The sequence below is a fragment of the Diadema setosum genome, chromosome 15 (assembly GCF_964275005.1).
Source record: "Diadema setosum chromosome 15, eeDiaSeto1, whole genome shotgun sequence".
NCBI lineage: Eukaryota > Metazoa > Echinodermata > Echinoidea > Diadematoida > Diadematidae > Diadema > Diadema setosum.
Genome location: NC_092699.1, coordinates 9,782,680 through 9,833,458, shown reverse-complemented (window position 1 = coordinate 9,833,458; position 50,779 = coordinate 9,782,680). Strand labels below are relative to the sequence as shown.

Below are 50,779 nucleotides of genomic sequence, written 5' to 3'. Positions count from 1 at the left end.
CTGTGCCAGAGCTTTAGTCAATGTTAGTACATGTACATTTTGTAACTCGCTATTGAAAATATACTTTCACTGGTCTTGATGACCGATGAGGGGATTCAAGTCTATAAAATGTTAGGGATTGACTCATCGCATATCCCTGATTCTCACTTTTAAGTAAACAAATGAGAACATTTTATGTAGGGCATATACTTTGGTTTGATAAATACACGCAGTGTTTGTGACATAGACTTAAGAAATATTCCAGGGAACAGTGTGTGTTGACTCTTTCATGCTTTCCTTAAAGTGTAAATAAGCTTAATCCGGTCTGACTGACAAAGTTGATTTCAACTCGTTTATTCCAAAACTGAGTATATAAACTACATGTACCAAAATAATTTGGAGCAATGTGTATTTGTTATCTCTTAATTTGGCTGCAATTTAATCTTAGCCATTTTTAAAGTTAAGAAAACGTAGTACAATGTACAGTAAAGAAGAACAATTCATGATTCATAAAAATGATTTATCATTCAAAAATCATATCGTAATTTAAAAATCTATTCCGGCGTTGTTAGAAATGAATATCTAATTTGGTCATATCGCGTTAAAACTCCCACTGATGTTTAACACGCAGTTTAAGACATTACCTTCTATAGTGAAACTCTTTTCATGCTGCATATGATAGTCCAACGTATAGTCCAACTATATGACTTTTTGCAACACTGTCTGGGCAAGTATATACAGCAGCACAAATTCTTTATTTCTGTTGTGAAAGAAATCTATGCCGGAACTGATACCAAAGATCTCGCGAACCCATTCTCTCAAAAACACAAGATTTTGAAAGTAAGAGAGAGAGAAAAAAAAAAATCTGAAAGAGTACTAACGTTATTCAACTTTTCATGTAAAGGACAATTAAAATCGGTTGCTTCACCCAGCGGTTAAGATACCTGGAAACTGGATGAACGCACCAATAGTATTGTTTGTTTGATAGATACTTTATTTTCTGCAAATCAATATATACATAAATTACATAATCATGAACATGGGAAACATACAAAGTATATATGAAACAGAGTCGTTTGACTTGCATAAACAACGATATAAAAGGAAATTAATGATATAATATTACAGTATGCATGTCTATGCAGCAGGGATTACAATAACAATATTACATTTAAGAAGCGATAATGCAGAGGGCCGCCATTGTATAGCATTGCTTGAAAAGATGGCCGGCCCGAGGAAAAGGTAGGGACGTATTAAATTCGTAACAATACAAATTCTGCTGCGAAGAGAGCAGGGGAAAATAAACTCTGATGTGTGATGGTGGTTATATTGAGTGTCACTATATCAGTGAACGGGCCACCGGGCCACTGCTAATGTCGAGTTCTCATTCACAAAGTCTTGTAATCATCACAGATGTTGTTCAAACATTCCCCTTTCCAATCTTAGCTAGTATCGATGACGAATATCCAATTATTGTTATCCATAAGCTACTATCAATCTTGCCCCTTTGTTTCATGTGAAAGTCATCATACGCATAATAATAATACTCACATTCTTATAGTCTACATACTAGGTCTACTAATGTTCAACAATGTATACTATTGGTTTTAGTTCGATCTGCCCTTTTGCCATCTGGTTGGGAAACTGTCCAACTTTATTCCAGTCCTAATTGCGAAGTGAGTGCCAATATAGGGAGTGCCAACAGTGTTCTATTAGATATTCTTTACGTTCGATTGTGACTTCATTATGCCAATTCAAGTGACTGTATGATTTAAACACTGCCTGAACTGGACTCATTAAACTTGTTTTAATTTGTATTCGGTCTAATAGCTGACACAGTATACTGCTGCAAGTCTGATTAAATTTATTTTTCCTGCAAAACTCACTCTACCACGACGCTATTCCATTCAGTGCAGCTCGTCATCGTTCCCTCACATGAAAGAGACAGATCGACAGACAGATAGATTGGATATATAGATTGATTGGTGGATAGATAGATAGATAAATTAATGGATAGATAGATAGACAGATGTATTGATAGATAGATAAATTTATGGATAGATGGATAGATAGATTGATAGATAGATAGATAGATAGATAGATAGATAGATAGATTGATTGATTGATTGATTGATTGATTGATTGATTGATTGATTGATTGATGAATAGATAGATAGAGCTAGATTGATGGATAAATAGATTGATTGCTTGATAGATAAAGACACAGAGATAGATAAAGAGAGAGAGAGAGAGAGAGGGAGAGAGAGAGGGAGAGTGGGAGCTAAGGGAGGGACAGAATGAGAGAAAGAGGGTGGAGCAAAATGAACACACACACACACACACACACACACACACGCATTGGTATATACTGTTTACATGATAATCATGACGTAAACAGTGATATTACCGAATACAAAGTCTGTTGCAAAACTTTGTCACTCTTTATGCACTCTTTTTAATTCCTCTTACCCCTTTTTTTAGGGAATATGGGGTTATTAATACACTATATCAAAACCAAAGTAATGGTTTTGGAGTAATATCACATACATTCTGATACACGACATTTTACGACAAATAGTTCCGCTTTTCTTATATAACAGTGTATCAGTCATGTTGCCTGTTGTAGTACGTGTGGGAGATCCACCTTACGATCATTGCTTTTTAGCTTTCCTCCCTATTTCCAGAATATTTGTATACTTTTGGTTATTATTTTTGCAAAGTTATTAATATTTCGTTTATTGTACATTGCATACAACGTTATAATGTACTTCTGCATGCATTTCGGAATGCATTCACTTTCTATACAAAATGTATGTGTTTCTGTTGGAAATGCCAGAATGAATGAATGAAGGAAGGAAGGAATGAAATCCAGCTATCCATGAACACAGCACTGTTAATCTACTCAGCCGTAATTATCACAGTTGCACTTCTCTTCTGTTCCACTGCATGTGCACATCGTTCGTGAATACTCCTCTGAATGTGTGTGTTTTCTTAAAAGTGACGATAAAAGGACCCCCACCCACAAAAATAATAATAAATAAAATAATATCTATGGTCGACATGTCATTCTCCTAATACTATACTGCTCGCGTGCCATGCACAGACTACACTGGTTGAATTCGGTATCGTCCGGAATCTGAAAGTTCGCTGTTGTGTGGGTACAACACAAGAATAGCGCCCTCTCTTTTCTAACAACTACCACAGCGGCGAAGAGACCAGGATTTTTTTTTCCCCACATGATCTTCCCTGTAAGATGTTATATCCCATGATTTGCTGTTCAATGTATACTTTATAGATTGAATCATCGCATTACGGTACTGATGTACATATTGTGTGTTTGAGTTTGTGCGTGTTTGTGAGCACCTTTCGTTACTAATTTAAAGCAGTCAGGTAATGAAAGCTATACCCCTATCAGTCCCCAAATGAAGATTACAAGAACAAATTTAAGGTTACAAGTGCATAATCAACCAGTAACAAACATGTAAATGCACAGCAAATAAACAAAGCAAAAACAAAACAAAACAAAAGCAAATAGAATTATTCGACACAATAAAAAAAATGTGATAAAACAAGACTAATGTGTCTTGAGAAATTTAAACGTTTCAATCCTAACTAAGAGCGACTAAAAGAGGAATACTAGGGGGTGGACAAGGGTTAGAGTAATTGATTTTATACTTTCAATTGATTAAACTTCTGAGTTTGTAACAAAAATGTCTAGGCCTATTAAGGTGGAGTAGAAGCTCAGCAGATGGGTTTGTTTTCCTCTAGATTACGGAAAGATCACAAAAATAATATGGAAAGGGACAATGCTGTGACTGGATGTGTGGCTGGTGTTTGGGGTGTGTGTGTTAAATGCACTTTCTTTCATATATTTTGATAATAACTAGGCTGTATTTTTTTTTTCTTTACTTGGGTGCTTGTCACAAAATGCCAGGCCTGAGGTTTAACGGCTTACGGAGCAGGTCAACCGCCCCCGACCCCCACCCCTGTCCCGCGATCCCCATCCACCTCCTGATTGGAATTGGAAGGGGTCTTAATGAACCCTCTCCGAAAAAAAAAGCCTAACAACAACAACAACAACACAACAATAAACGTACATCTGATTTACATTGTCTATCTTGTAAAATAGCGAGCTCAGAGTTTAGATCTGACATGAACGCTATAAGAGACGACAAAAATTAAGCTTAAAATGGTGTCATGCACATGCGCGAGGCAGCTCTTTTCATCGTTCAACCCGGGAAGGCAAGCAAGCTGCGTCGTCTTGCGATCGCGCCGTTGATTTAAAGCTCACTGGTGTTGCAATAGACATTGCGTATGTACATGCTGAAAGCATCAATGAGAGAGAGAGAAAAAAAAAACAATGTAGAGAGAGATCTCTTTATCTTACTGAATATCAACAAGATAATTTATTATTTCGAGTTTAACGCTCGAATTCACTTCTTCCACTGCAGAAGTACATATCTTCAAGAAGTGACAATGAACTTCTCTCAGTGAGCTTTACTTCCTTGTTAGTGCAAACCAGATGAAGCCGTATTGTGAAAGAGGATGATAAATGTACGTACAATGAACGGTATCTTTGATTTCTGTCCGCTCAATCACTGACGAAGGACACTATTTACATCCCCTCTCTACACACGGTAGAGTCCCTGCATCTAATTACAGGCACTACACACGTGCACTGCGTATAAAATCAGTTCATTCTATACCACTGACGTAATCAGCATCCAATCAATTATCCTCGCTCGTACCATGTGACTGTGTGAGCAACCCTAGTTACAGAAAGATGTTTATAAGCAACGGGCATGGGTTGGGATCTCTTCGTGCTTCGCGCCGGATAGACAGCGAAAGAGCTCAGTAAAATCACTGGAAACTCACTTTTGTGAGCTGGATTATAAACGTGCAGGGCGACAAACGGTGAGAATATTACTTTATTATTGTAGTACGACGTAATCATCATGTTTGGAGTGATTAATAAATTTTAAGCAGCTGAAAATGTAGTTGACGTCCGTGTCTGTATGTGTGCGCGGGAGACTTGTTGCCTCGGTTTGAGAGTCTGTCACCGTGTTTACATCGGTTGCTCAGCCCGCTGGAGCGGGGTTCGTTGTCGCTGTGTGTTTGTACAGTGAGGGAGGCATGAGTATACACTATAGGTACATCTGCGAGTAGTAGGCAGTGGGGTTACTCGAGACAGTTGCGACACAGGCGTACGTGGCCCAACAATCTCCCCAGGATTGTGGTGTCAGATTTCACATTGTCGACAACATTCGCTCCAATCATGCCAATAGACATCTAGTTCAAGTATTCTCAATTTCCTGCCACATACTCAAATCTTGCATGTTATTATAATTTCAGGGGATGACAAATCCAGGCTGCTACAATGTAACAATACCTCTTTTGGAATCCAATCGGAAAATGGATTATACAGTATAACTGGATGAATTCATGAACCACAACTGACAGTTACTCGAGATCAGCTCTTCTTGACTCTTGACTGTCTTGTATTTATTACTAGTATTAGGTTCTAACGTTATTTCTGACTTGTTCAGTTTTTGTAAGTGTATATAAAGGCCTACTAGACTGTAGTTCTACCCAAAACAAATCTATGTTATTACATTTTAACAGTTAGTGTACCCACTACGACTAGAATGCATTCTCGGGTAATATACATAAAAAGTGCAACTGCAAGTTGCAGGTTAGCAAGGTCATCAACTACGGTATATGTATTGAAGTACGTAAGTGTGGGGGGGGGGGGAGGAGGGAGTACAACATTACAAATCGAATACATTTTCAGGGTAGATTATTGATAGTATTGTTCTTTTGAAAAGTTGCATTGAATAAACAGGCTTGTACAGAACTGTATAGTGAAGGCACTGTATGAAATTATACTGCACAGTAGTAAGTTAAGCAATTTGAATTGTAAATGAAGAGAACCTTAGATTTGCTGATTTTTTTACATAAAAGAACTGAACTCTTTGCAACAGTCCATATTCATAAATCTTGATGATCGTGATTCAGTTATATACTGGTAATTAAATCTGAATTTAATTCCCCAGCTACTGTACACGCCATATATTTTGCGGGTCTAAATTTTCGCAAATCAGGAATCCCCAATGATTTCGCGAGTGGTTAAATTCGCGATTATGGAGCCTGTACTGAATGCAAAAGTGTACACGGGTACAGTGTACATCACATTTTCATTGGCATGGCATCAGAGTCAATATTTTCGCATAACCCTCTTTAATTTTGCGAATAACACCAAACTTGCGAAATTCGCAAAAATAAAAACCTCGCGAAATATTCAGTGTATATAGTATGTGCCCTGATCATAAGGTATTGTTTTGACCTGTTTTTAATAAACAACAAATATGGAGATTTGATTTGGCATATTGAACCATGTTTCTGTTACAATGTATTTACTCTATTATACCTGCTGGTACAGACGTGATCTTCTCATCAGATTCCTCAGTTAAGCACAGATTTTGCGTGAGATGTTTTTAACCTTGTTTTCATCATAGGATAGAATAATTCCCTCAAGTTAAAAATAAAACTGTCATCATGGATGTGCTTCATGCTTTTATATTGCTTTTCATGGCACATCCTGTTTGTTGGGGGGGGGGGGGAGGGGATGGCAAACAATGGGTCACTTTCATGAATGTGAAGGGAATGGAAGTGAATGAGCAGCCATACAATCTCTTACAGTGTATGTGAGAGGGCAAACCTACTTTACGATGTGCGTAGTCTACAGTAGGTTCAAAGACCCTTTTCGTACATTCATTGCTTCAATTTGACTTGCAAAGATTAGTCCTGTAGTGCCGAACTCCACACTTCAGAAGTTGTTTTCCTGAAATCTTTATTGTTTTGATTAAGTCATGTATGACATGTTTGAACAATTGTGAACAATTCTGGAGAAACATAATGAAAAGATATTTTACTCTCCAGTTCAATCCAGCTTCAAAAACTATATGCCAGTGGTTATGATCCTTAATTTGTATACATTAAAGTGCACCACTGGGCAGATTCTCAAATTTGATTTATTTATCATTATTTTTTTTTTTTTAAACCAGCTGAAAATTGATTTGCCATTCGTTCATTATTACACGATAGCTAAATTGGGGAAATGTGGTGAGATGGGGTCAAGGGTGGGGATTTACAGAAGGTGCAACTAATCAATGCCAGCTAAAATTCTCTAGGGATTTTTAATTCTTGCATTAGCAGGGTGTAGTATGCATGCATGTGTGGAGGCAAAGTATGTACATCATGAGCATTCACAGTAGAGTACAATGTACATGTATGTGTGCTCACCTATACATGTGTATTACAATGTATTTACCGGTACTCATGTATGCACTGTAGGTGCATACCAGTTGATGAATAAACAAACAAACAAACAAACACACACGCACGCACACACAGACAGATACTACATACAGTACACATTATATACTAAAAAGAAAAATTAAGCAATTGTGCCTGAGCAACTCTCACAGACCGAGCTCTCAGTAGCAATGTGGGCATGCTCAGCTGGACTAAACAAACAGGTCATATTTCATGGGCATTATAATCAGAAGCAGACATTGTGTGTGTGTGTGTGGGGGGGGGGGGGGGAAAGAGATGACAAGTGGCAGCAGCTTATGGAATACAGTTCGACCTCGATTATCCGGCCATGTTGGGGACCGGCGCTCATCCGGATAAGTGAATTGGCCGGATATGGGAGACACAATAGCTGCCGTCCAAGCTGCCGTCCCAGTGCACTGGCAGCTAGGCAGGTACATGTAGCGTACCCTGCAACGGTGGTGTACTGTATGCTACACTGTAGCTTGCGCAAAATTGTCGTCCCTTCTGCACAAAAATAAAGTAAATCTTTATGTGAAAATCATACATGTTTTAACTCATTAGATATTGAGAAACCTATCATGCACATCTTATGAAATTAGTGAAATAGATCCATGAAAGTCACTGTTTTTTCTCAATTTTTGGATTTTAAAAAAAAAGTCCTTCACTGCGTGAACGTGTCCGGATAATAGAGATTTCTGGATAAAAGGAGGCCGGATAATCGAGGACAAACTGTAGTAAACATACAGTAATAGATGTCTTCTGAACAGTTCTCTGTACGAGCAGGACTCACCTCCCTGGTATGAGTACATTCTGTGTGCAACATCCTACAGGTCTGGTCACCCAAACAACATTGTTCCATCAAGTACATTGTATATGCACCACAAGCAAATGCACTACAAGCAAATGCATACAGTGTACAATGTATGTAGACCCACTACAAACTGTAAAGTGTGTTGCTGTGCCGTATTAATACCTAGATAACATTCCATTTTTTTGAAAGAAAAGATGAAAATTCATAGAATGCTGCTTTTTGCAAATTACACTTACAGATGTAGATGTGTGTACTTACTCCTGGATTGAGGGAAATAATTTTACCACCAGTAATATAAAATGAAATATAATATAAAATATAATATATATATATATATATATATATATATATATATATATATATATATATATTTTTTTTTTTTTAAGTAAAATGAAAAGTAAAATGAAATAAAAATGCAAATGCATACAGTGTACAATGTATGTAGACCCACTACAAACTGTAAAGTGTGTTGCTGTGCCGTATTAATACCTAGATAACATTCCATTTTTTTGAAAGAAAAGATGAAAATTCATAGAATGCTGCTTTTTGCAAATTACACTTACAGATGTAGATGTGTGTACTTACTCCTGGATTGAGGGAAATAATTTTACCACCAGTAATATAAAATAAAATATAATATAAAATATAAAATATATATATATATATATATATATATTTTTTTTTTTTTTTTTTTTTTTTTAAGTAAAATGAAAAGTACATGTAATGTCCATGGGTTCATATAGATTTGGGCAGCCATGATACTGCCTTTGCACAATGCAAGGAATTTGTGTAGGTCTACAAAATATGTGTGCTTCAGAGAGATATTGTTCACCCTGTAAACAATTTTAGATGATTTAAAAACATCCCCAGGAACCCATTAATATTTATAGCATGATCGAACTTCTGGCAAGTTTGGTGATTGGAGATTACCAACATTTGTACTCTGTATGCAAAATCTGGGCCATTTATGTGATACACTGTATGATCAGCTGAACCCAAATAATACTTTTAAAGGCATAATTTGCCATTTGCAGATATGAAACAAACCTCAGCCTTAGTGCTTTGAAATAGTTCTAAAATGTGAGTTTAATAGGGATAGAAACAACCACTGTAAAAATTTGAATCAGTAAAATCAATGGTAGAAGTATTGTTAGCTATATGTGAACAATAGTTATTTAATAAAATGTTTCCAGACTGAACCTTCTACAGTTACAATTTATTGAGAAAAATACTGATGTCTTCTGATATTTAAGACTTTATTGCAAACATTTTATATGGCAGGTACGGATGTTTTGTGATACAACTGATCTACACATAATTATGCATCAGAAGTGATATCTTGAACATTTTTTAAATCATGGCTGCTCCCAAAGGTAAACAGAACCTTTAAATAGTGCCAGGTTTCGTTATCAGACATATCATACGGATGTACCCTTGAGCTGTTAAAGTGCCTGACTGTATGTATGTGGGGCAAACATATTGATTGTTTGATTGTTATTGTTACTACTTAATAGTGGTGTTGAGCTTTGAACACAACGATTTGATTTCATTTTCTGGAGATGGCTATCTTTTAATGACAACATGCCTGATATAACCACAGTAAAGCCAATTGATTGTGTTAGATTTGTAATCATGACCTTACCTAGTAATTCATCAGCATGCATGTTGATATTTTATCTTTTTCCAGCATGATCCTGAAATATTTGTTGCCCACAATATAAGTTTTTGAACTCCATACTGACAGCTGTGAATAGATTCCACCAATCTTGTATGCAATGTACAGGTGTACATGCACAAAGTTTATAGATTGAATCATTTTACAGTTTGGAGAATACACAAGTTTAAGCTGCTGTAGAAAGCAAGGTTCATGAAATAAAGTTTATAAAATCTGACAACTGCCATCGGATCTTACTCATCCAAAAACTCCAAATGAAATTATCTTGTGTGACTTTGGACGAACTACAATACTGTAAAACATGATATATTCGTGGCATGAAATTTTCGCGAATTGGAGCCGATGACCTTTTTCGCGGCATTAAATTTTTGCGAATTGCCACTGACATTCATTGCATATAGTGTAGACAAGAACTTTCGCGTACCGTACATTTTAATTTCGCAAATCTTGGCTCTTGTGAAATTCACAAAATTAAAATGCACGTGAGCATTCCTTGTTTTACAGTAAAATGTTAAGCACCACCACAATGTAGGCCTACAGCATGTACTCTGAGGAAAAAAAAGAAGATAACAGCAACATGAACAGCAGTTGTTTAAACTGCTTGTGATTGTGCATAAAAAACAAACAAACAAACATAAACTGTAATGTGCATCCTGTTCAACCAACTGGTGTAATGTACTGTAACATGAAGTTTTACATACTGTACAAGCATGTTTATTAATATTATGTCATTTTATGTGTGAAAAATCTGCAAGTAGGCAGTGGTCACTAAAAATACTTCAATGTGTGTTTTGTTTTTTCTCCCTGTTTTCTATTTTCCCTATTTTCAGTGCAACAACCGTTGACTTGACAATAGAGCTCCTTGCATCAGTGCAGGCTTCGTGAAGGACAACTGAGGATCATTCATTCCCTTGCCTGCAAGATACACTCAAACATCTCCCCATCTTCCCGTAACTGCCAAATCGCCATGGTTACAGAGGGGGCGCTGCCTGGATGCTTGTGAAATCCTGTTCTGATATTCCTCTGCGAAGGCTCCACTGCTGTGAAGTCTACAAGTTCTGAGGATATTTTGTTTGTGGGTGGTCCTGGTCAGCGTTGTCCTTGTAGCCGAATTCCAGCAAGAATTGGGATACAATCCGTTCATTGCCGACTGTACAACTGGACACCAGTCTACAACAGGACACCACGTCTGGACACCAGACAGCATGTTTTGGTGCTTCTGATTTTTACATCCCAGCACGATCTCTTTTGCTGTGCAGTGGTGGTATCAGTGATGTAGCTGCTGAAACCACACTTGTGCACTCACACACATACACACACACACATACACTGTCTTTAATACAGTGTATGTGTGCTGGGAAGAAAGTTTAGATAGATCTGAAGTAAACAGCAATCGCTCAATAATGACTTTGTGGTGTATTAGGACAGCATTCAGACATGTCTGTTTCACTGCTCAGCGCTGATTGGCCAAAGCACTTTTCCAGACCGAAAGGCTTACTACTTGTTAAGGCACGTTTATTGCTCGTGTGAAGTGATTGCTTCATCGCAGACTGTTGTTGTCGGCGGGCAAACCGTCTGTTTGTCTGTCTTTTCTCCCGAGGAGGACAAGATGGAAAAGCCATCGACTCTCTTGCCCAACAGCGGCAAGCGGGGACCAACCTGCTCCCTGAGCGGAAGCAGCTCCAGCGAGGGGGAGGGGTCGGACCAAGAGGACATCCCCCCTTCCCCATGCAGCAGCACGTCCAGTGGCCCCACCTACGTGCGACCCCCTGGGTTCACACACCATGGCCAGGAGATCAAAGTTGACCACAAGCCAAAGGTCAATGTGAGGATCAAGCGAAAGATCAAGCGCCAATCCATGATGAAGGACGTCCTGCCCAAAAGTCATGTGACCTCGCACCCCGTCGTCTCCAAGGGGGCGCCCAAGGAGGAGAAAGGGGCAGTCCCGGTGCTGCCCCCAAGCTCCATAGGTGGGATGAAGACCAAAGTCAGGAAAGGTATGAAGTTGACCATCCCAAACAAAGTTCAAGTATTGAATTGAAGTGTTCTCTTTTCTGCCCTCTCATTTGTTAAAAGGAGAACTGACCAGCTGTCAAAATGCAAAATGATGGGGGGGGGGGGGGGTGAGGGATGGGGATAGGGAATAGAAGAGGAATGGGATATAAAAGATTACAATGTACAGTGTACTGTTACATTGTAGCTGAATATTTATCTGAAGTTTTACTTGAAGGTGTTGCTACATTGTACATGTAAGCCTAACTTAAAGGACAAGTTCACCTTCTTTAACATAAGGATTGAGAGAATGTAGCAATAGAACACATCATTGAAAGTTTGAGGAAAATCGGACAATTCGTTCGAAAGTTATGAATTTTTGAAGTTTTTGTGCAGTCACCGCAGGATGAGAAGACTACTGCAGTGTATGATGTCACATGCGTACAACAATATAAGGAAAATATAAAGAGAATTTCCCAAAATTTCATCTTTTGAAAAAAGTACACATTCCCTTGACTCGTTACTGACATATGTTATGGGTAATATTATTCCCATTGCCTTCTAAGAAAGAGGCAAGTCAAGTACTCTTTTATTATACGAAAAAAAAGTGAAAATATGTTGAATTTTCTTTGTATATTCTTTATACTGTTGTACTCATATGACATCACAAGCCTTTAGTAGTCTCCTCATCCAGCAGTTCCAACACAAAAATTTTAAAAATTCATAACTTTTGCGTCGATTGTCCAATTTTCCTCAAAATTTCACTGATGTGTTCTACTAATATTGCTGCATTCTCTCAATCCTTATGTTTATGAAGGTGATCATGAACTTGTCCTTTAACTAAAATTGAATTGAAACAGTAACTCCCAAGTTCAAGAATGTAAAGCATTCAGAGCAAATATTGAAACAAAGGTTTGGAGTATACAATATGATTTTGTTTTTGCTTTGTTTTGCTATCAATGCATTACTCCATGCAGAATAATGAGAATGTTACGCTACATGTACAATGTATCTGTACAGTACATATTGCCTTCAGGACTCCTTTATTAAGAGTGATTTTAAGATGTCTGCTCTTCCCTTTAATATTTGTTGCCCCCCCTTTTTTTTTGCTCTAAAAAAAAAAGAAGAAGAAAAAATCATATCAGCCCAACTCATTCTCTCATCCTATTCCTTCCTCTATGACCTTCTGTCAGTCTCTGTGTCCGTCTGTGTGTTTGTCTGTCTGCTCTTACGCTGTATTTCCCTTTCTCTTTTATTTGTTCATTTTTTCCCCCCTACAGCTACAGTACTTCTGTTCATTGCATTATCCCCTGTCAGGGATTGATTAAAGTCAGTATTAGCCAGTCAGGAATTTACATTACCAGACTGCCTGTTGAAAACATTCTAGCTCAAGCAATAAATACATACAATGTATGTGCACTGTCGTTATAATTTGTTTGTTTTTTTAGATTTGAGTTTCATTAGTTTTGATAGACTGAGGAATCTAAATTGTCAAGCTGTCATAGGCTATTAAATTGTTGCAGCTGTGCCCATTTCGGTGATATGCTGTTTTTAGTAGTAGTAATATACGGATAGCATTTAAATTCAACTTCAAAGACAAAGAGGGAATGTACTGTACATGTATGAAGATAAGATGTGGTGCAATATACTACACATGACATTTTGACAAGATAAAAAGAAAGTTTAAAAAAGTGAAAAACATTTTGACTCAGGCTGTCTTTGGCTATATAAATTCAGAGCTACTATTGTACATTTGTATTGAACAGAGGCTCACAGAAACTCCATCATGAACAAATATTGGAGATTTTCTTTCTCTTTCTTCATCTTATTTCATGATTTATTTGCTTCAGATAAAAATGTTTTCGCTAAAGGAAATTCATGGAAAGCTGGTCAATAATCTGCACCTTATATTCCATTTTCTAGGACCGTCCAGATATGTGCTCAGTTTGTACAGATGTATTATTGTGCATCATACTACCACAGGGAAATCTGGGGGGCATTTCATTAAGCAGTTTGGTCGGATATTTTTCTGACAAACTGTTACAAGCTACTGAAATCCTTGCATCTGATTGGCTGAGAGCAAATTTGTCCGGGACAACTGTGTTGGACAAAATGCTTCATGAAATGCCCGGCCAGTTCTATTGAGACTTTCTCTCTTTTTCATCACAAGGGGCATATCAAGTCATTGTCTGTTCACTACACTTGATACAGTGTGTAGACTCTCTGTCTCCTTTCTCACCTCAAGGGGCATGTAAAGTCACTGTGTGTGTACTACACGTGTACCGGTACACCTGCGGTGTATCACACTCACACTCCCTCCTTTCTCATCTCAAGGGGCATGAAGTTACTGTGTATATTCACGTGTAGTGTACACACCTGAGTTTTAAATGCACATCGTGTAGGCTCTCTGTCTTCATGCCTGAAGATTTAATCTTAATGATATTGTACACATGCAGCAATGCTTGTCAGTCTCATTCTCCTCGTGTAGTTGAAGTGTGCAACTTTGTATACACTGTACATGTGAAGAAGAGAAGGCTCATTTATCTGTGGGTGCATTTATCAACTCATTTCTGACGTAATTTTCTAAACAACTTTCAGGGAGATTTTGGCAATTGATACATAAATTCATGCAAAGGTGTTTTGATTATGGGGTAAGAAACACCTTTTTAAACGGCAAAAAAAAAGAACTAGACTCGGAATTTGTCAACACTGACAAATTAGGTGATCCGATCTCTTGGGAAATCAATGATTTGAGTCCTGATCCCAATAGGCATGACTATACAGGTTTCATCTGTGTTGAGAGGACATTGGCCATGTGATGTTTGGAGTCTCATTTAGAAAAGGGAGTCAGACCTGCCATCTTTGGTACCGAATTCCGTATGCACTAACGAAGATACAGAATGAAGTATATTTGACCTTTGACCCCATTTTGCACACCAAAGATGGCATCTGAGCAAAAAGTAGTTATTTTGTGAAATGATTCTTGTAAAATGGTCCTTGCGTGTGCAAAATATGGGAAAGATAGGACAAGTATTCACCAAGATACAGGATGAAACATTTATGACCTTTGACCCCAATTTACATACCCAAGATGGTGTCCGATCAAGTAGTTGTTATTTTATGAAATAATGTACGTGACATGAACTAAACATGTGCAAAATATGGGGGGTAATAGAGGCTGTTTTTCTTGAGTTATTGCAAAGAAAGTTGCAGAAAGAAAGAAATATCTCAATACATCGAAGATAAGCTTTAATTTCAACCAAGTTTTTTAGCATGATCCAGACATCGTATGAAAAACAAAAGGCATATTTCTGATAGCGCAAAGTCTCAGCTACAACATATTAAAATCTGGGAGAAATTCACCGAAGGGTAAGTGAGCTAGTGCTCGATAAAGACAATCATGTCAACTTTCACATCTAGAAAAATTCCCTCCCATAGAGATAACACGTCATAACGAAGATACAGAAAAAAGTATATATGACCTTTGACCCCACTTTGCACAGACAAGATGGCATCTGAGCAAAAAGTGGTTATTTTGTGAAATGATCCTTGTAACATGGTCTTTACGTGTGCAAAATATGGGAAAGAAAGGACATGTATTTATTAAGATACAGGATGAAGTATTTATGACCTTTGACCCTAATTTACATACCCAAGATGGTGTCCGATCAAGTAGTTGTTATTTTATCAAATAATGTACGTAACATGAACTAAACATGTGCAAAATATGGGGGTGATAGGGGCTCTCTTTCTTGAGTTATTGCAAAGAAAGTTGCAGAAAGGAAGAAATATCTCAATACATCGAAGATAAGCTTTAATTTCAACCAAATTTTTTGACGTGATGCCGACATCGTATGAAAAAAAAGGGTACACTTACGATAGCCCAAAGTCTCAGCTACAACATACTAAAATTTGGGAGAAATTCACTGAAGCATAAGTGAGATAGTGCTCGATAAAGATAGTCATGTCAATTTTCATTTCCAGAAAAACTGCACTCCCATAGAGATAACACGTAAACTGGTCAAATTTGACAAGAATACTTTGAATCCATTTTTACGATGTGATGCCGTCATCCAATCAAAATGCTGTTATCATATTAATGAAAAAGCATTTAATAAGCTACAACATACTGAAATTTGTGTGAAAATTGGCAAAGGATAAGTGAGATACGCTCGAGTGAACTTGAAATTTGATGACGTCATTTTGAAAATTTACCTTTTTTTACTTTATTAAGAAATTTGATATCTTATAATCATTTTTTCAGCATCGCCAACCCATGAAATGATATGTACAACTCATCAGCTTTTAAAATATGTAAAGAAAATGGGGGGTCACCGTCCATCCTGACGAGTAAAATCGGATTTAAAATTGGCGGTTTTTTGGCATTGTTGCACTGTATATCGCCATTGACGCGCGCGCGTAATTTCAACTTTGACGGGCCCGTATGACGTCATGTTGAGTCGGATTGACTTGAAACTTGGTAGAAACATTCCTTGACATTTCAGACATCCGATCCGTGTGAAAAAATGGGAAATTTCTATTGCATATGAGCTGTGCGTGCGTATATGTGCGCGCGCGTACGCGTCCGTCCAATTTTTTCAATTTTTCAAAAAATGCTCCAAATGGTCTGAAACGTGTGCAAAAAAAATTTGAGCTCTATTTGAGCATACAAATATTTCAACGCGCGCGTATGCGCACTTTTTAATAATAAATGTGAATTTTGATAATATGAGTAGAATGCGCTTGACTTGAAATATATGTGACGTAAATTTCATTGAAAAATTCCATTCCAATAATGAGATATGAATGAAAATGTGTTTTCATATAATGACGTCATAGTGACGTCACGGTCGACTGATCACTATTATTTTACTTGCGCTGTCGTCTTTGCGACATGATACATATATGGTATAAGTTTGACATTGAGAGGCAGTGCACTTTCTGAGCTAACCTCTGCACAAATTTTGTCCAGAAATAAAGAAGATTAAAAAGAAGAACAAAGAACTAGACTCGGAATTTGTCAACACTGACAAATTAGGTGATCCGATCTATTGGGAAATCAATGATTTCAGTCCTGATCCCAATAGGCATGACCATACAGGTTTCATCTGTGTTGAGAGGACATTGGCCATGTGATGTTTGGAGTCTCATTTAGAAAAGGGAGTCAGACCTGCCATCTTTGGTACCGAATTCCGTATGCACTATAAACGAAGATACAGAATGAAGTATATTTGACCTTTGACCCCATTTTGGACACCAAAGATGGCATCTGAGCAAAAAGCAGTTATTTTGTGAAATGATTCTTGTAACATTGTCCTTGCGTGTGCAAACTATGGGAAAGATAGGACAAGTATTCACCAAGATACAGGATGAAATATTTATGACATTTGACCCTAATTTACATACCCAAGATGGTGTCCGATCAAGTAGTTGTTATTTTATGAAATAATGTACGTGACATGAACTAAACATGTGCAAAATATGGGGGTGATAGAGGCTGTTTTTCTTGAGTTATTGCAAAGAAAGTTGCAGAAAGAAAGAAATATCTGAATACATCGAAGATAAGCTTTAATTTCAACCAAGTTTTTTAGCATGATCCAGACATCGTTTGAAAAAACAGAACGCATATTTCTGATAGCGGAAAGTTTCAGCTACAACATATTAAAATCTGGGAGAAATTCACCGAAGGGTAAGTGAGCTAGTGCTCGATAAAGACAATCATGTCAAATTTCACATCTAGAAAAATTCCCTCCCATAGAGATAACACGTCATAACGAAAACACAGAAAAAAGTACATATGACCTTTGACCCCACTTTGCACAGACAAGATGGCATCTGAGCAAAAAGTGGTTATTTTGTGAAATGATTCTTGTAACATGGTCTTTACGTGTGCAAAATATGGGAAAGATAGGACATGTATTTACTAAGATACAGGATGAAATATTTATGACCTTTGACCCTAATTTACATACCCAAGATGGTGTCCGATCAAGTAGTTGTTATTTTATGAAATAATGTACGTGACATGAACTAAACATGTGCAAAAAATGGGGGTGATAGGGGCTGTCTTTCTTGAGTTATTGCAAAGAAAGTTGCAGAAAGGAAGAAATATCTCAATACATCGAAGATAAGCTTTAATTTCAACCAAATTTTTTGACGTGATGCCGACGTCGTATGAAAAAATCAAGGGCACACTTACGATAGTCCAAAGTCTCAGCTACAACATACTAAAATTTGGGAGGAATTCACCGAAGCATAAGTGAGATAGGGCTCGAGAAAGATAGTCATGTCAATTTTCATTTCCAGAAAAACTGCACTCCCATAGAGATAACACGTAAAATGGTCAAATTTGACAAGATTACTTTGAATCCATTTTTACGAGGTGATGCCGTCATCCAATCAAAATGCTGTTATTATATTAATGAGAAAGCATTTAATAAGCTACAACATACTGAAATTTGTGTGAAAATTGGCAAAGGATAAGTGAGATACGCTCGAGTGAACTTGAAATTTGATGACGTCATTTTGAAAATTTACTTTTTTAACTTCATTAAGAAATTTGATATCTTTTTATCATTTTTTCAGTATCGCCAACCCATTAAATGATATGTACAACTCATCAGCTTTCAAAATATGTAAAGAAAATGGAGGGTCACCGTCCATCCTGACGAGTTAAATTGGATTTAAAATTGGCGGTTTTTTGGCATTGTTGCACTGTATATCGCCATTGACGCGCGCGCGGAATTTCAACTTTGACGGGCCCGTATGACGTCATATTGAGTCGGATTGACTTGAAACTTGGTAGAAACATTCCTTAATATTTCAGACATCCGACCCGTGTGAAAAAACGGAAAATTTCTATTGCATATGAGCTGTGCGTGCGTATATGTGCGCGCGCGTACGCGTCCGTCCATTTTTTTCAATTTTTCAAAAAATGCTCCAAATGGTCTGAAACGTGTGCAAAAAAAATTTGAGCTCGATTTGAGCATACAAATATTTCAACGCGCGCGTACGCGCACTTTTTAATAATAAATGTGAATTTTGATAATATGAGTAGAATGCGCTTGACTTGAAATATATGTGACGTAAATTTCATTGAAAAATTCCTGTCCATTAATGAGATATGCATGAAAATGTGTTTTCATATAATGACGTCATAGTGACGTCACGGTTGACTGATCACTATGATTTTATAAAATTTGTCGACTTTGGGACATGATACATATATGGTATAATTTTGAAATTGATAGGAGGAACACTTTCTGAGCTAATCGAAACACAACTTTTGAGGAGAAATAAAGAAGAAGAAAAAGAAGAACAAAGAATCCGTACAGATACAGAAGGTGATCCGAGAGGATACTCGGATCACCTAAAAAAAAGGTGCGATCGCAAACATGTTTGAGCCAGAAACATGTTTTTGTGGAGGGTGATAAATGCAGAGTCAGTTTGAAACCTGTTAATAGCGCAGACCTACCCATGCCAACCACTGCCAACTACACATCTCTGTTCTTTGGGTCAAACTGAGCTGCACAGTGACAAGGCCTCTCTCTCCCTCTCTCTCTCTCTCTCTACTTGCGATGGAGATGATAAACGCAACAGCTCAAGAAACGTGATCCAAAAGGCCTTTGCAAATGCATTTTGATAGTGGGTATTGAAACACATACATGTTTCAAACATGGGAAAGATGAAGAATGCAGCCATAGACCTGTTCAATGCCATGAACATTGTTACAAACAGTATTCTGTGTTCCCTTTCTCTTAAACATCTTGTTCAATCCTGCCCTACTTCGAGTCAAGAGTTTTTCATCGGTGTGGATGGTGGCAGATGACAGGAAATTAAAAATATTCTCCTCTCTGTTCGTGCATCTCTTGAGGGGATCCAGAACCTTTTTGCCCACTGTCGACAGTGAATTTAAGGATGATTAAAAAACAGCTGCGTACGACATCCAAGTTACTTTTACTGGGCTTTTGCCATGTATTTTGTTTGTTTTTTGTTCACAATCCCACATACATGTACATTGGTTATATTGTAGGTTGCATGATATTTGAATCATTCGTCATACACTGGTGATACATTAATATATGCTTTGTTCTGCAGCAATATGCTTCATATCAGAAATTTAGCAGTGATACACATGCCAGTACATTGTTTTCGTGTTCCTTAGAATACAGGGAGGCCATACAACGGGTGTAGGGTTATTGTATGATACTCCTCCATTGGTGTTTGGGGAAACTTGATTTACACCACAGGTCCACAGACCAATGTAACATTGAATTATAGTCCAAGGCATGCAATTCATCAACCTACAATGAGCAATGTGAACACTATACAGACTGTACAGTATGTTACATTCCTCTGAAAGCACGAGATCCACTTGATGGTAACTGTAGGCAACATGACAATTATATTGACTGTGTGCAGTCAAGAAGTCAGATGAACAGGTTGTGTAGAACTCCTTGCACAAGTTGAGGTCAAAGATTCCTGGTTAGTGTGGCTGGGGTAGGGAAAGGGGAGGGGGAGGGGAGGAGGAGGGGACGGGATGAACTTGTTTGGAGTTGTTGTGTCTGTGCTGGATACTACAATGTAGCTTCTTTTTCTATGGCATAATGGTAGTCATGACAACCATATACTATATGTTTGTCTGTTTGTCATCTGAAGTCCTGGATACGAATTTATATTTACTTTTCACTCAACTGAATCGTAAACAGACACCTGTATGCAGCAATCAAGAATTCAGTGAGAATTCTATAGAGATACATGAAGGCAGGACAATACCAGCTTTGAACTGTTTGTTTTGACTGTCATCTGAAACAGATATGAATTTAGAGGAGAATTTTACATTTAAATATGTAGTGTCAATAGTGAGCAAGGATTAAACAGATTATTTTTACAAAATGAATAGGGATATATTTGTGGATTTCTTTTTTTTATCACTCATATTAGAAAGTCATCTTCTTTTGTAGTCGGTTCGCGTACTCTGCAAAGTGTATACCATACGCTTGTAGAATTTGTTATGAAAGTTAATTCTCAGAAAAAAAAAACACAAAACAACGACAATGAAGATGAGATACCTTCTGTTACGGGGGGGGGGGGGGGGGGCAATGTTTTTTTCCTTCTGTTTTTTTTTTTCCTCATCCATTCTCTGTTGCAAAAGCAATAATCTCATCTTACAAAGAGTGAAAAGGTGGTGAGTTTGTGTATTTTGAGCGGCTTGTTTTACACAATAGGCCTATACAGACTGCTCTCCAAAGGTTTTGATGCCCTATGCAAATTACCATGGCAATCAACCCAAAATCCTGACTGAACTGGAAGCTGATACAAGAAGTTGCAGTCAGTGTTGGTTGATGAGTCTGAAAATGCAGGGAGGCTATTAAATGTAGATAATTAAAAGACAGTTTTTGTACACTTATTGCCAAAAAACAAATATCCCATACGAATGGGAATATACTGTGCAAATGTACATTGCACATCACTTGTATGCAGTGTACTTGTGGGAGGGCAAAAACACCACAGATTAGATGCTGCCTTTTATCTCCTGTATACCATTGTATCATGATAGGAAAACAGTTGAAAGTCTGCCCTTTCATTTTATTTTATTTTTTATTTTTGTCCTGTCGAGGTGCCTCTGCAGATGTACACTATACGCAGCTCCTAGATGAATGAGCTGCATCACTCGTTTCAAAGACAATTGGACTTTTCCTTTTGTGATACATCATCAGAATCATAAATCATAGCTCCTTCACTAGGAGGCTGTCATACATGTAGATTCTATGCAGGAAAGCCACAAATCCGCATAGAATGTGTAAGCCTGATTTCCTCTCCCCTCGGGGAATGGGCAGAATGATGAGTTCTGACGTGAGCTGCATTTACCCCCAGTCTGGGGATAAATCACATCGTGCTGGATGTACAGCAAACAGCAAAGAGGATTTCGTTGAGGGATGATTTCATGAGAATACATAAATCCTTTCTAGCTGTGGAAGTATCTACATGTACGAGTGAAGAACTAAAGACAATAAGCATGCACCTTTCTACAAGTTGCTGTTGAATATAAATTTGTAATTTATAGCGAGGCACAGTGCATCACTCTTTTAATGAAAAGCTGTAATATGGATATTTTTGACAGTGATATTCCTGGACATATTCTGTCATTAAAGTTCTGATGAAAAAAAAAGAAAGAAAGAAGAGAAGTAATTCTGCTTTTACTAGATGGAGCAGGTATTAAACCTGAAGATGCATACTTTAAGTTTCAAAAGATCATGTTATTTTCATTGTTTCTGGTACATGTATGCCTATAAAAGGGGTTGTACAATGTATGTACCGAGGTATTGAACTTTGAATAGAGTAATTACCTTCCAGGAAAAATTAATTGCTGTGGACTATTGCAGTCCTATATGTACAATTTTCATACACTGTACTGTGATGTACATTGTACATTGATTGAGGACTGATGATTGTAGTGAGACTGCAGTCCATATTCAATTCTTCAATATCATTATAAATATCCAACTTGTCTGTTCCTTCATATGGAAGAAATTCAAAGTGTGATACATAAAGGCACAGACTTTTGTATACCATGAAAACCAACAATTTTTTTTAAAGGAATCAATGGAAGATTAGTCAGCTGTCTGTAAAACTTTCATTCAATGACTAGTGCACAGTCTGATATGTCCATGATTGGTCATCAGCATGATGCTCTGGTACACAGTGTACCATTTTATACGGTTCAGGTAAAATATGGAACTGTTTGTTTATTCTACAGATCTGCCCAGTAGGTTTTGCTGCTGTGGAAGTTAACGCTTTGCAGCTGTGCCCGCAAATGGATTTTAAAGAAAGCACACTTTGCCGTCCGGCTTTTTGTAGTTGGCATTTGATACACTTGCTGCGGTATCTCAGCTTATGGCTGTTTTTGGGATTACAACCTGCGCTGAGGTCAAGAGGCCATATCTAGTAACCTCTAAATGGATTGCCTGTTTGGTGATAGCTTGTAATTCAATATCAAGTTTGGAGCAATTTAATCTGCTTTCCCCATAATTGAGCCCAACTGACTGCATCAAAAGTTTTAATATTCTGAGCCTCGCTGACGTGTTTTGGCCCCAGGTAGTGCCTTTGCTGCAACATTTCTGTATTCTTAACGAAAAAAAAGTTTCCTCCTTTGAAGAAAAAAAAAAAAGAATTGTTAAATTGAGATATCAGGTATAAGTTAAAATGGAGATTATAGTTTTTTAAGTTCTTGGTGATGAAATTAATCAAAATCAAGACCTATGTTTGAAGGAGAAGACGTTCACTTCTATCAGTGAGTTATAGAATGTATACTTCAACTCTATCATTGTGTACATATTTTGATCTAAAGTCAAATTATCAAAGGACATGTTCACCTTCATATACATAGGGATTGAGAGAATGCAGCAATATAGAATACATCCGTGAAAGTTTGAGGGAAATCAGACAATCAATTCAAAAGTTACGAATTTTTTAAGTTTCATTGCCGCCATCACTGGATGAGAAGACTACAATGTAAGTACTACAACTTGTGATGTCACACGCGTAGAGCGATATTAAAGAAATTAAAAAGAAAATTCAGCATGTTTCACTTCTCTTGCATTATAAAAAAGCACTTGACTTGCCCCTTTCAGAATGCAGGGGGGAATACCGGTAGCTCATGATGAATTGTGTAGATCAAGGATGTTGTGTGCCACTGTACATTAAATGCATAATTCGAGACAATTCATCTATGAAGAAACAACACAGTGTAACGCAGCAACTTCAGTTCTTTATCCCCACCCCCCTCCCCCTCGCACACACACACACACATCATCATCAGCAGTCTGAAATCAGGGCTGCTCAATAATTTTCCTTTCTTAAAAACAAAAATGAGCGTACTTGCATTGATTCCCCAAACTACAGTATTGATTCCTCTTTACCATGAAAAGCCTTTGCTCGCCATGGTGACAAGATAGGGCAGATAAGAGAGAGAGAGAGAGGGAGGGAGAGAGATGGGGAGAGAGGGATGATATAGAGAAAAGAAAATAGGTTGATGTATCTGCCCATTTATTTGGTCCTTAGCGCTGCGCTAAATGAGCTGCTGGGATAGCATTGATCACAGCTGCAGGGCAGGGTGAGGGTGGGGTACGGTCAGGCAGGTAAACTCTCCGTCATGATGAGGGAAGCCAGAAGGAGGTTGACGCCATGGCAACGGAAAATCAGGGAAGAGTTCAAAGATCTGCAAATGCTCTTGGCCATTGTGATAGGGGAGGAATCATAAAAGGCTTTTAACGTGTAGCGCAAGACATCAATTAGTGGTAATCACTTTGCTCTCAATAGTCTTTGCAGTGAGATTTTATTGACAGTGTGGATACATTGTAGTTTTTGTTTCCTTTAATTTTCTTTTTTGTTTTAACAAGAAAAATCTGGAATACATTCCATTTTTTTTTTTTTTGCTTACTATTAAATATGGATGTAAGTTTGGCAGAACAGTTTGCTTTTAATAGTGGAAGCATGTTACTGTTAGATTTTATTACTGCTGATACAGCTGAATTTTCTGCTTTATTCTGGGCTAAATGATTTATATTCAGGGAATAATTTTCCTTCTCAAAATTGAATAGCAATTTTTGTTGATGGACATACATTTTCAACAAAATGGTATACAAGTCTACATGTAATGAAACTGCTATGCAAATTACATTTTGTATAGCAGTCATACCAAGATGCATAGCAAATCGCTATGCGATACCAGGAAACTTATTCCCTGATATTACAATGTAATGTGTAAATCATAGATCATACATGTACAGTAGCCATTGCCAGACCATGGTGATAAATGCAGCACATAGCCTTTTCAGCTGGCAAAAAAATCCCCAAACAAACAAAAACAAATAATTAAAATCAAACAAACAAACAAACAGGAGATGGTTTCCACAATCATACGTAACAAAAACAGACTTATGCATTATAGATTCTATTAGATCAGTTGATAAAACAGTTTGATAAATCTCATGTATCATTATTTAGAACATCATAAATGTTGACAGATATGAATGTATCATCAGCTTTCAATTTCATAAGACTGTATTTGTGTCTCGACAGTAAAGTCTAGATACGGTCTGCTGTACTTTTGAATCCCATCTTGCTTTTGTTTGCACAGTACATGCCAGTGCATGCGATGTCCATGTCAGAGACTCCTAGTGCTAATGCGATGCGTCATGTCGTGTGCACAGTCCCGTGTGTACATAATGGCGTTGGCATGGTACACACGGTCTAAAGAATGAGATGGTTGGGGTGATTCTTGAGAAGAAGGACACAGCCTGTGAGGTATGCGCGGAGTTGAAACGCAGATATCCTCTTTCATCCAAGGGCAGGATCTTGTTTACATTTCGTAGTGTGGGATAAAGACATTCGTGATGGACTGCGGCATCCAAGATAGCAAAGAAAGAAGATGAGCAAGAGGAGAAGGAGGAAGAGGAGGAGGAGGAGGAGGATGAAGATGTGGAGAAGGGAAAGGATTCTGGTATCTCCCCTAACAGCAGGAAGGATGATGGAATGGGCCTTCACGCAGACATCCAGCCACGTTGACAAATTCCTACACTTAGCTTTTGTGTCCTCTACATTTCATCCCAACATGCTTCAAGCCAGCAATGAGAGTGCGAAACCACAATACAGTGTACTATCTTCACATTCACAATGCCTCTGCACACATACAGTGTACATTTGTACATGCATTCAGTATATCAGATTTCACCGACTTTCGATTATTAAAATATATTGTGTCCATTGCATTAAGATTTTTTGTTGTTTTGTTTCCATAAAACTACAGGTATGTTTAATAGAAAAACATGATTCATTTTTATCTTCACTCAACAATTCAAATTCATTTTGAAATACTATCTCTCCCGCATTGAGGGCAGGATTCCAAAATTTCTGCTTCATTAGGTGTCATCATTTTATCTCAAACATGACTACTACACTGTAATAAACAAAACCCTAAAGTAAGGACATTTTTGTTAAAGGGATAGTTTTCCCTGTCAAGCATAAGTCACCAAAAATAGTATCTAGATACATTTGTATTGGTAATCTTGTAAATGTCAGAAAATGCCCCCCAAAAAGAAAGAATGAATGATAAAAAAAAAAAAAAAAAAATAACCTGAAATAAACCTGTAAGATACTGTGATATTATGAACATTTATCATTTCTAGTTCCTGGGAAAAAATATTGATCTAAAACCTAGACTAATTTCCACTCTAAATGCTAAGGGCTGCAGAATGCATTTGTTGTTCTTCTTTAATGTCTTGTGCCGAACTGGCTGTTTCAGATGAAAAAGAATATTATTTTTGTTTTCATGACCATGAACTGTTTTTATGCCCTGCTGAGCCAATATCTGATCAAGAATCTTTTCCACCTTCTCCCAATACTGAAAAGCAAGTGCTTCTAACTGTGACAGTATAGAAACCAATGCTGTGTCTTGCACATCTACTGTTTTTAAAGGCATTGTTACCATACCTTCGCCAAGGAAGGAGGTAAATGGTCATCAGCATTGGTTTGTCTGTGTAATACAAAATAACTCAAAAAGTTGTGTACAGATTGAAAATGAAACTTGCATAAAAAGTCTATATTGACACTCGAGGAACACCTCATTAAATTTTGGTTGTGATCCAGAAATTTTTATGTATTTTTGAAAGATTTTTCATCATTTGGCATACGGGCTGTAAGGTCAACAAACTTAGGGCTCAAGCTGCGCGTACTGGCAAGGTTTACATACGCGCACTAAAGCGCGCACTCTGCTCAGGCAAGGCGCCGTGCAATGACATACATGTATAAAACAAAGGGCTTCTATTTTAAAGGATGGAAATGAGTTGCTGGCTTGGCAGAGGTCTGTGCTCTCCAAGTGCTTTTCTAGTTTACCATTTGCAGATGAAACAAATACCCACCTTTTGTGCTTCAAATAGTTTTAAAATGTGATTTAGGGATAGAAACAACCAATGTAAACATTTGAATCGGTATAATCAATGTTAAATACATGTAAGTATTTTACAAAATGTGAACAATAGCTATGATGAAATTGTTTATAGAATGAACTGTCTGCAGTTACGGTTTTGAGAAAAATAGTGATAGCTCCTTATATTCTAGGCTTTATTGCAAACTTTTCATATGGTAGGATGTTTTGTGACACAGCTGACCTGGCACATACAGTTGTATGTATCAAATGAAATAACTCAAACATTTGTTTTTTCTAATCACTGTACTCATAAAGGTAAAAATACCTAAAGATTGACAAGAAGTGGATATTGTGATCTTTACAAAAATCTTCACAATCTACTGTATCATCTCTATGCAGTGCAGGAGAAGCCTTTAATACATTGTATGACAGATATGATAACAGACAAAACATCATCCACAGAGATACAATGCATTCAATGCTGTTTTTTTGTTTGGTTTTTTGTGTGTGTTTTTTTTTTTTAATGGGAGCATTCATTTGGAATGAGGATGTCAATTTGCCAGCCACGTTGTCACAGCAATGAGGTGACCCACAAATTATGCCTCCGTGGAAAATTTGCAGAACGGCAGTGTCAGTGGTAAACACGCCGACTGTCGGTTTCTACACATAGCCTTGAGCTATTATTGGTGGTAATCAACAGTTACTGCAAAACATATTTCATTGAATGTACTTTAAAATGTAATACTGTACTGAAATACACATTAGAAACTGATGTAAAATGACAGAGTGTGTTTTTGAAGAAATTGATTTTGAAAATTATCAGACTACAGTGTTATCTTTACCATTCATTCATTCATCACATTTAAAAGGTAATGTTCCTGGATAAAAGACATGTTTGTTTTTAATTTGATACAGAAAAAAACAACAACAACACACACACACACACACACACACACACAATTTTGACAGGATTGTTAGAAATATGCATACTTAATCATAGCTTAACCTGGTCGTTATTTTGTCAATTCTACATGGTGTTGTTTATTCAGGTAATATGGAATTTAATCTCAGTCATGTAGCCTCTGAAAAAAAAAATACAAATGCTATAAAAGCTCCCTTGTTATTCATTAATTATTCATTTTTTCACAAGATTGCTACTTCAGTCTCAAACTATAACAAAATCCACTTGTTCAGTATTCATGCAAGGTCATTCAACATTGAGAGTAGAGAACTTGAGAAATGTTACCAAGAAACAAGATCATTGTGACTTTTACAAGGAAAGAACAAACTGTGTAATATTAAATTTGGAAATAAGAAGAAAAATACCAGAGATTCCTCACAATACACATGAAGAACATTACTTGGTTTATATTCGTGAAGTTTGTTTACCATAATCCAAACTTTGAAGTTTAGTCCACTGCTGATGTTCAAGAATGAGCAACAACTTTATTATTTTCAGACAATTTTGTTCTATAATGCATGTTAGCTCCCAGAGTTTTCACTGCAAATGCTTGTAATTAACAAAACATTTTAAAACCAGTCAAATATCTTTAAAAGCAGCAAGCATCAGCATAAAATGTAGAAAAAAAAAGAAAACTGGTGTATCTTGTGACACCAATGACATCATGGTGTTTTATAATAAAGTGTGATAAATTTTTGTCATGCTACATGCCGTGCAACCATGAAAGAGAAAGGGGGGGGGGGAATTGAAGAAACGAACGTCTCCCTTTCTACAGTTGGCGTGTAATTGATGCATCAGCGGTCGTTGGGCTCCACGACAGCAATGCGGCCGGAGTTTACATGTGATGTGCTTGTTGCCTAGCAACAGGAGGTTCTTTCCTCTTAAACTCTCCCTCTCTCTCTCTCGGTAGCAGTAGTAGCAGCGAGCGATGACGGCAGCCGTCGCAGAGTAGAGCGTAGGTGGTGGCTGTTTGTGTATGGGGCAATGGCACCACTCCGACACACGGCTGGGGAGAGTAGCAGCTGAAACCAATCTCTGCCACCCCTCAAGTGCCTAATTTTCATCCAGCCATCTCTCTCATTTTCTTTCCACGTTCTATCTCTCCCCCCTCCTTCTCTCCCACTTGAGTTTCTCTTTCTCTCCATCTCTCTCTCTGTCTCTTCCTGTTTCAAGGAGCAGTGACTGCAGTTGTTGTGATTCTTTTTTTATCTCTATGTTAAACACACACTGCGTATAAACCTAAAACTCGCTGCATAATGTCTGCGTACATGTACGTGATTGTGTATGCAAGAGCACGCAGTCAATAACTGTTGCTACTGTAAAAACAATTCTGTTCTCAAACTATCTTCCTTCAGAATGTATAGCATTGCATTGATATTTAAATCTATTTCCGTTGTTTTTTTCTCTTTCTCGCTGCGTATTGCTTTGTCACTGATCATTGTATGAAATTTGTTCTATTTACAGTGTGATATAATCTCTGAGTAGGTGAATACTCTTTTTCTCCTCATCTCTGTCCGCTCTGTATACTCTTGCTCTTGTCTGTAGATTCTCCTGTAATTGCTACCATCCAAAGTAGCTCTACATGTACGTTCAGATCTCATTGGTATGATAAATCTCTCATCACAATGTCTGCATTGGCAGCTTGCGTCTTACAATGTATGCCATATACACATACATGTATATACATGTATATGCCCATATGAGACCTGCATATGATGTACATCTATACAAAGACACATTTTATTGAAATTTGGTATGCATATATGCAGACCATGACACTACAATACCCCTCTGTCTTTGCATCAGTTTGAATATATACCCCAAGCAGCGTGAAATATATTCTTTCTGTCCGTCTAAATGCCAGTATCTTCTCAGTTAGCGCTCTTGTGCCAAATAGAAAGAAGTGCCATTGAATCCTTCTCCACAGTACTGTGTACGGCAAGCCAAGATCTGAATGCTGATGGTTTGTGTGATCCTGGCGACATCTCCCGCTCTGGGTGAAGACAGCTTTTCTGTCTGTCTGTATGTCTGTCTGTCTGTCTATTTTATCTCCTCTCCTTTTTTTTTTCTCTCGATTACTATCTGTACATGTACATCTCTCTTCCGATTCTTCCATCAGCATCATGTGAATTATCCTATAGATCTCCTGTGGGATGTTTTTTGATAATTTATTATAATTTATTGATAATTCATTAATATAATCGGCACTCTTGATACGCTTCAATATTTTTTTTTTTTCTGAAATCTCTCTAGAGCTCTTCTTCCCCTCCCCTCCCCTCCTTGCTGTCTTTCTGTCTTCTAGACTTGTCATTGCTTTACTTCCGTAAATTACAATCCACTTTTTTTTCCCCCTATGTATAATTTTCTCTTCATCCATCCATGCACTTGGAAAGAGTACTCCAGGTTTTGCATTACCTCCATTTATATACTGACAGTTATAAGTGAAGTGTCCTTTAATAAAATTATCTCCACACGCACACACGCACACACACACACACTGCACCCACACCACACACCGTACACACACACACACAGACATTACGCTTTCTGTCCATAACCCAATTTAGCCAAGCACCTTTCACAATACTGCTTCTACAAGCTGCCATCGCAGTTACCATGCAAAATGTAGAGATCACCCAATCAGCTGCCATCATTGTGGTTGTCTCCGGGGGTAACTGCAACGATGTAACATGTGACGATTTTGACTGTCTTCAGGAAACGCATCCACGCTTCGTTGCAGTTTTTGCAAGTGCAGGTGCACCTTGTTCGTGTGTATGGTTTGCCAGTGTTTACTCTGTATACACTGTCCCTATTGGTGAACGCATGTTGCTGCTTTTAAGGTAATATCATAGTATCACTTTGCATCGGTACAATGGAAGCTACAAGCAAGATTCAAATTAGATTTAATCAAAATTACTCTATACATGAAATACTCTACAATAAGGCCTACTTGTTACACAATGTATCTTTCATTGATAGATTGGGAACAGTTTACAACCTTTACAAGACACCATGTACCCTACAATAGCAGGAACACAAACAAAAAAAGAGTCAGTGTTGTTGAGGTTATTTTTGTTTTTTTTTTGTGTGTTTTTCGATTGGTGTTTTCTCCCATTGTATCTTCTTGATCTTCCTTGATGTACAAAATTGTAGATTTTAAGATGTTGAATGTTCTCATGGTGAGTGTGTTTGATAAAAGATGGAGTCCAATCAGCAAGAAAGATGCATGTGAAAATCAATAGGCAATTCAATTCAATTCAATTCAATTCAATTCAATTCAATTCAATTCAATCCTAGTTTATTTCCAATCAACGAAAATCAAAACACCAAAGTATACATGTCATGAAATAATATTGTTCAAACATTTGCAAAAGATTCATGTAGTATCCGAGATAAATTATATAACAACATATATTTATATATCAGTAATTAGGAGGAACAATACATATGTACTTCGTGGGCGTGCGGAAAATAGATTCGATTATGGAAAATAGTGATCCACTAAAAAGCAAAGCTTGTGGGACGTGGATCGCTAGATAAATAATGATTAAATAATATATTGTTCAAGGGTTTTTTTTTAGCTATTATATTTGATATAGATTATTTAGTCATTTGTAAAGATATACATGTAGTTATATTGAGATACGCAGGTCGGGGAAAAAAAAATAAGGAGATATAAAACCTGGGATTCATACGTGGGTATTGCATTCTTTCAACACATGGGGGGGGGGGGGGGGGGGGTTAGGAGGGTAGGGAAGGAAAGGGGAATAGACTGGTCATTATTTCCCCCTTGTGAATAATTTGTGTTACCATCCATTTTTCATTTGCTTTTTTTCTTCTTTAGCAAAATTGTCATGATTCATTGATCTGCAAATGAATTGAAATCTGCATCGGAAGGAATGCAGTGATTTATATTCATTAATTGTGATTTCGGATTTATGGTTTCTGTTGGAGAAACATCCTCTGCATACAAAGCAAGATGATCCAAAATTCTTGAAGGGACTGTACAGTTCTGGTTGAGGTGAGGATTTAGCTTTTAACGTTTTGCGAGATATTCAGAAACCACTCTATGAGATGACAAAGAGCATGCAATTCTAAGGGGAATCAAAACTTTATTTAATGAAAATCGGTTTTTAAATTGCTGAGATATCCAAAAACAAGGTGAAACAAAAAATCGCCTTTTATCATTATCACTTTTTTGGATATCTCGGCCATTTGAAAACCAATTTTCATCAAATAAACATTGAATCCTTCTTAAAATTACATGCTCTTTCATATTTCAGAAGAGATTTCTCATCATCTCACTTCGGAATGTTATAAACCCAAATCCTCACCTCAACAAGTACTGTACAGTCCCTTTAATTTAACATGTGATGATGGAACTGTGTCTCTGTGGTATGTGATGACGCATTATGTGTAGTCACAAAGCTACATTGAAATTGGTAATTTTTCTGCACAGTCTGTAGACACACTCACTGCCAAATGCATTCTACACAAAATGGGGACTGTTGATTCTGTGATAGTAATTTAGAAAGTATATTTCAAATGAATATTTGTATGGTTACAATGTGTATTTTTCAGGGTAATATTGAATACATGCTGAGAGTAATATTGGATTTTGAGCACACACTATCCATTGTACACTGTAATGATAATCAAATGCACACATAACAGTGTAAAAACTTAAATAGCGTGATAAATAAGAGTTCACATAACAGTTTAGACCTGTGTGTACTCTGTGTGTACACTGTATGTTTGTATACTGTACATATGTATTTTTGTGTATAATGTGTGAGTGTGTTCATGTGTGTGTGTGTGTGTGTGTGTGTGTATGACTGAAAAGCATAAACAACAGTGGTCCTTGCCAAAATTTACATATTTATTATTACTTAATCCAAAAATGGGCAGAGGTATAGTATACATGCAGATGTCTTTTCTTTTTACCAAAGTGAATGCTAATTCAAATGTTTTTCTTTTTTTCCCCTTTTTTGTGACAGTAGTAAAAACATAGGAATCGCCTTACTTTAATAAAAAAAAAAGCTTCTTCAAAAGATACTTTGTTGGTGATGGGTTTTTGCCCCTTCAGGCATCCCTACCTATACCTCTGCTTCTCTAAGAGTGGTTTCCTATTATATAAAGACAGCATGCCTGATAAATTTCGCGAGATCTCTTGTCTTGAGTGTCCAAGGTTTCGCCACGCGATATCAATTTTATCGTCCTGCCGTTATTAACACTCCGGGACTCGTCAAGAGCATCAACAGCATTGCACTACTTAAACAATCCCCAGGGCATCTTCCTTTTATTGAGTTTAATACTTATTTTTCCCCCTTTTTTTTTTCTCTCTCTTCTGTCCAAATATAACCACACCCTTGCTGCTAGGAATATGATGAATAATTGATAGCACAGTGACATCACTTGCCAGCCCTAAGGATTTAATATGAGTGGCTAGACTGAGAACTGGTGCATATTGTATTCAAATTCTCATATCTGGTCACCTCTATTTTTTCTCCTTCCTCTTCTTCTTCTGTTTGTCCAACTTATTATCATCCCATGCAATCTGTATCATCATCCCTTTACAACCACACCCAAAACACCTCTTGGTGGTCATGAGCTACTGTAGCAAGATTATTATTATGTTGTTGTTGTTTTTGTTTGTTTGTTTGTTTGTTTTTTCTCTCTCTCTGAATGTAGTCATAATAATATGTATTATGGTCGGTATGACTAATACATGTATCCTTTAGGCATGGAAAGTGGAGTGTGAAACAGAGAGTAAAGAAAAAAAAGAATATGTGCATACACTGGCTGATCTGAATAACTAATAACATTTTTTGTTTTTCACTGAGTTTGCATATTATTCTATGGTGGCTTTAATACAGTTGCTGGTCAGAAAAAAACAAACAAACAATGGAAATTATTTTCATTCCATATTTAGTAATTGTGATATTTGTTGTAATGGCTTACACATGTAATGCTCCTTTTGATTCCATAATTGTTTCATTCACTCCTGCGTATGCTAATTCTTTTCTGATCTCATTCTTTCATTGTCCATTATCACTTCAGAATGAATGCCTACAGTGTCATAGTGGTGTCCACTGTAATGTACATATGTAGGCATGTGATGACACACCAGAATGTATTTAACAATATACTACTTTTGTACTCAAATCGCAAGCATTTTACATCTTCTACAGGATTGGAATATAAGCTGAAAGCTTGAGTGAGTGACATGACTGTCTTTTACAGAGTTATTGATTCATGCTGAAACAGATTATTGTAGCAAAGATGTTAGTGTACTGGTTCACATGTTTCATTTTTAAATGTTTCACTGGAAGTAATGATATTATCATTTAAACCCCCATTGTTTACTTAACCCAAAACAGCAAAGCAGATGACAAATCCTTGTAATAGTCTAGTAGCCAGGGGGTTAATGACATGTCTGTTCCCATACTGTACATGGTGTATGCATAGCTGCTGTGAAAGATTACAAATCGTTGTGGCGTGTTTCAAAGTGATCTTGAGGGAAGTGCATCTCTCGTGTGGTTGCCTTTTTTTTTTCTCTCTCTCTCTCTCCCGGAGATTCCTGGAGACGGTGCATATTTATTGAAATGCGATCCGAATTGGAACAAAATGAGCGGCAAAGAACGGACAGAGACTGTTCTCAGAGGCCCGTGATTATTATAAGATGATTCATTCTTATCTGTGAGTGTGTGTGTGTTTGTGTGTTTGCATGATGCGTTTGTGTCTATGTGCGTGTGCGTCTTGGAAGTTTTTTTGAAAACGCTCATAATGATATTGGCATTCAGAGTACACTGTATAAAATGCAAGTGGGGTTTATGAAAGACAATCAAGTAGTAATAATGGGACTTTTCAGAGTTCCCCACTGATAGTGGTCATGAATATTTTGCCGTGTGTTAACGGCAGTTATAGTGTCATAATTATTTTCAATGTGAGTACAGTGACTGTATCTTTTTTTAAAGTAAAGTTTCTACCTTCATCATTCTAGTGGAGATTGTAATTCTATCAAGTGCTATTATAAAACTTTGTTCATTTCCGTACAAATGCATTTGATCAATTTGTCTATGTGAGATGAGATTCGCCAATACTTTTCTCTGTCAAGGTGGCACTATCATGAGCAAGGTTCAAAGTTCTAATTAAGATTTTACGTGTATCCTGAGTGCTGAGAGGTTTTATCATTATGACAACATTTATATTTTCTACCAAATACATTTTGTATTAAATCGGTATTGCACATTTACTAAATAGTGGCTTGTTTATAAAGTGTCAATTGCAGCAAAATGATTTTCACAAATTCACAGAGTACAAATGCATTTGAACCCCCCCCCCCCCCGAAAAAAAAAAAATGAAGAGATAGATTTTTGTTTTGCTTTTTTTCCCAGGAGTTTCCTTATGCACAGTGCCTATTGTACAGTTTGGATAATAGAATAACTTTGTGCTGATATCAAAAATAGACAGTAACAATAGCGTATACATGCAAAGTGTGTTTGATGATGAACATTCTACAGTGTACACAATATCCAAGACAGCCCAGACTACAGTTTGTTTGTTTGTTTGTTTGTTTGTTTGTTTGTTTGTTTGTTTGTTTGTTTGTTTGTTGTTGGGTTTTTTTTTTAACAACAAGGAAATTATACACAGTGTATAGCTACTGATACCTTGTTCACATGATAAGATGGAATGTACATTTTGTGAATTGTTAACCCAGTTCCTTATAGCTTGTATGGACGCAATAGAATCTAATCCCTATTTGACTATTTGAAAGTCAATTTCAAGGGGAATTAGAGACTATATGAATAGTGTTCTTTCAAGGGGAATGAGAGAGATGAATAATGTTCGGTTGAGAATTTGTGATAGCTGAAACCCTTCAACATTTGAGCCATGCTTTAGAGCTGAGTGCGTGATCAGCAGTAGATATTAATGTTGCGGAAAGTGTCGGTGTAAATTGTTCCGGGCAAATTCACACTCACCAGCCATACAGGATATTTAATACACCACCTCTAATCCCTCGCATTTCACACAGGCCTGGACAAATTCCTGTCATTGCGTGTTATGGATAGTCTTGTCACAACCAAACCCCATATTGGACTTTTGCTGATGTGATGACGAATGCAGCACTGGTGTACATTGTATCTTGCTTTTGTGTTTGACTTTCACAGGCAGAAGCATAGTAGTTGGAATTGTGATGATTCTTTTTAAGGTTGCTTGTGCAATGGTGTGTTTACAATGGTGTGTTTTTATCATTAAAACAAAACAAACAAACAAACAGTCAAACAAGCAAGCAAACACAAAACCCAAGATAACTGTTGATTCTGTGGTACATGTTGTTCACTGTATTTGTACTTCTCTAGACAACGTATTGAATTTCTTCACCTGAGCAATTTTTACTGGCTTCATACAGCTGTACCTTCTGGCATAGCATTTGCTGTGAGTACTCTTTGTCATACACTGTACAATGGTTGGTTTTAAGCAAGTGAGTAGGCAGCCAGATCCAATTCAGAGAGTGGCCCTGCATGCACAGCTTCATTTGATAGAAGTGTGCATGAAATTGAGACACATCCGTGACACTGCATTGCCAAAGTCAGTATTCCTATTAAAATGGTGCACATGATGTAGTCAATACTTTTTCTTTCTTCTTTTTTTGTGTGGAATAATTGAATATTTCAGTCACACGGTATGGAGCAATGCAATGTGATGCGGGGATTGTTATTGTTTCATTGAAGATGATGTATTGCGCAGTTTGAAATACCAGCATGGTATGCTGCGTATTGTATGAGAAATGACAAATTGGCTGTGTAAAGAAAGACTATACCTAGGCCAACACAGGTTGTCTGATCCCACCATTGTTTGCTGCCTCTGACAAAAGTCATTAGAATATTGATTTTTGGGCGTGGACTTGCCTGCCCCCCCCCCAGTCACCTCTCCCTCCCCCCCCCCCCCCCCAATCTGACTGTAAATCCATCTTCATTTTTATAGGACCAGAATATATGGGTGTGGAGTGAGACACTGCGTTTCATCAAATTTGTACAAAGTGCAACTGTGTCTTGAAAAAACATATGTTGTCCCCTAAACTGCTGTGAGATTCACAGCTGATGCAGAAGGAACTGACTCACTGGATGGTGGAGCATACACTGCAAAAAGTCCAGTGTTAAATATGAAACACCGAGCTGGTGTTAAATATTCGGTGCTCATTCATGGTGTTAGATTAACACCTCCGGGTGTCATTTCAAAATTTAAAATTGTTTTTTGAACAGTTTAATAGTTACTGCACTTCTTGTTAATTTTGAAGTTCAACAAGACGATAAAGAATTTTCCGATAAAGTACTTGATTTTTGAAAAAATCTGTAAATACATTTACACCACAGTAACACCAGTTGGTGTGGTCCCCTATTGAAGCTGGACGGGTGTTATACCATTGAAATTAACACCACCAATATCAAATCAACACCATGCGGTGTCATTATTGAATTTAACTCTAGCGCAGTGTCAAAAATATCACCAGCCACAGTGTCAAATTAACACCACAAAGTGCCAGGCGAACACTTTTTAACACGGTCACAATACATTTTCTACACCTGTGGGTGTGGTCCTCTATTGAAGTTTGATCGGTGTTAGATTTAACACCCATGGTGTTAAATTTAACACCGATGTTTTTACAGTGTATGATTTTTTTTTCTGTCTTTCCCTCCCACTGCCCCTTCTCTCTCCCTCTCGCCCTCCTTCTCTTTCTTACTCTCTCGTTCTCTATCCCTCTCTATCACTTTTACTCTCTTCTTTTTTTTTTTTACCATCTCTCATGTTCATCAGGTGTAATGTGTCCAAAGTTTCATTTTGTCATTATATGCTTCTGTTCCACCTTTTTTTTAAATACTCAAATCAGGATATATATTTTGTGATTGTGTAAAAGTCAAAGTCCCTCGCTTGCAGTTGCAATGCATTGTTGGAAAGGGGTTCCATGGCTACACAATGAATCTATCACACTTGATGTGTAGATAGAGTAACAAAACAGACAGGTACAGGCTGTAGGTGTTTGTGTATGACCAGGGAAATACTGCACTACTCTTCTGCTTGTGTACAAGAAGAATAGATTAGCGAGAGCAGATGTTATGCAATTAGCCTGCCTTCTAACAAAGAGTTTAAATTTCTGGTGCATTGTATATTTATGCATCATAAACACATTTTTTTTTGTCAAATTCTTCCCATCTTTACATGTACCTGGTACTTTTAAATTAGGAGTACCCCATTAACGAGTACTCCAGTATATGGCTACAGTTGTACAACTGTAGGGTGCTGCAAAACTCGTTTCCATTATTTCTATTCTTACATACAGTAGGAAGGAAGGCGCAATTGGAGTATTGAACATTGCCTTTTTAGCCAAACCAATGACATTAGTATTCCACCTCATCTACAATGTTAATGTTAATGTTCATGACTTTTGGGTTTTTCTCCTACTTTGTTTCCTATCATATACAATGTATGAACACAGCAACAACAACAACAACAACAACAAAATGAAATACCATATTATTAAAATGATAATGGCAACAGTAGTAGAAGCAATAATGAATATTGATGATGATGATTGATTGTTTATTGTTGATGTTGATTTTGACATCAGTGGCATTTCACATGTTTCCTTTTTTTTTTTTTGTTCATAATTTTTGCCTGATCCTTTCTGTATGATTGATGCAAAAATAATAGTTTGTTATATTTACAGAAAATGCATTGGAACAAACATATATTGATGATATGACAGATGTGACAATTACATAAAAAAAAAAGAAAATATGATATTTGATAAAGATGATAATAATGCCTGTATTCAGGTACCAGACAGCCAAGCTTGGCTTTCTCTGCTCTGTAGGAGACTTAATACAAGGGCAACTCCAAATTGTGAAGGAAAGAAGGAGAAATCTAATTGTTTCATTTTGCTCATTTGTGTCTTTTAAAGGCGTAATTTACCATTTTCAGATGAAACAAAAACCCAGCATTAGTGCTTTGAAATAGTTCTAAAATGTGAGTTAGGGATAGAAACAGCCATTGTAAAAATTTGAATCGGTAAAATCAATGTTAAGTATTATTAAATATACAAAAGGTGAACAATAGGTACAATAAAAAATGTTTCAAGACTAAACCGTCTACAGTTACGGTTTATTGAGAAAAATACAGATATCTCCTTTTTATATTTGAGGCTTTATCGCAAAAATTTTATATGATAGGATGTCTTGTGGTACAACAGACATAGAATATGCATTAAATGTCATATCTTGAAAATTTTTTTAAATCACAGTTCCCATTAGGTAAACAGGACCTTTAATGCTCGTGCATTGCCCAAAGGCCCATGAAAAACAGGCTGGCAAAATGTAATCTCCTATTTCACATGTCTCTATTTGATCTGTGTCAGCTTGGCTTGCTGGAAAAAAAAAAGAAGGAAGAAAGGAAAAAAAAAAGATTAGGTAGGCTTCACTACAAAGGCTGTATTATTTACTTCTGTGAAATGGGTTATTTGTGGTTTGGAAAGTGGTTGCCATTCAGTGCATTAAAACTGCTAGAAAGAGGGCTTGTAGGCAACCATGCATGATGTTGCTGCTTATTGAATATATCATCCTACAGTTGTGTAGTGATTGTTGCATAGAATTCGGCTTTGCTATGGAAAGTGATTGATCAAGGCAGTAATCCCTTAAATTATGCAGTTGCGGACATTGACTCATCTCACGAAAAGTCCCATCGCAGTCATTACAAATGTTGGAATCTGCAAATGCTTCTTTTATTTTGTATTTAATGGTATTAACGCTAAAGTCAGAGTGTAATACTTGATTAGAATCTCTTTCAAGAAAAACAAAAGAACAATATAAAAACTTTGTTTTTTTCTTCATGGACATTTGAAACAAAGCATTGTAATATACATGTATTGAAAAAAAAAATGCATGTTTAAACAAGTACGAGTAGCATGTTGATCAGGATTACATGTATGAGAGACTAAAATTACTGACTTCATTTTTTCATGCACCGAAGTGAGTGTTACCCACAAATTCATATTTGTGTTGGTACTTTATGACATTTCCTAATCTTTGATAGCAGGGGTCTGTATTTTGTATGTCATATATCTACATCTATTCATTAAGACCCTATTTGTTTATTCATTCATTTGTTCATTGTCTATTCAGTTATCTAATTAATGGTATTCATTTCACTTGATTTGTTTATCTACACTTTGTTATTTATTTTGCTTGTCTTTAAGATTAAAGTTTTCATGCGGTAAATTTTTGTCAGGGAATGTGTATCTTGGATATTAAAGGTCAGCTAAGCTATTAAAGGGACTGTACAGTACTGGTTAAGGTGGGGATTCATGTTTTGAACATTCCTAAGTGAAATAATGAAATGCCTCTTATGAAATATGAAAGAGCATGTAATTTTAAGAAGGATTCAACGTTTATTTGATGAAAATTGGTTTTTAAATGGCTGAGATATCCCAAAAAGTGCTAATAATAAAAGGCGACATGCCACAACTTTATTAGGATCTCTTTGTTTCACCTTGTTCTTGGATATCTCAGCCATTTCAAAACCGATTTTCATCGAATAAACGTTTGATACCCCTTAGAACTGCATGCTCTTTGACATCTCATAGAGTGGTTTCTGAATATCTCGCAAAACGTTAAAAGCTAAATCCTCACCTCGACCAGAACTGTACACACCCTTTAAAATGGTAGCAGATGTATGTATTCTGGCTACAGCAGTGGGGAGGAGAAAAGCAGGGAGGAAAATTGTACCATGCATCGTTGCCAAACTGCTGAATTTTTTGCTCATAAAATCATTTCTTTCACATCACTGCTGAAGTCTTTTCAGCCTTCAATATGGCACCATTCTTGAATGAAATGCAGTCATGCTCACACAATATAAATATCTTTGATTCTCACTTTCTCATAGAGTGGAATCATGTCAAAATATAACGGGGGGGGGGGATGTCAGTTGACATTCTCAGTGAACAGGAATAGTTTAAACACTGAGTGTTATTACACAGCAAATGGTATGAATCAAGTAATATCAGGCAGTAGTTCAGTGGAATCTACACTGTAGTAGAGACTGTTAATGTCAACAGAGGATTTGGTAGATAGCAGACTGTCTTCAAGTGTGAAGTCTTGAGGAAATGTTGATGAAGATGAAAAGATGAGGAAATGATGGAGCGAAATGAGAATAAGAATACGAAAAAGGAAGGGGAAGAAAAGAAGATAATGAACAAGAAGAGAAGGAGGAGAAGGAGAAGGTGAAGAAAAAGGAAGAGTAACAAATATCAAAGGTGATGATTATAGATGTAATTGAGTAAGTTGGGGAAACTACAATGTATGTACAGTATTTTGAGGTCAACTGAATTAGGCATGGAAATTGTAGAAAGTAATGAAGAGATGTGCATGTTACAAAACAGAAATATTATAGTGCCAGACAAGATCTTGAAGAGCTTGTCCCCACATCTGGGCAACACCACATGCACTGCTAGCTTGTACATGTAGTTCCCACCTTTGTTGACTTTCAATTGAATGGGAGTTAGATAGTAGAGGTATTGTTCTATTGTGTGTACTGTATCTAGGGAAAGAATGAAAGGCTTGCAGCTTGTGAGAGAAATCAATAATATATTACGTTTTCTAAAGAGGGAGGTAGAGAGAGAGGGGGATAAACGAATTGCTGTGTAAAGCTACTGAACGTCAAGCTATGAATAGATGTGATCATTTGGTTTCTCCGTCCTGATTTTGTGTGTGTTTGTGTGTGTGTGTGTGTCTTCATTCAGGAGTGATATTTTGTTTCTTCTTAAATACTCATTTTACCTGAAAGTTGATATTGTTTCAAGTTAACAAAAACAAAAATAAACCTCAAAACAGCAATCAGCAATGTACAAGATTAAATTTGACCTTATGTGTGTATACATGTATATTATGATGAAGGACTTACATTGTAGCTTATACTGCTGTGGAGATACTGTAGGTACTCGTTACTGCTCTATACATATTGTAGGTAGAGTTGGTATTTAAATGAGATGTTCTGCATACACATACATTTATATCCAGCATAATGCTGATACACTGATATGATTGTACTCATGCATGTATGACCATGACATTGTGTAGGTCTATGCTCGTATGTTTGTGTATTACGGTACTAAGTTTGTATGCAAGTGTGCATGTTTTGAATTTATAATAGCTTTTTTTTTAAATCTAATTCTTCATTTGCAATGAAAAATATTAGATGTAGATATTGAAGTTTAACATGCAAACAGCTATGTTAAATAGTCACCATCAGACATGCAAACGAAACAGAGATTACAATGTATGTCACAGATGTATTTACCATGTATTGTAAAAGTGTCATATGAAATACAATGTAATTTCTTTTGTCGATAACTCAAGCAGCCATCACCCCTCCCTATATGCACTGTCACTATTGTCTATTGTACAACAAGTACTTTACTACAGCACTGAAGGATGAGATTTTTTTCTCTCTAAACCCATAGAAAGAATTTGAGGAAATTTGTTTGCAAGTTAATTGGAGACTTGGGTGGCCATGATACACTTTGTACGGTATCACCACTTTGTCAAGTTTGTGAATGCGACCAAGTCCTGCAGTCATCCAGGAAGCATATTGTGGGACTTCTTTCATTTTTTACCTGACTTTTGTGAATTTTCACGGTTCTAGTGGAAATTTTTGCTTTAAGAGTTGAGGATTTATACATTTGTAGATCTCCATTTTATTGCTACTTTGTATCATGAACATCAACAGAATCTTCCCCTACACTATGACATTTATGCAAGTCAGGATTTCATGTTTTTGTCCTTGTGTCTTCTTTATCATGTGCACCTTACAGAACCGATTCCGATGCGCCTACGAGCCCTGCCGCAGTCGTTCTGGCAGCAGCCCAACACGGTCAATTCCGCCTCTCCGGGCTCCATGTATTCCGTTCTACCTCCCCTCTGCAAAATGGAACAGTCCAACTCTGACCTCTCGGGTAAGCACACCTGTCAATCATCATGTTGCCAAGTTACACCAGAACAATACGTGTATTTCCAAAGGTGGCGCTTAGATGTTTCGATTCGACGAGACATTAGCCAAATTAACATAATGGCAGATATGTAATGATATGTGGTGTGATAAAGCAGAAAATAATTTTCAAACTCAAATTTCATTACCAGTAGCAATTTCAACTGATCAATGAAAAACATTTCAAATAGCATTCTGTATACTTCTTGGGAAGAGGCCTGCTACGCAAAAGAATGATGAGAAGCATGAAAAATGCATATTACATTGCAATGCAATACTGGGAATATCATTCCCTGGATATGGTCATGCCGGCAGTATTTGCTGCTCATTTTGTACCACTCATAGTCAAGACTTCATGAAATATCAATAGTTTAATTGGAACAGGAGTTTTTTAATAGATTGTTTGAAAGATTTAGAGAAGTGTGGAAGGATAAAATGCAAATGCACGTTTGAAACCATAGCCACAAACAGCTTCATTATACTGACTGTGTTCATTCAGCATTAGAGATTAGTCTGTTTTGCAGTCCCTTTTCTATATTAGCAAGATCTACTTTTTTTTTTTTTTTTTTTTTTTTTACATACTAGTACATTGTAGTGCATTATATGCCTTAATGAGTACCTTGAATACACACAGAAAAGGCCCGTGTTCCAAAGGATACAATGTTGTATACTGCTGACAGAGGCCATTTATTTTGAAGGCTGTACCAATGCATGAATATTTCTGTCTAACAATTTTGTCAACATCTATTTCTTGCATTTGGATATCTATCTTAATCAGTGCATACAAAGGTTTTTCATCTCCTATGGCGACCAGGGATGACATCTCATAGCACTTTATATCCAGTCATGATGGAAAAGATGGAAAAGATGCTATAGAAATGTAAACTATTATTACAATTATAAATGATTACACATTTATATGCATGTATATTGTTATTTGATTCTATACAAGTTATGTAATGCAAGAGACAAACAATATAACACAAATTTTCAAAGTCATGTTGAAGCACAGTATCCATGCTGCCCTTTCCAATGTATGCTCAGTAGGTTGTTTAGTTGGTGCATGTTTATACCAGCTGGGTTTGAAATTGGAGACTAATGTCACGCGTGTCCTTATAGGAGCAATTAAAATCAGCAAAGTCAGGTGTGCGCCAATGGGTTTTGCTCTCTGCCTGCTGACAATGGAGCGCGTTGTGAGGAATCAAAGGGCAAATTTGATGAGGGGAGCCGGTATTTTGAAGCTCCGTTGGCATGGTTACTGTGGATTGTTTGTGCAGCATCTCTGCCATTTTCACTCTCATCTTCTTGCTCTCCCTCTCTCTCCCTCTCTCTTCTTTTCTGGGAGGAGTTTCACACTCACAAAACAGCTCGCGTGTAATCACATTTCTGAAATGCATAATGCGTTTTGATACAATCAAAGAGTTTATTATAAAGGGATCATTCAGACTGGAATGAGTCACCTAGCTGATCAATCATTTCAAGTAACATTCCATACAACAGCCATTTAACAATATCTCTGGCCTATCAATCACTCACACAGACACACACACACACACAACTCTGATTATGCTTTAATACATTGTACGTGCAAAAAACAACAACAACAAACAAACCCTATCTGCATGATGGAAGTGACAACAGGGGTACACTCAGCTTTACCTTTATAAATGTTTTAAGAGGTTATTCAATCGATCAGCCTGCAATGTATGGAGACGGATGCAAAATCGAACAAAAAATTAGAACAGAAAACTCCAGGCCACTGAGAAAACACAATTCAAGTTTTCTATCAGACCGAGACTGTACCAAAATTACTTGCCGAGCATGAAACTTGTTCCACGTTGAAGGCGAGTTCCTCGCCCATCTAAAAGGGCTCATGGCTGTTAGCTCTTCTCCACTCATACACCTCAGTCCTCTTTTTTGCTCTCTAGCTATCTATCTTGGAGCGGCGGACAGAAAGCAATCAGAGACGGTTACGATGTCAAATTGAGGGGAAAAGGATTTCCGCGGATAGAAAGCAATCAGTGGCGGTTATGATCTCAAATTGATGGGAGATGGATTTCTACTTTAACCTCTCCAACCAGGAGTCACGTGTGATACCTTTCTCTCTCTCTCTTTTTTTTTTTTTTTGTCTGGCACTTTTTCATGAGAGGGGGAAGTGAAAGATATGGACTGTATGTGATACATGCAGTACACAATACATTTATTAGGGTGGCTGAAACTGTGCCACAAAACTTGCTTCATGTTACAGTAAGCACACAGTGGCACACATTGACATATGCCGTAACAGAAAATCAAAATCCACAGTGCACAATTGTATGTGTGTGTACATGGGGGGGGGGGGGGGGGGATGGCATTAAAACCCATTGAAGACGAGTCCCAATTATACTCGGGCAAGTGTCTGTGGGAAATGCATGTTGTAGCAAAGTCAGCCCATCCTTAATAACGGGTTAAAGTTGGAGGGTTCAGGGCTGATTTATCCAACAGCAACTGTTACAAGTCTTCTCAAACAAAGGTAAATCCAAATTCAGTTCAAAAAGACATCTCATGGAATATTATGTACAGCGTTCAAATCTTTCAACTGATGTACACACAGAGTTTTTTGAAGAAATGCTAAAGAGTTTCCAAAAAGCAAAGCCAATATTACTGATAAGATATCAGAAGAACATGTCATAAGATCAGAAGCATATGATAGCAGTAGTGTAGAATTTCTATGTAAAGGCGGTGTCACACCTGTCCGGGCAAGCTACGCGGGCTTGTGGCGAGGAGGTAGTTTAAAGCACGTAGAAGATTTTCCGCGGGCGGACAAGAATGTTTGCAATTTTCGCACTTGTTTCTTACTTTCTAGACGCGTGCTACTTAGCTTCTAATTGCGTGCGTTCCGTGTGACTCGCGTGAGAGCTTTGAAACCGATCCATTTTCTGTTACGAGCGACTTACGGGGATTGCGAAGTACCTGCTTTGGAGTTGCCTGTGAGGTGCTACCGGTAAGGGTTTCCTACTTGTGTTCTGCGCGTACCTCTACGGGCAACTCCCGTGACTCTTCCGGAACAAGTTTTGAGCATGCTCAAGGCCTTGTCATATCGTATCTGGGGAAGTTTTGCGGCTTGACTTGCGGGGAAACAAATTTGCTACCCGGAGCTCTCCGCAGTTGGCCCGAACTTGACAGTACCTAGCACTTATCTCGTCTTTAGTTGCCCGAAGGTGCGCACGCTAGTCCAATTTTACCGCAGCAAAGTTTTGAGCATGACCAAAACTATTTCCGGATGAGTCGCGAGGATTGCCCGAAGAGTTCCACGTAGAACACCCGTAGGAGGGCCGTAGCCGCCGCAATTCACAGGCACTTGACCCACTTGAAGTAGGTAAGTTGCCCGCTGATCTATGCCTATGTGAAGGGAGCGCGTGCCATTTGTGGGCTCATTCTCTTCTTTGTCCTCTGTCCTCTGTGGCGTCGACGACTACCTGGTCCCTTTTGGACAGGACTTCATCCGCCGAATGGACTTCAGCAGCAATTTGATGCATTTGCTGTGAATCTTCCGGGCTTTGTGGCTGTCCATCCACTGGACGTTCTCTGCCCTTGTGCACTTTCCGTCTACGGGGCATCTTCACTTCTTTAAAGCTAGTTGACAAATGATTGTTTGCCCATCCACTCGAACAAGCCTATTGTTCAGGCTAGCACTCATCTCGCAGGCGACTAGTACGCAGATAACATGCAGTTGTGGCGCAGGTACTTCGCAGAGCCCGTATGTCGCCCGTAACTGACATAAAAGAAGCTATCACGAAACTATCACGTGACACCAACGCGCCTAACATGCAGTTCAACGGAATACACGCAAGAAGGACTTAGGTATCGCCAAACTCGCCCTAAACCTTGTCCGGCCGCAGAAATTATTCTGCGTGCTGAAAAATCCCCATACGCAATACGCCCGCTTAGCTGGTGTGACAGGGCCTTTTTTGGCAGCGGGTAAATAGAGCCAGCGTGCGCACCTCCGGGTAACTACTTTTGAGATACATGCTAGGTACTGTCATGTGCGGGTCATCTGCGGGGACCTCCGGATAGCAAAAATGTTCTTCGGAAGTCGCACGCAAGGCTGGTGTGACACGGCCTTAAAGTTAACCTACAGTCTAACCTACTGCATCTCTCTTTTTCTCTTTCAAGTATATACATTGTATATTATGTGATAAGTATTGAGTTCCTGATGGATCTTGGTTTATAACAGAAAAATATCTTCCATCAAAGTACTGCCACTTAATGTAGCATAATGTAATTGCTATGAAAGGGCCCGTTGTTCAGAGTACTACATGTATGTACCACACCTATCACTATTTTAATCCAGAAGTTTGAAAAAAAAAAAAACCTTATGAAATTTATCTTATCCTTATGATAATGATGACAACAATCTTTACAGTTATTTTGTCTGCATGCTTTGTGTTGCTGTTTGTATAGTGTTTTTTTTTATTTCCACTTCAGCACTCCCGAAGGATAACTTCAGTGGAGTGAAGAGGTTTGTTTCTGATTTGCTTAAGAGTGTACACACGTCATTTAATTGAAGGTAACCACTTTCCCCTTTTTATTTTTATTTTTTTTCAGAGGTGAGACCTGTTACGCCATCGTCGGATGTTGAAAGTGCAGATAACTACGATAGCGCGGTCGGGCAACTTGAAATAAAGAAAGAGACGAATGAGAGGACAGAACTCCCAGTGGAGAAGGAATCGCTCAGGCTTGACCTTGGCAGGGAACGGGACAATTCCCAGGAACGAGAACTGAGTCCCAGGGACAGGGAGGTTTCCCCGCGGGATATGAAGGAAACCTCCCCGCGGGAAAGAGACCTCACCCCTCGGGACAGAGACTTGACTCCCAGGGACAGGGAAGGGACCAAGGATAGGGAATCTGTGAGGGACAAGGAAGTGGTCCGGGAAAAGGATGCGATTCGCGATCTCAGGGAGAGCGGGACGGAAACGAGAGAGGCGAGACCGGTAGCCGCGCAGCTTCCGCTAGAAGCCCGGATGAAGCAGCCGCGGCCACCGCCGAGAATCGTGAAAGTGTCACCCGCGAACACCGAGCTGCTTGCCAAACTTTTCGAGAGCGTCGACGGAGAGGGAAAGAAGAAGATTGTCAGGAGAGGACGGTAAGTTGACTTCTAGGGAATAAAAGTCAGTGCAGGTGTGTTCCCAACCTCGCTTTGGGCCTAGATGATGACTGCTCGTTAGGAGCAGAGTTCTGGAAAGTCCATGTTTTCTCTCATACATTAATTTCTTCTTGATGAAATGGAACTTTGTTCATGCTGTCATCTTATTTGATTTCATGTCTTCCTCTGTACCTTTTACTATTCCTTTGTGCAGCATCAAGTTGAATGTTGATGTTCACAGATTTTTGAGCATTAATCTGGGTGGTTGTTAACAACATAATATGACTTGTACATTTGCCAGCAGATAGTAAGAATATTCAATTTGCTGCCTACAACTTCTAAAAAAAAACCCCTCATGCTTTGAATCATTGCATAAATCAATGTCATTAGTGTTTGATGCCAGGTGTAATGTGAAAAAAGAAATTAATAAAAATATGACTTTGTTCTCTTACACAGACCAAAGAGGGAGTATAACCCTCAAGCAGCGGCGCTTGCTGCTGCCGCCAGCAACACTTCCAACAACAACAGCAACGCTGGTGGCAACGCTTCTTCTTCTGCAGCAGCGGCCCACCACCACCCCTGCATGACTGGCGGCGACCCGTACATGATAGACAACGTCGCCGAGGGCCTCCTACCGATGCTGTCCCTGGAGACGAGTCGCCAGAACAACGGCCCCTCCTCCCACCTCTCCATCATCTCCATCCGCGGCGACAACGACCGCATGCTGTCGCTCCCCTCGCTCAGCGTCGAGCAGAACCACTCGGCCATCCTCTCCGAGCTGGTCAAGGCATTATGAGAGACGTGATGATGATGTGTGAATGTGCCACACCCCATTAACCCCTCACCCCTTACAAACCCAGTAGCATGGGGATGCTATGGAATGGGAAGGCTAGATGGCCCAGCTTGGATATATTCGAGAATGCTATAGTGAATTGCATACAGCTTTATCACTGATCCCTGTGTGTATACAAACATGGCCAAAGAATCTTGACTTGGCTGAACCGTTACCAGTTAGAGTACGCTTTGACGCACATAATGGCTGACCAGTGCTATTTGTGGTTAAGGAGTGTACCTCGATGGACAGCAAATAACTCGGGCCACCCATGGATCCCCATGTAACTGTATACGCTGTTATTTTCGCGAGGGTTTAATTTTCGCGAATTTCGTGAATCACAGTTGAATCGCGAATTCAACAACACACGAAAATGTCTCTGTGCACTTTGCGAATAGAGCATTAACGTAAGCGTCGATGTCGATTCGCGAAAACAGCATCTCGCGAAAATGTCTATGACCTTGTCATTTGCGAAAATATCTGTACGCCAAAATAATAGCGTATACAGTACCAGGTCTTTAGAAACTCAAGAGCTCAGCCAAAGCCGGTCTTAGGCAGGCATCCTTACAATGTTGATATCGATGCTGTGTGTTGCAGTATTCCCACTTTCAGACTCTCACTCTCAGATATGATGGAGCACGTGTCAACCACTCTACAATCCTTTAGGTGGCAGGCTGTCGTCATGTGGCGAGATAGCATACTGCGATATCGTGGGAATTATACGGAGTGATACCTGATGCTAGATAAACCAAACCCAGCGAGTCAAGTGCTCCGGTTTGTGCATAGCTGCCTTTGCCTTTGTAATCTATCATTGCCAAACCTTGATTACATGTTTGAAAAAAAAAAATCATGTGAGTAGAGTCCATGTTCAATAGGAGAGGAAAAGAGGCCATTGATCTCATCTTTACTGGCAGAACCTTGAAATTTTAAGACAGCATGACCCGTCCCTGTTGGATAATGTTATATGTTTCATTCTTGTAATTGAACAGTTGGTAGTCTCTTTCCAGCTATTGTAGTGTTTTGTTTTTGTTTTTGTTCTATGTTTTTGCAGTTTAATACCCCATATCCCACCCCACTCCTCCCCCCTGCAGCTGAGAATGAATTCCCATTAGGCATCTAGACTTCTAGGGCTAAGGGATGATACAGGCTTCAGCTTGAAATCACCATGACAAGAAATTGGAACAGAACATTTCTCGCTTCTCTCTTCAGTGATAATTTTGCATAGAAACATTCTGATAATTGTGGAAAAAATCCCTTCACAGGTTTCATTTGCATGACCAATGTAATGTTAGAGTTAAAACACTCTAGTCTGTATGCCTGAAGTTAATGAGTTTCTAGCTTGTATGTTAATATCATGATATATATATATATATATATATATATATATGCCAATATTCTTGGCCTTTTTCATATGGTTCTGAAATATAATGACGCAAGGTGCAGATTGGAAATTGTATTTGCAAGTTAAATGAACTGAAAATTTAAATAGTATATTACCAAAGCAAGTCATTTCTTTTAAAGTAAAGACAAAATAATGGTGTTTGATTATATCATTTTTTTTTAATCAGTTCGGTTTTCCCTACTGCACCTGAAATGCTTGGATTGTGGGTTTAAACAGAAAACTTGTTATCTACTGTTGGAATGCATATAGCAGCAATTGGTCTATTATCAAGTGGTTTTAGAGGATTTTCTGCATTTGATTCAAGTTTCTCATGTGGATTGTATTCCTAGGCTTTTTAATAGTGTCCAGTGTGTTTGTGTAAATCATGCATCTCTTCATCATTTCATTTGTATTCTATCAAACCTTATCAAACAGCAATCGATGCAAGATAGAGTCAAGTTCTTACATGACATTTTCCTTACTTACAATGAAAAAGGCACAACTTGAAAGAGAGTATAGCATAAACTCTGAATTTAAGAAAAAGTCAACAAATAAACAGAGTCTGTTGAATTTTTGCCAGCAATACTCAGGTCTTCAAGCAACAAACCAAATTTTGTTGTCCAGTTGAGATTCACTAACTTTTTAAAATGTGAACCATTGTGTTTCATAGAGAGACTGCACATTTTGCAAGTGCCAATTTCCCAAGATTTCTCCACATTC

General features: G+C 37.9%; 1 protein-coding gene across 1 annotated transcript; it reads left to right on the top strand.

The window, feature by feature from the left end:
• Nucleotides 1-11,193: 11,193 nt before the first annotated feature.
• LOC140238992 (uncharacterized) lies at nucleotides 11,194-48,683 on the top strand. Its single transcript, XM_072318888.1, has 4 exons — nucleotides 11,194-11,797; nucleotides 42,549-42,689; nucleotides 47,309-47,846; nucleotides 48,303-48,683. Exons 1-4 carry the CDS (start codon nucleotides 11,410-11,412, stop codon nucleotides 48,640-48,642), a joined length of 1,407 nt encoding a protein of 468 aa, XP_072174989.1. The 5' UTR covers nucleotides 11,194-11,409; the 3' UTR covers nucleotides 48,643-48,683.
• Nucleotides 48,684-50,779: the final 2,096 nt, after the last annotated feature.

What these genes read in the sequence shown, in the direction of transcription:
- LOC140238992 (XM_072318888.1), top strand. Translation starts at nt 11,410, where the DNA reads ATGGAAAAGCCATCGACTCTCTTGCCCAACAGCGGCAAGCGGGGACCA. An exon ending in GAAGACCAAAGTCAGGAAAG is followed by an intron (nt 11,798 to 42,548) that starts GTATGAAGTTGA and finishes TGCACCTTACAG; the next exon opens with AACCGATTCCGATGCGCCTA. An exon ending in AAGATTGTCAGGAGAGGACG is followed by an intron (nt 47,847 to 48,302) that starts GTAAGTTGACTT and finishes TCTCTTACACAG; the next exon opens with ACCAAAGAGGGAGTATAACC.